Raw genomic sequence first — 72,089 nt, forward strand, 5'->3', positions numbered from 1 at the left:
GTACAACTTGATCAATTTGTGTGTATCCTCAAGAACGGGAGCCGCAGCAATGCCACAGTGACAGTGTAAAAATGGATCTAGGTAATTTTGTTATGTTGACTAATGTCATCTAAATGGGCATGGATAGTTACCAGTGATAAGTGGGTCTAGCCTGGTTGTCCAATGTATGAATAACAAAAAAAAAAAAACAAAAACAAAAAAAAAAAAACAATATTGACACTGAAAATCTTTTGAAAGAACTAAAAGCCACTTTCAAGAATATAAAGTCATACCATGATCTTAGACTAGCATAAGAAGCTAAAGTCAATTATAAGTTCTTCTTTAGCTACATTAGGAAACTAAGGAGTAATACCCACCACTGCACATAAATATCCAGAATGGCTCTACCTACTCAGATCAATAAGATAACCAACGTATTAGTAAACAGATTTCACCAAATTCAACTATACAAAGCCCACATAGCCACATAATCTCAAACCCCCATCACCACCAAAAAACATTTGCAAACAGTTGACAAACTGAGAGTTCACACATTAACACACATGCCCTGAGAAAGGATCTCAGCATATGCAAAAAGTAGTATAGTTTTTTGCAGAGGGGAAAACTGCCTTGCATCCCCTCTTTCTATGTTGGGGGATGTGCCCCCACATCCCCTGATAATTAGATATACTAACTCTGAGATCACAAAATCCCTTGGGAAAAGGAATATTTCCCTACCTGGTGATTATTGATTTCAAACACCTGTCAACCATCTGCATATATTGACTAAAAGTGGTCGATTAAGCAGATGTTGGTGAATGAGCAGTTAGACCAAAAGCAAGGCACCCATGTATGACAATCACAAAGTCATGCTTTCAGTTCTGATCATTATCTCAAAAGCAGAACACAGCAATGAGCTGTGCTGATTGTGAATGATGCTACCTACACTGTAGCTGAAGATATAGCACACCTACTGGCTGAAAAATTTAGCTGTAACTTAACCTCTCTCTCTCCTCCATCTGTCCCTCAAGATGTTCCTAAAACTCCCTCATTTCCCGCTATCACAGAACAGAAAGTCACAAAAGTGCTCTCAAAAGCTAAAAATACTGCATCAGTGGGCCCTGACAATATCCCTAGATGACTCTTAAATAGCATGTAGCATGATTTAGACACACTCTTAACAGCACTATTGAATCTCTCCCTCCATACAGATTTTGTACCAAGTGAATGGAGAACAGCTACAGTCACTTCCCTGCATAAAGGAGGACCTTCCAGTGACCAGGCAATTAAAGACCCATAAGCACGACCAGCTTCATATGCAAAGCCATGGAAAGACTTATCAAGGAATTAATCAGGACATAGGGAAACCCTAAACACCGGACCCATCTCAGTTTGGATTCATTGTGGGTAGGTCATGCTTACTCAACCTGGTGCATTTTTTTTTAAAAAGTCACCAAAGCAATGGACAAAGGCAAAATGGTAGACACCTCATAATTCCAGCTGACCAAAGCTTTGGGCACAATTCTCCATTTAGGCATATTCAAAAAGCTAAATAATTTGGTAATAAATTCCTAGGTCACTCACTGCTTTGCCAACTGGATCACAGACAGGACACAGATAATCAAAGTAGAGAAGATTACCTCCACAAAGAGACCACTCACCAGTACAGCCCCCCAGGATTCTGTGCTGGGACCACTCCTGGTTGGCATCTATGTTTCTGAAGTGAAGGCCAATATCAGGCTCAGGCCGACTAAGTTTTTATATGTAACAAGAACCTGTTGTAGTGCATATGAATCAAATGACTACATTTCAGCAATGATTTATTAAAGTTGAGCACTTTCTTTCCTTTTTCCTTTTGGAACTGCATCACAGCTACCTACACAAGTTAAAACACACTGAAATACAAAGATTTTTTTTTTAAATCACATGATTACAGCAAGACATTTAAATTCAGAAGTTGTTCCCAATGCTCACGGATTATCATGGGTGATAGCTTTTTTAAACACATTTATTGAATTATCACTTGAGACATTGGCACAGGACTTCACAGGTGATACTTTTTGCATCAGAGGAGAAATCTACAAAATTAATGGCCATTTTCATGTTATTCTAAGCAGGTGGTTTATTTGGCAAACTGTCATGTCTGCACTGTATTTTATATTGGAAAGACCTCCAGGAAGTTAAAGGACAGCATTTATGAACACCTGGTAGATATAAGAAAAGGAAAGATGGCAAATGCTTTGTATAAGCATATAAATAATTTTAACACATATCTTTGTTTTTAGTGATTGAACAAGAACAAAATGACCTTCAAGGATGGGTAATAAATGAAAATCTACACAAATATGAGCTCAAATGGCAACTTAGGTTGGATGTCATGAACCAACCAGGGTTAAATGAGACTTGTTCCATTAATTTAGTTATTGAATAATTACTTGTTATTTTTAATGGCTGGCTGGAATCATGTGATTTAAAAAAATGTTTTGTATTTAATTTATTTAACATTTGTTTACTGGGAAAGTCTGACTTGAAACAAAGCCAATTTTTAGCGGAGGCCTAGGGAGAAATGCTCCAGACACATGTCTTTGTAATGTGCGAGAAAACCAGAGCACCCAGAGAAAACTTACATGAATGCAGGGAGGACATGCAGACTCTGCACAGAAGGCACCCCAGCTGAGAATCGAACCGAAGAATCTCTTGCTGTGAGGCAACAACACTACCGCTGCACCACTGTGCCATCCAATTGTGCTTTAACTTGTACATGTAGCTCTGATGAAGTTTTGATAAGAAAAAGGAATGAAACCACTCAACTTTAATAAATCATTGTTGAAATTTAGTTGTTTTGTTTGTGTGCACTGCAACAGGTTCTTTTTACTAGTTGGTTTATATTTGTTGGAGCTCTCAGTTTGTAAGTCTTTAGATGACTGCAAGCTAGGAGCAGTAATGTAACCCAAATGTTATGCAATCCCTGCTTAAGTTAGTAGGGTTGTGTGTCTAGCTAGACAGTAAAATTTGCCAGTACAGACCAGCAAATGACAGTGGAGAGCTGTTTTTGCCTGTTCTCTGTCGGTAACATGTCCTGAATTCCTGTTTTAAACTTAAATAGTTACTAGAATAATGGAATATGTGTTCATCTGCATTTTCTAAAATATAGGAAGTCTTAAACCTAAATGTGTGGGATTATTTAGTATCTTCATTCTTTAGTAATTTGTCTGAAAACCATGGAATTTATGAGGAACAGAACAAACATACGAGACAAAAATCTGGATGGTTAAGAGTTATAGAAGATGAGTGTAAAAGCAAAGGCCTGAATTGTACTGCCATTCTGGCAAGCAGAAAACACTTCCAATAAAATGTACTGGAACAGGATACTGGATGGAAATAATTTTAATAAAAAACACACAAGTATTAAGCTCTTTAGCCTCCACAAAAGCGAGACTTCATCAGAATACATAGTTACACTCAATGACCTTGTTTAAATATCGCACCAAACAATGCAATTGGTTAGCAATACAAATCACCTGCCCACTTTTCACTTACTATTAATGACATAAAAATTCCTTAAAGGGAATAAATATGAATTAAAAAAATATATGTCATGCACACATATAAACTATATATATATATATATATATATATATATATATATATATATATATATATATATATATGGAATATGCTTGAAGAATATATTTTTGTAATTAAAAAATTGGTCTCTAACATTTCTCTGCTTTCTCCTGCAATACAGGAGATATAGAAATATCTTCATTCAGACCTGGGGAAATTTAGCAGCCAGTCTCAGTTGCCACTGCATCTCTTGCTTCATCAAAGCATTCTTCCAATTGCCCCCTTTCTGGTCAATAGCAACAAAATCCAAAATGCCAAAAACACATTTATCAAACCCCTCACACACTAAGGAGTGTTTGTATAGGGTGTTGCTCTCCTTTTTGTTATTTATGTCATATACATGTTCAGAAATTCTACACCTCATTGCCCGTTCTGTCTTGCCCACATAATAACTTGCACGCATACCACATATAACAAGGTATTTCACCCATTTAATACCACAGTTCCCAGGCTTAAACAATACTGGACCATTCCCTAACGTCAAATGTGTCACTTTGATGTATGTGCACTGCCTACAGTGCCCACAGGGGTTAGTCTCCTTACCATCTTCCTCTTTTGTCCAAGTTTTATATTCTGTTTAAAATTGACACCCATTTTGTGAATAAACACTGGCTCATTGCCCAATACACCAAGAATTTATGGGTTTACCTTGAATATATTCCAGTTCCTTCTGATAATGTTTTAATTATATTGCAGTATACAAGATTTCTCAAATTTCTGACCACCACTCTTTGTTTCAGATCTGTCAGTGTTCAACCCCACACCTAACAGTGGTTTATATTTATGGCCCCAGTTATTATAAATTTCCTGGAGAATTTCTTCAACTAGTCCCGTTGGATAACCTCTCTGCTTAAACACCCCCCCCCTCCCTTATCCAGTTCTCCCTTCACATCCTGGAAATGGCAGGTCATCCTCACCACCCAAAAAGCATGACCTTTAACCAGGCTCTTCTTTTGCATTAGAGGGCGGTTACTTAAAAAATGTAAATAAGAGCTGCAGAAAGTTTTTTTTTATGGTACACATTAGACATGAATCCATTCTCATTATGTGAAATGATAATGTCTGGGTAGTTAATGTATCGTGTGTTGTATGTATGTGTAAATTCCAAATAATGTGTGGTGTTATTTAAATCATCCAAAAATAATGGGATGTCATCACTAGGGCCATTCCACAAGAAAAACAAATCATCCAGGAATCTAGTGTATAACACAACATTCTTTCAGTAGGTAAACAGGAATTTGTTTTCCCATCCCAACAGAACCATATTCGCATATATGGGGCACAAGCTGCCCCCATAGCTATCCCTTTCATCTGTTGGAAGCATTCCCCTTCAAACTGCACAAAATTGTTTTCCAAAATTAAGGACATAACCTCATATAAAGCATAATCCTATCATGTGAAAATGAGGAGGTCGAAAACAAGCTTTCTTCGAATAGCTCTAAACCCTCCTCCTTAGGTATCACTGAAAAAATGTCCTTGATATCCACAGTCAGGAAAGATAAACTTTGCTTCTATAATTCCTTTTTTAACTTACCAAGGAAGTCCCAAGAGTCTTTAACAATATGGGGAACATTTTCCAGTAAAGGCTTAACCTATCCATCCATAAAACAGCAAACGGATATATTTTGGGCCCACTTGCAACTGCAATGGGTTTAAATGCACCTGATGACTTTCCTGCAGGTCTGAATGAAGTTATTTCTATATCTCCTGTATTGCAGGAGAAATCTGAAAAATTTTAGAGACCAATTCTTTTTTTAATTAAAAAAAAAGTGTTTTGCAAGCATATTCCATATATATAGTTTATTTTATGAATTTTAGTATGTGTACGACATATATTTTTTATTTCACGTTTATTCCCTTTAAGGAATTTTTTATTTCATTAATAGTAAGTGAAAAGTGGCCAAGTGATTTGTATTGCTAACCAATTGCATTGTTTGGCAAGATATTTAAACAAGGTCGTTGAGTGTTACTATGTATTCTGATGAAGTCTTGCTTTTGTGGAGATGAAATTGCTTAATACTTGTGTGTTTTTTATTAAAATTATTTCCATCCAGTATACTGCTCCAGTATGTTTTATTGGAATGGCTTTGTTTCATGCTGGGGCTGATTTTCTTGTGGTTACTAGTCCTTTTGGCTTTGGCATTGGGACTGTATGGATACCTTGGACACCTTTGAAGGCTCCAGTTCAAGAGCTACTGAGTCAGATGTATCTAGCTTGAGAGAAGAAGTGTCCATTTTAAAAGGTGAATTAGCTAAGCTTACTGCATTGCTTTCCCGCAAAGACTCAACTTTAACTGTGAATCCTGCTGCTGTTAACTGTCATTTACCCTCCGCAACACAAGGCGAGAGCTCCAAATGGCTGCTGGAACTATCTGAATGAGTTTTGGAGTCAAGCGACCACACAAGAGGAAATTGAAGGGCAGAATGGAGTCAGGAGGAGTTTTTCTGATGACCTTGGGTCTCAAGGTGCTGACTATGACCTTATTTCCATTGCACAATGTTCTGTTTCATCTGACAAGGATGTCGCTGGCATTGGACTTTCAGGTACTATTTTTTCAATGGGGCAGGGTGTTAGGCCTAAAACCAACAGTTTTTTAGTTCTTAGCACCCCTGGCTGCATTACTGATACAACCAACATGGCATATGATGGGGTTATGGACAACAGGGGGAAATTTAAGGGGTTGTTACAGAACAAATTCTCCTTTTCTACTACTTTAGGAGAAAGTGGGCAAGAATGTCATGAACATTTGGACTATGTGACTCACGATGGTTTTTGCTCACTTAAAGACATGATTTATGGTTTGAAAAGAAACTTTTTAAATATAAAACTTTACAAATGGATATCATGTGTTTTAAAGAATGTATTGCTTTGAAAAATGTACCTTAGGGCTTTCCCTTTGGTGTAATTTATGATGAAAGTGTTGTATAAGATTTTGTTAGCTTTTTTGATGAATTTGGCTTGGGGTTTCTTAAAAAAATATTTATTATGAGAAACAATTTACTGCTCTGCATAAAGATGTTGAAGGAATGGAGCATTTTATTTTTTGATTTATTGTTTCTGCAATACTGTGAATTTTACTGCAGGATTTTAGACAAGGTAGAAAAAAGAAGTTACTCTTTGTTTCTTAAAAAGAAATGGAAATTGGAAAGGGATGCTAAGCAATATTAAAATAGAGAAGTATACCCATTGCCACATTCAGTAGACATTTACCCTGTAGAAAATGGGAGATTTGAAGTGATACAAGGTGATTCTATGAGGGAAGCGCAGTCTGGAGGTGGAAGAGGAATGTGAAAGATATGATAATCAAGAGACTATCAGTTATGATGCACCTTGTGAAAATCCTGATCAGGATTTTCAGGTATTAAGGCACTCAGAGAGACTGGCAAGCAGATATTTAGAGAAGGGACAATACCCAATGAACTATACATTTCAACCACAGAACAGGAATCATTATAGGGGGAGGGGCAACTTCAGAAGTAGATAATTAACACACATCATGGGTACACCATTTATAATTACACAGAGAGGGTGGTTACTGAGGAATACTTCAGATCATTTTCCAGATGTTTCAAATGTATTCCCAAGAAGAGTGTGGATATAGTGGACAGCTTGGTAGAATTTAAAATGTATTTAAGGAAGCTTAATTTCAGCATGATGTTTTTTGAACAAGATGGGAAGGGACGGCAAGGTCCTGAGAATAGGCATTCCATACTCAAAAGAAAGAGTACATTTAATCTACTACTACACCCCCTCTTGAATGTGTATGAAAAAGTAGTTAAGGACATTTACAATCTTCAATATAGGAACAGGAAGAAGGATTACAACCTTTCCAGGGATGAAATGTTGGATGATCCGAGACAGGATAGTAGTATACATATTATGACACCCGATAAGGGGGGTGGATTGGTGATTTTCAACTTGGTGGACTATTCTAATAGTATGCATGCTATTCTTTTTGATGAAAGAGTTTACAAATCTGTATCTAAGGATGAAATTAACATAGCCTATTCCAGGATAGATTCATATCTTGAGGAATATGTACTAACACAAAGAATTAACGTGGAACTGTATGAATTTTTAAGCCACAAATTCCCTATTATTCCCACTTTCTTTGGGATACCAAAAATTCATAAGAGCATTCAGCAACCCCCTTTTAGACCTATTGTAGCTGCAAGTAGGTCCAAAACACATCTGCTTGCTGTTTTATTGGCTGGATGGGTTAATCCTTTACTGGAAAATGTTCCCCATATTGTTAAAGACTCTTGGGTCTTCCTTGGTAAGTGAAAAAAGGAATTATGGAAACAAGGTTTATCTTTCCTGACTGTGGATATCAAGGACCTTTTTTCAATGATACCTAAGGAGGAGGGGTTAGAGTGATTTGAAGAAATCTTGTGTTTGACCTCCTCATTTTGGCATGATATGATTATGCTTTTATGTGAGATTATGTCCTTCATTTTGGAAAACATTTCTGTGCAGTTTGAAGGGGAATACTTCCAACAGATTAAGAAGGTAGCTAATGGGGCAGTGTGTGCCCCATATATGTGAATATGGTTCTGTTGGGAGGGGAAAACAAATTCCTGTTTAGCTGCCCCTACTGGAAGAATGTTGTGTTATACACTAGATTCCTAGATGATTTGTTTTTCTTGTGGAATGGCCCTAGTGATAACATTCCATTATTTTTGGATTATTTAAATAATAACACACATCATTTGTAATTTACACATACATACAACAAACAATAAATTAACTACCTGTACATTACCATTTCACATGACAAGAATGGATTCATGTCTAATGTGTACCATAAAGAAACTTTCTGCAACTCTTATTTACATTTTTTTAAGTAACCACCCTCAAACACAGAAGAGCCTGGTTACAGGTCAGGCGATTCGGGTGGCAAGGATGACCTCTCATTTCCAGGATGTGAAGGAAGAACTGGATAAGGTGTGGGAAATGTTTAAGTAGAGAGGCTATCCTAGGGGACTAGTTGAAGAAATTCTCCAGGAAAAAGAGGAGGTAAAACCTAGTTTTATGGATGATGGTAGCAACAAGGAATGTAAGATAGTGATGAATAAGGATGGTGATTTTAAAATATATAACTTGTCCAGCTTTGAAATAGACCCTGACTTAATTGAACTGTTCTCGAAAGGGCTTACATTTGTTCCATCAAATTTGTCTACAACTATAGTGGACTTAAAGCTGTACACCCACAAACTCAATTTGAATCTGATGTTTGGTAATAAGCCGATGGAACAACGTACTAGTGGGAGAGTGTTGAGTACATATAACCCCCCAATGCATCCTGTACTACTATTGTTTGAACATTTGTGTGAACTGGATTTAAAGTCTTTAGCAAACCATTCTGTAAAAGATGATGCTTGGAATATAACAAAGAAGGAAATGGAGGCTCTGCATTTATTTACATCTTGGCCTGTCAGAGTCCTTAAACCTGACAAGGGAGGTGGTTTCGTACTAATGGACACTGAGGACTATAACAAGAGGATGAGAGCAGTGTTGGAAAGTGAGACATATGATAAAGCAAGTTTAAATGAATTGCATTTGCACACAATCGTATAAAAGTGTTTTTAAATGACGTGTTTATTGATGGAATGATAGATGTTCAAACATTTAATTACCATTCTACACTTGCTCCAAGAAGTCCCTCATTGTTTGGTATCCTTAAAATGTATAAGAACATTTGTAACCCCCCATGAGGGCATTATTAGATGCTAAGTCTTCCATCACTTATGCTATAGCAAAACTGTTAGATTCTACATTAAGGAAATGTGGAAAAGAGAAACTAATTTGTAGAGACGCATCGGCTTTTCTCACTACCATTAATGATTGTGAAGAAGTAAATCTTCTTACGATTGATTTTACTGATTTGTGTTTTTTGATAGCACGAGTAACAGGGATAGAATGAGTGTTAGACAGAATTAGATGGCACATGGCCCCTAACCCAGAAGTGAGACTGATGGAGGATTTACTGGACACAGTATTGTTGAACAATTTTGTTTTGTTTAACAACGAGATTTTTTTACAGAAAGTGGGTGCAGCAATGGGCTCACCATGTGGAGCAGGTTTTGCTAACTTGGTGATGGCCCATTGGGAGCATCAGTACATTTTTAACTGTGTGTATATTGCTGCAAGGATTGTTTGTTATACCAGATTCCTGGATGACATTTTTGTCATCTTTAAAGGGGATGGAACTGCTGCTAAACAAATGTTAAGAACCCTTAATGACACGACTAGTTTTTTTAAAGTTTACCAGCAATTATCAGGAAGATAGGATTGCTTATTTAGATGTGGATTTGAGAAAGGACAAAGTTAGAAAGAGATACGTTGCAAGGATTTATCGCAAGGAAACATATTCAAACTCCTTGCTATATTTTACTACCTCACACCCAACTCACCAGAAAAGATCAGTTGTTAAAGTTCAGTTGGTGCATGCAGCTAGAATGGTGACTGAAGAGGAAGCATTTATTGAGGAATGCCAAGTTCTAAAACACGTTTCTTCATAGAGGGTACCCTGAACCTATGATTATGGAACTTGCGTATGAAGTACAACACAAAAGAAGAATAGGGACTTATAGACCTATTTTAGGTACTCACCATGTAGTTAATACAATTGGGACCCATGCAGCATCTTTCCATGTTGATACCACAGGCCTGGTGGGGATGGAGCAAGAAGTTTATACACAGAAAAGTGACTATGTGGTTCGTTTTATTACCCCTGTTAGTTTAGATGGATTTGGCATTAAAAACATCTTGGTAAGGAATTGGAACCTACTGCTTACTGAAAGGGAAATTGAAGAAAAAGTAGGTGTAAGACCAACTTTGATCTTTAGGAGGGGTAAGAATATAAAGTCCTTACTAGGGGGACATAAACACAATGTACACAGAACCCCGGGAATGTACAAGTGTGAATCTTGCAATTTTTGTAAATATATGGCCTCTGGGGCTACTTTTTCCGTGAGCAACAGGACTTACAAAATTGATGGAAGGTTTAATTGTAATTTGAAATCTGATGTGTATTTAGCTCAACGTCAAACATGTTCAGCCTTCTATGTCAGAACAAATGACAGAAAAATCAGAGAAAGGGTCTATGAGCACATGTATAGTATAAACAAGGGCAAAATATAGAATGCTTTAGCTAGACATTGTGCTAGTTACCCTGAACATGTGTTTTTTTTTAGAATTATTGAACAAGTTGTACCTGACATTAGAGAGGGTCTCTATCAGCTAAGGCTGGAAAAACAAGAGCTGCTATGGGAGCTCCATTTAGATGCTAACAGACAGACATAAATAAGGTTACAGCAATAACATGTACTTTAAAATTAAGAAGTTTGTCCAGGTAATGTTAGCCCTCACTCTGTTGAAACATGGCTCTCCAATAACCAATTCATACTTAACCCTAAAAAAACAAAACTCCTACTCTTCCTATCTAAATCAGCAAATCACATTAAGGCCTCCTTCACCATCCATTCACTCAGTAACACCCCAAGCATGCCCAAATAAAGCTTAAAACTGCTAGGCACTACTATTTATGACCAGCTCAAATTTGATCTCCGCATAAATAACTGCATCAGGAAAACTCACCTGAAGCTAGGTCTGCTAAACAGAAATACCAATTTCCTTACTCAGGAATCACGAACAGCCCTCACCCATGCCTATCTTCTTCCCTGCTTAATATACTGCTCCCAAATTTTTACTAATCTAAACTCCACACTTACTGCTAGACTTCAGACTACATACCACAAAACAGCTAGATGTGCAACCCAACAACCCTACAGATCTCGCCACTGTCTCTCACTTAAATACTTAAACTGGCTAGAACTGCCTCAACTCCTCCTTCTCTCTCAGCTCCAAACTATACATGCAATCATATGTCAGCCATCCTTTTGTCCAGCCTTACACCCTATCATCTCCCACTATGCTCCCACAAGAAACCTCCATAGCTCTTCTCAAGACCTTCTAAAAATCCATAAGCCCAAATCTAAAGCAGGACAAAACATATACAGCTACCACCCCTCAATGGAATGGAACAAGCTCGAGATTCGAACACAGGCTCATCCCAAAAAGTTTAAGCTAGCACTAAAAGAACATCTTACCAAAAAGTGGATCTGCTAATGCTCAAACCCTCCTTGAAAACTCTCCAGATCCTCATCAGACTCTTCTTCTACATTTTCCCCCTCAATAAACTCCTCTCTGAATGGACGTTTTCCTGCAAATGTTCACAAAATGTATTTGTTTTTGCAACTATACCTTTAATTATTTGTTGAACCACTACATTGTTACTTCTGCTTTATTTTGACTTTTCTAAACCAATTTGCTGTAACTCCACTTGTAAAATATTTGTGATAATCTACCATTCTACTATGTATGTACTGAAACTTTTTCTCCACTTGTTTTTTTAAACCTATAACTTGTACCATATGGTCATTAAGTATGTACTGGAGCTTTTATCCCTGGGCCTCTGCTGAAAAAGGGCTTCGGCTCAGCCAGACATTCCCAGTCAACAAATGTAAAATAAATAAATGTTTCATACTGCAGTTTATGTATTATTTATGATGTATAAATGATACTATAGTTTTTACTAGTGTTTATTTTCAAAAAGATTTTATGACTTATCATGTTTAAAAGAAATTTGTAAGTTATTATGATTATGTATTTTAGGTTTGTATACCAACTAATTTGAGAGCAATGTTTTATATGGGAGGAACATTGTTGGTTTGGTGAGGTTCAATGGTTGACCAATTAGATGGGGGTGTGTGTCTGTTACTATATTAAGATCTGATTTTATTTGTTGTTTGTCTGATAAAGTCCGGCTACAGAGCTGGATGAAAAGTGCTTTATGAGTATTTATTCTTTATTGTTTTTTAGTTTATTAAATGTGTTGAGTACAGTTCACCGTTCCTTGGTGTTTTTTTTCTAGTTGGTCCATGTTGCTTTTTCAGAGGTGCTCATTTCTTGAGGAGAGAGTAGTGACTCTACAAATGGCATTGGAGATGGACTGAATGGTTGATAAATTTCTTTTATAGGGCTGCAGCAATTACAGAGAGACAATATTCTTGCTGAGCCAGTAACATACTTTACCTATGGCATTTCCACAAGGTCACTATAGAAAAGGGGAGGGCCTGTTATACCAGAACAGCAAAAGAGTTCATTTTTTTTGCGTGCGTAGTCCATGCAAAGTTGAAAATTTAGGAAGGGATCAAAACCAAATCCGTAGGTATTTGAATGAAGTCATGTTTTCCACAGTGTTATTAAGAAGCTTGAGGATTTTCAGAGGCCTGAAGATAGAAGTAAGATTTTTGTCTAATGCCAAAAAGTATTTTGTTTTAGAAGAGATGAGCAGTAATTGCCTATCATTTGCCCACTGAATGAAGATACGTAAATCAGTCTGAAGTTCTATTTCCTGAGAAGAAACAGAGTGGTTCAAGTGGACTAAGAATATGTCATCAACATAAAGCAGGAGAAGGTGGGGTAAGTAAAAAGGAAGTTTGTTTATGCAAACAGAAAAGCGGACAACTGAGTGATCGGCAAAATCAAAGCCAATAGTGAGGCCAATAAATGTAGATTCTATAATTAGGCCTTTTTCCATTACAAAAAGAATGTTGCTGCTGAGTGTCCAGATAGCTATGGACAACATTCTGGAACCAAACCAAAAGTCATACTAGTTTAGAGAGAAAAGGTGGTATTGGCTGATGTTCTGAGTGAGTTGCAGGTTGAAGTAATTTTTTACAGAATCTGTCCTAGAATAGAGAGAACATACATGGGCCAAAAGTATGATAGATTGAATGAATCAGATTTCTTATTGTGGGATTCTGCAATGACATTTTTCCAGATGTTAGGCATAATAAGTGTGATACACAGGCTGTAGATGTGCTTTAGTGGGGTTATGCTGTATCTACAGTAATAAACCATAGATAAAGGATGTCTGTACCAGAGGGTCTATCAGGTTTAATATGTTCAAGCAGAGGATGGGTGTCCTTGAAATTGATAGTTCTGAATCAGAGTGAAGAAATGAAGGGATGGAAGATGGGAGTAGCAGATGTAGTTTGGAATTGGCTAAAGAAAAGGCTGGAAAGATTATTGAAATGAGAAAGGAATTCAGAGGTAGAAAGTTTGGAAGATGTGCAATTCATAAAGTAAAGACTCTTCTGTCTTGTAAGACTGCTGATATCTTTTCAGATGTTTTGGAGCGATTTTATTAGTTAGGTTTATTATGATTTCATCTGGTGACCATTATGATGGCACATAGCTTGCTTGGCAAGGTTTCATAGCTGGGTGCAGCTCTGTCAATTTATAGTAGTAGGAAATGCTTTCCAAGAATTCCATGCCTTGTCTCTGAGTTGTAGAAGAGCTTTAAGCTCATAGGTTAACCAGATGTTAGTTTTAGGTTTGTATAGTCATTGGATTACAGGAGTTTTGTAAGTCAGTCATTATGGAAGTGAGTAGTTTTGCAGCAATGTTAGGATCATATAAATTCAGAACTGGTGACCAGTTTATTAAGGAAAGGATGGCTTTAAGTTTGTTAATGTTATTTTGCAATTTATTACAGAAATATATGAGCTTTGGGTGCACTTAGATATGGATGCTGGATATGAAAACTAATAGAGCAGGGTCACTGAAAGATGATGGATGGATGGTGATGTGTAAAATGAGAGAAAATTTAATATGAGGCTTAGCAGAGAGTGATGTTGAGATTAGGTCTAGTAAACCAAATGAACTAAAATTACAAAATTTACAATGTTTATATTTTCTAAACAAATCTGAGTACTTCTACAGTATGTCTGGATTATTCTCTTAGTATTTTCTGTTTCCTCATTGGTAATAATATTGATAAGACTGACACATTCTACTGTCTTTTTTTTCTATAGGTATTTTTTTTTTAATCTTTAAAATTGCAATGTTATTCACTGCAGTCACATTGCAACCAGTTTACCTATACCTTTATTGATCTGGACATAGCAGTGCTTCAAGTTGTGAATATGCAGGTACCTCATGTATTCTGGCTGCATCTGTAGACATGAAAACAATAATATTCTACTTATTCTGAGTGCAGACAGCATTTTCATCAATTTCATGTCTCTGTTGTATAAATTCTTCAAGTTATGCCCACACACACAAATCTTCGCCAAATATGTTTGATTGCTTTAACTGAAAATGTCAAACTACCATTTGAAAAAAAATATTACTATACCCTTTATTTGTACACATAATTTGAACATATATAGTTTATGCATAGATTATAGGAACACAAATGGACTCTTACTTTGCTTGCAATTTGAAGACAAATGTCTATATTTAGACTCAGAAATTGTTTTATTCTGAGTGTCAACCTTAAACACAACAGATTTTCTACTTATGCATAGCTTACCAGTACGCTGTTCTTGATAAATCCTATGACATTCCTTCTTTTTAGTTTATTTTGTCTTATACAACCTTACTTTTTGCACACACTCTCTGTGTGTTGCTTGCAGTTTCTACACACTTTTTTTATGGTGCGTATGAGCATTTCTATTGTTGTATAATTGCTAATCTCTGGAACACTGATGTTCTACTTTTCTGACTTTTTTTGCAGAAAAACAACACTTTCATATAATTCACTTATCCCAAAAAAGTTAATTTGTTTTATCTTACAATTAAGTATTTTGTACCTGCAACCATAGCTGCTACACATTACAGGATTTTTCGATGCTCATCTGTTATCAAATTCCTCCTTGGACTACATAGATGTTTTTTCACACCACACAGAGTAGCAATAATGTATAAGAAAGATGAAATTAAATGCTGGAGATGTGGACATCCTAATACTGACTGGATGCATATGGTTGATAACTGTAAAATAATCCCCCCATTTTGGTTAGACTTTGGATAGCTTTGTAAAGCCCTATGGAATGATAACTTTATCATCTCTGACTCCCGAATCCTTTCAACATTCCTGTTCCTGAAGCCATTCCTAAAAATCAAATATTTTTACTGCGGTCAATCCTCTCTATAGCAAGAAAAATTGATATAGAATTGAAAATCTAAATCTACTCCTGTCTTTAAAGTTGAGTTTATTCATCTTGTGAAATATATTTGTGGAAATGAGATTGCTACTATAAAAGCAAGGACTAACAACACAACTCATCATTTAATTGCTTGGATGAAATTGTCTAATCTCACCCCTAGAGACTGAAGGCCACATGAGGCTAGCCAGATGGGTGAAAAATTAGGCTCTTGGAGGGTTTCAGGAGTAAATGCCTCTCTAAGAGATGAAATCATAACAGAGGTAACCAAACTTGGCATGGCGAAAAAGGGACTATGATAATGACTTTGGCTTTGCTCATGATGGGCTTTCTCAGTGAATCTCTGAATGAATAGAAACAGGAGAAAACTGAAAATGAGTTCCAGTGGTCACTTCTGCACAACTGCATTCCTAGAGTTAAAGGAAAAGTAATTGCTGCATTTCTCATTGGACAGGGATGCAGCAATGTCACAGCAAGATTTTAACAATGATGTAACAGCACCAATGTGTTGATAGGTTGAGGGATAATAAATTCGGCTCCAGGAGCCAATGACTATGTCTGTTCTTGAGAGAATTTGCCTGACCCAGGAAGTGGATAAAAAAGAGAACACAACTGGCAGAAAGACCTTATTTCTATAACTCTCCTACATTCTTGACAAAATGATCAGCAATGGATCCCCCTGCTTGTTTATTTATCACAACAATTGCTGGAGTGGATGCAATAACATTCATGAATAATGAGTCTTAACATATCAGCAAACTGAGGAAAAAAGGTCTTCATTTGTATGATGTGAAGATGCAAAAAAGCCCCGGGGTCTATATAGGTGCATTGGACTGTCTGTTTTGCATGGCATCCCTCACATCAGTGCTCTAGTATCCATGATCATCGTTGTTTGAGGGGGAACATGGCCCGAAGGGGGGGTTATGCTCATTGACTGTTTTGACTTGATATTCCACCAATGAAGGTGGTACTTGCATTTCTCTAAAATCTTTACTGAAGCACCTAGCAGACCTTATGACTAATTCCACTGGATCTTGAAGGTCCATTGAATAATCCAAATAAAAATCTTGCATGGGAAACCATGAAGACTGTTAAGGCCATCCAGCTCAATTCTCAGAGATGAAGACAGGCTGGAATAGAACCGTTGTGATTATCTGCAGAACAATAGATATGACAAGGAGACTATTTTCCAGTAGAAAAAAATATATAAGTTTGAACATTCATATTACAGCTTCTTATCTGCAGAGCAATAGATATGACAAGGAGACTATTTTCCAGTAGAAAAAAAAACTATAAGTTTGAACATTCATATTACAGCTTCTTAATGTTATATTTTGACAGAACATAATCTGCAAATTTACAGGGTTGATTATTTTGCCCAAAGCCTGAAATAGGCTGAGAAGTAAAACCCTTGACACTGTCAAGTTCTGTTTGGCTGGAGCTACTAGGAGCCAATCATCCAGGAATGGGAAGAACTTGAACTCTTCAAGTCAGAGAGCTGCTGTGACTGCATATATGAAATGGTTAAACACTTTGGGAGCTGTGCCATGGATAAATTGCAATGTCTTAAAAGGCGGCTACTATGCAGAAGTGAAGAAACATCCTGAACTTCTTTGTTATCCAATCCCGATTCTCTGATGGTGTTTATGAGAATTTATGTGACTGACAATCCATTCAAACTGGCATAATAAGAGTGCTGTCTGAAAAAGGACTGTGTGATAATCACTGACTGCCCATTCGTAATACCTCCTTTATGCTTTAGTAGATTGCCCATCATTACTATCCCTCAAGTTCTGTTACCTTCAGATGTTTATACTATCTGACCAGGTGAGCTGACATATTTACTCCATTATATCAAGCATTTCAGGGAGGTGTGCCTTGTCACAAGCTTCTCAATTTCTATAAGCTTGCAAGATGCAAACTGCCAATGCCAGAACCCTTATATAAAGTGAAAAGGCCAGGACACCACAGTCCATGACTCTTCACACTGTTCTACATTTATCCACTTCCCTAAATTAGCTTATCAATGGATGTAAATCACAGTGCATGTTAACCTGATCTTAAAGAGGTATGCCTCCTCTGTATCTTATTTAAACATTCAACTTGAGTGTTCTGTGGTAAATATCTGACATAATGCCCCTGATTTGGAAAGATATATATTTAAACATTTTGCGGGGAGTGCCTTCTGTGTGAAGTCTGCATGTCCTCCCCGTGGTTGGGTGGGCGTTCGAAAGACATGTGTAAATGGGTGCGCCTTCATTAAAGGTTGAACATTGAGCTGGCACCTCAGCGTTCATCAAAATCTACTGCCAATCATTAGCAGACCGGAGTCCCATTGTGGTGACTCCCACCCGGGAAAAGACGAAAGACTACAACATGAATATTTCTGCAGTGGCGGTACCTGTGAAAGGCAATATGTACTGAATATGTTAAATTATGAATACATAATATATACCTAATATCTTTGCATCTGACTAAAAGAAAAAAAAAACTTGGTAAAAAAGCATTAAATAAAAGGTTGTAGTTGCATTGTGTGTCTAAACAAAAGAAAGTAAATGAGACGAGTCACTGTTATCAGGAATATAACATGACATGATCCATGATCATTCCAGTAAGATAGACTAGCATCTTTGTCACTCTTCCTTCAAGAATCTGGTCACAGTCATCTTTGTCACTGTCACAGAGGTTTGAAACACACCTTGATTTGGAAACACGGTCATATGTCTTGGCAGGTGTCATGTTTTTATTCATGGTGTTACTATACTATGGTGTTCAAAGCAGCCAATGTCTTGCCAGGGTATGTTTCACATTTGTAAAGGGTGATCATTGTGCCACTGGTTTCCTTGTTCTTCAAAGGCTGGAGATGGTATAGAGATTTGAGTTGTTTCAGTACCAACTTACTTTAATAGCACAGGCAGTTACATACTGGCCTGTCTCAAGGTATATGTATAGGATTTCACTTTGTATTTTGAGTGGCAGTCTCTTTCTTACTAAATCTTCTGGCTTGGGTCTGGATTAGGACAATGAAGGCATTTGTACTTATTTTATTTTATTTTTTTTATTTTACATCTATTAACCTAGTAACAAGGCTGATTCATAGATCTAATTCAGCTGTAACTTTGGCCATAAGGGAAAGAGTAAATATAATGATAAATATGAACAATACAGTATAGCCAATCAAGGAATACAGGGAAAACCAGTGTATACACGGGAGAACACTCAAACTCCACAAAGGCAATGAACAGAAGTTAGGACTCTAGGGCTATAAGACAGGAATCTTACAAATAAACCACTATGATGTATATCATCATAATGGCCGCACTCAACAAATAAAACATATTAGTGAAATCCCAGGTTTTGTAGGATCACATTTATGTATGCCTAAAAGATTTACACTTGTTGCTTCTGAGAATGCCTTTGCTGTTTGTACTTATGAATATTTTCCCTATATTTACCATAAACTGTTTTACAAAAATATTAACTTGCGGCCATTGCGGACTTACTTTACTGTTACGAATGACTTAGTACTACTCGAAAAGGATGCTATTGAAAGATGGTCCATAGTTTCATCTGCTGGTCTATGAAATAACAGACAATGACATGATTATGTCTATTAAGAGAAACAAAGTGTATTGGCTAACGTGTAAGTTATTCATTTTACTACAGGATGCTTTACAGCTTTCTTTACTTTCAGCCAAAAGACAGTGTTGTTAAATGTACCACTGAAATCAATGTAAACAGCTTTCCAAATAAGTCCTAGCAGTTAAGATATCAGATGTAGTTCAGCTTCATATCAGACTTGACAAAGAATGGTTTGTTTTTCACCATAGCTTTGATCATGCTGCTTTTATTATGTAACCATGGTGCACATTCTATAAAGCCTACATGATTTGCTAAAACCTTGTGTACATCAACGCACAATGTGGATATGGCAGCACACCGATCTGTATTCAGTAAGTGGCTCTACACACCGTGTAGAGCTGTGCAAACATGGTAAATATTGTAGCATGCTAATTACACCATAAGCAGCTGAATTGTAAACTAATCAACCAATCCAAGATGAAGGAGCTATTCAACAAGTTATAAAGCAATTGTGTACACTCATTCCTGGTTTTGGCCTCAAATTCTAAAATCTACTGGAATACAGGCATGGAAACTACTCTATACAGAAAGAATGTTAAGGGTTAAGATTGCTGTTGCTATTCTGAATGCCTCTTTAAAACAGGCCCATGTCTATGCTGTTGCTGCTTGGCTAAGGTGAAGGGTGTTTAGACCCCATTTAACTTTTCATGGTCTTCATGAGGTGGAAATTGTAGAGCACTACAGGCTGGATAGGGATACATTACAGGAACTCTGCAACCTCTGTCATACTTAACTGACAGCAAGGGAAAACCAAGGGGAACTAATACCTGTGGAAACTAAAGAATGTGTAGCACTTAGAATGTTAGCTACAGGAACCTTCCAAAGACCAACAGAGGATATGCTGGTGGTGTCACAGAAATCAGCAACCAGGATCCTACATCAATTTCTGAATGCTATGCTACAACATGCCACTGACTACATACATTTTCCCCATACCCTTGAAGAGAAAGAGCTACAACTATGCAGGATTTCTACCCTATTGCACACTTTCCTGAAGTACTGGATGCCATAGACTGCACTTACATTGAAATCAGAGAACCACCTGGGGAACAGGCAAGGGTATACATAAAAAGAAAGGGCTTCCACTCCATTAACTGCTAAGGCATGTGTAATGCTAAGGGAATCATCCGGAATGTGTGTGCTGACAACCTTGGCAGTTACCAAGACTCCCACATTGGGTACAGCTCTCAGTTCTATCAGAGGTTTTCTAGGGGGGATATTCCACAAGCTCATTTAATGAGTGATGCAGGTTATGCACTTGAACTGTAGCCGATGGTGCCCATCAGAAATGCACAAACACCCACAGAAGAATGCTAACATGAGGCACACAGTCAAACAAGAAATATCATAGAGCATGTGTTTGGTCTGTCAAAGACAAACTTAAGGTGCATAGGTACATCAGGGGTACACTGCAGTACAATCCCCATACTTGTGCTGAAATGTTTACTGTCTGTGCAATACTTCACAATATTATTCTGAGAAAACAGCTTCAACAGTAACAAGAGGAAGGGGCACACATCCCACTTTCACTGGCAATGTTGTCTCAGCCGCACACACTAGTGAGGAGTCAGAGGGGGGACCACCTGACGTTGTAGGTGTAGGCAGACATAGGAGTGCACAATGTGACCTCACTCTGGTCAAGAGGCAACAGATAGTACACATACTCACCACCTAAGAGGTACAACTTTCCTCCTATGCACATACATAGAGCAAAATTGATGCCAGGCAACACTCACAACCTTTACTTACCCATATAATAGCTGTGTACTACTAGCATCACACAAAGTCAGCCCCAAATTAAGACACTTGTAACTGCTGGACTATCAAGGTAAGTGGTAAACATGTAATAGGAAAATAATTGGCTAAGAACTCAAATGAATGGCAGATCACTGTGTACTGTTACTTGCAAATGTACCTAAGTAAAATGTGGGTGAGTTTTAAAACAATGACATCAATATGTGACAGCAATGACTTATGTCAATTAATGTGTTCTCTATCAAGTAATAGGCCTCATGCATCAAAGATTCACACATTACAAAAACCTGTATAAAAGCAGGGCAATTTTCAAATGAGCATCTCAAACATCTATATACTAAGATTTCAGTCAGTTATGCACCTTGGGCATCAGACAAAAGACTTGTGTATCTCTGAACCCTAAAAAAATAGAATCAAAGATATGGCACAATTATCATAATTTGCACTGGGCATTGCTTGGAGAGCAGAGACAGATACAGAGAAAGAAGGATACCAAGGCTTACACAAAAGGTAGTGAGTGCATGTCAGTAAGAAATACATCAGGCAGAAATATAGATAAATTATCAAATGGCCACTGAGACAGAATGAGCTGTAAGCCTCACGAATGACCCATGTATCTGTTAAGTGTGTGTCTTTCTGTATGGGCTCTCAAGGTGAAATGTGTGTGTTCGTGTCTGCAAGAACACAGCCAAGCTCTGTGCTAGCTCTACATCCTGACATGTTGGACAGGTGTGAGCTGTGTATCGTAGAGTTAACATTTCATTGTTGTTGCCCCCAAAAGTGAGAAATGGCTCTGACATATTCATGCCCTTGGTCAGATGTGCTGCTGCTACCTGAATGTGACTGATGTCTGCTGGATGAGTTCTCCTCATGAGTACTCCCAGAACCAAAACCCCATGGCCTGCTATGTCTAGGTGGGACACCGTAATTACTGATGGAGCAGTGGAAGTAGTCCCAATATGGTAGCATGTTCAGGCATGGCCATGTTGGCTAACATCAGATGATGATGTTGATATACATTCATGTGGATGCTGTTCCCCTCCCAGCAGATATTCCTTCACAGACACAGCCCATCCCAACATGTCACTCACCTGATCCACTGAATCAGCCACACAGTGGAGTAAGTCATGCACATCAGCCTATGCCACATCTACAACCCTAAGCATGTCCTTTGGAGGTCCTAGTGAAACATGTCTGTATCTCCATAATGGCCCTAAACATACACTGAGTAGTACATAAAGACACACCAGGATCAGGTGGAGGGTAGAGAGCAGGCCTCTTCTGAGCACCCCTAAAAACCCACCTGTGCCACACCTCACCTATACTTTGGCTATTGCCAGAGTCAACTGGCACTGAAGCCACTTTAACCACACTACTCTGATCAAGTGTGTTACCCTCCACCTGTCGATTAGCTGAGGTCTCAGTGGAATAGGTATGCATAGGCCTAATGACCGTGTCTGAGGGGAAATACAGGGAATGGCTGAATGTTGACCTCAGCATCAGATTCAACCTCTGCACCCCCTGACTGTGTCTCTGATGAGTGACTATCCCTACCAGAGTCTATTGATACTCTGACATCAGGTAGTAAGAATCCTAAATTTCCAATGTCAGGATCACCTGTGATAATAGGCAACAAGCACATGAACAAAATGAATACTACATTAAATATTTATAATAATTTATATGATGACAAACAGTGGTCACACTACTGCAGATGGTACAGCAAGATACCATTCATTACACCCACCTCACACATAAAGATAAATGCATATATCTGACAAATGGTCATTAATAATAATAAAAAAAAATGGCTTTTCATATACGAATGACTCCACACTTGGCAGGGAGGATGGTCCTGGAAGAAATTAATCAAGGTAAGGAAGCAAAATGAACATCACAATTGCAATAACATAGGGGGACAGTGCTTACCTGGAAGCAACTCTTGGCACATACTTGCCCTCCCATCCACATCAGCACTGACATGAATCATATGTTGGTGTGCAGTTTCCTATGAGCCCACTAGATCTCTGGCAGTGGACAGGAACTCATCATTTGGTGTCAGTGCTGGCTCGGTAGCAACCCCTCCCCCACCATAGCCAGCTGTTCATGGGCAACTACAGCTGCTGCCCATTGGGCTGATGAAATCACATCAGTAGACCTATGATGCATCTGATCATAAGTTCTGGTGCAACACCCTACTGCACTGACAACATTGACTATCTGGTTCCAAATCTGCATTCTGGCAGCCATATCCCCACATCTTCTCTCAAGCAGAATGACACCATGTTGCCTAGATGTCTGCACTATTATGTCATTTTCAGAGTCAATGAAAGGGGATTTAGATAGAATTGTACATTTGGGTGGGATAAAACAGAAGGATACAACACGTAAATATCACTTAATTACATTTCTGCTTATATACACATATTTTTCAACATTAAGCACTGGAGACACACATTTCATTTATTAAAATTGAAGGTTATGTGGTTGTACCACATCACTCTCACACAAGCCAATGTTTAGTCTAAACAAAGAATACTACTTTGGTAATGTTTTTCACACTGAAATAACAGGATGTCTACACATTCTCAAGAGAAAACCTCTTGAAACAACTTTTCTTGTGTAAATACACAAATGGTAGTTGTCTCCCCACCCACAAAACAAACAAATGAAAGTTTGTACAAACCAAGGAATGCCACATAATTCAATTGCTATATATGCTTTCAACACAGTTCTCACAATGTATGTACACTTACAAAAGAAATGTCAATTTCATATAATTGCCTGTCACCTCCCATTGTGCCCAACACTTCCCTAGAGTTGTCTCTGGGCCATCTTAGAAGCATAACAGCCTGTGTCATTGACATAGTACATTACATTTCCCTAAAATAACATAGAATGTTACAAAATAACAATTTTAACATTAACACATATGATGCAAGTTAATTATCTATCTAAGAAATGTAAATGCCTATGAAAATAACTATGCCAACTATGAGAATTGCATACAGGTAAAAGTTCGATTTTCTTTTTCTTTTTTTTTCAATTTGATTTTAAAATAATAAATAAACAAATCAATTATAAAAAATAACTATTTACATAGGTCCACAGCTGATCAATACATTAACAATTAATATTTTTCAAGCAAGTTTTTAAGTTTAAGCCAAGATTTATATGAATGCATAATATTACAAGTTCTCATCTTTATAGTATGTAATTCACTACTGCAAACAATTTTTGCCATACTAATAAATTCAATACTAGAGGGGGTAACTTTACTCTTCCAATGTTTTGTAATTACATTTCTGGCTATAGCATGAATAGACAAAAGAAGAGGCACATGGGTGTTTAGAATTATCTCAGGAATCAGAGCATTTAATAGAATTAAAGATTTGGAAATATTACATCAATCTGACGATAGAGCTTGAATAAAGTTATAAATTTCTATTCAAAATGGGGAGATGACTTCATATTCATATACCATGTGTGTCCAATTAGCTATTATTTCAGAATCACATCTCCAGCATTTATTTCTATTGGATTTACACATAATTGTAGTTTTATTAGCCATGACAAAAGCTCTGTGTAAAAATTTCCAAGTGAAAATTTTCTAATATAAATAAGATGTAGTTTTATTTGTAGCTTTTAATATTATTTTCTTGTACCGCTCAGAGACGTCTTCATTATTCATTTTTGAGGAGTAGTCCAAATAGGAATCGTCTAAATATCTGAAATCTATTTTAAGAATTTTACAGATTTGTGACAAATATGTTTATTTTTTATTGATTTATTGCTTTATTACTGATCATTTCTAAGAATTCCAATAATTTGGGGAACAAATTCTTATGTGTGCTGAAGATCTTATTTACCTGTGTGTTCACAAAGTCTCTAAATATTTGTAAAATTAACCATTTTTCAGAATCTTGATTGTATTTGGAGTTTAACTTATATATATATACATATATAAAGAGAGAGAGAGAGATGATATACATATCAGTACCATTTTAGGAATTGATGCCAATAAATTAAATTGCTTTGTTGTTTTAATAGCGACATTTTGTTGAAGTTATGATTTTCTAAGCAGTCATTTGTATATGCAATTGGAAACAGAAAATATTAAGTCTTTAATAAAAGGGTTAGAATATGTGAGTGTTTGTAAAGAGGAAATTATGTTATTTAAATAGGAAATTTGAGAAGAGCTTGTAATACTTTTTAAACAAAAATCTTTTAATAACCAGGTAAAACTATTAGGTAGTATTTGTTTATGACTGGTTGTGATATATTTATTATTTACTAGTAATATTTCTTGATGCATTTGTTCCATTTTGAATCATAGGATGACTTTATCCACAACATTATAACTTTTACAATTGTTGAAATAGTGTCCAATTGAATATCACGAAATCATATTCCACTATTATCCCAACCTTTTCAATGCCAATCAAAGGAAACTCTTGGTTTATTACGATGACAAAAAATTAGTGTAATATTATTTATTATTATTTATTTTCTTCATCATTTTTTTTTGGTGGAGATCGTACTAAAGATTGTAAGACATCCAGTATTTTAGGGATTATTACCATCTTAATAAGCATTAATTCTTCCATGGTTAAAAAGAATTTGTTCGAATTTGTAACTAAACTTAAAATTGTATCAACATCCTGTTGAAAGTTTGTTTATATCATTTATTTACTATTAGACATAATGGTTATATCAAGGTATTTCATTCGATTGCTATTCCAATTGAAGTTAGAATATTGTTGTATGTTTTTCTTTGTATTTTTTTATTAATTAGTGTACTTATTTTATTCTGATTAAATCTTAAGTTTGAGATTTTTTTTCAAACTGACTCATAGAACTAATTATCTGTTTTAATGAATTTTCTATATTTTCTATTGTTAGTAAAATATCATCAGCAAAGAGTTAAATCATTAGTTCAAAATCTTCTTTTATTTTGACACTATTAATGATCTTATTGGATATAATATTATTAGCAAAGGGTTCTATACCTAATGCAAAAAGTAAAGGTGATAATAGACAGCCTTGTTTGTACCTTTTTGTAATTTAAAGGAATTAGAAAGAAAAGGACCTGGGCGGCCGCGGTGGTGCAGCAATTAGCATTGCCACCTCACAGCAAGAGATTCTCTGGTTCGATTCCCGGCTGGGATGCCTTCTTTGTGGAGTCTGCATGTCCTTCCTGTGGTCACGTGGGTTTCCTCCGGGTGCTCCGGTTTCCTCCCACATCCCAAAGACATGCAGTAGGTGGATTGGACACTCTAAATTGGGCCTAGGTGTGAGTGTGTGCATGTGTGCCTTCTGTGGAAGGTTGGGTGCTGGGCTGGCAACTCGACACCATAAAAATCCACTGCCAATCATGAGCGGACAGATGATCCACTGTGGTGACCCCTAACCAGGAAAAGCCAAAAGAAGAAGAAGAAAGAAAAGGACCTATTTTAACATAAGCACAAGAGTTATTGTATAACTTAGAAATGAATGCAATTTGCTCAGGTGAGAAATTATATACTTTAAGTGTTTCAACCAGGTACTACCAATTAACTGAGTCAAAAGCCTTATCTAAATTCAGACTAATGCTAGAACTTTTTTTTATTTTTATTTGCAGTCTATTAATGTATATATTCTTATTATAATATCCTGTACTTGTTTATTTAAAATAAACACAGTTTGATCATTGTTAATTAGTTTAGGTATACATAGAATAATTCTGTTAATTAAAATGGACATAAATATCTTATAGTCCACATTTAAAAGTGAAATAGGTCTGTATAAAGAACATCTTCCAGGATCCTTATCTTGTTTCAAAATAGGTGAAATTAGGGAATATTTTCATAATGCTGGGACTTCAATAGGTTCATAGGTGTGTACTAGACTAATGATCCCGAAGCCTTTACAAGGCTAGCCCATAGGATTACCCTGGCATCATGCCACCTGACATTATTTCCTAGTGCCTCTGTCAAGCAGAGCCACTGGAGTGATCCCCAGGGTGAAGTTTCTATTTCCCATCCACTCAAGATTTCTCTTGAAGAGGGCCAGTGAGGTGCTCTGTTTGAAATGTATGAGAAGTCTCTTCCATAGCATGGGCAGTTTCCGGGTTATGAACCTGTCCCTCCAGCGTGTTCTGTTGATTATGCTAATGAGGTTGAGGTCTCTGGAGCATGTGGTGCAGAGGGATTGGGATTTCTTTAGATGTAGCAGTTCTAACAGATCTGGGTCAGACATGGCTTTGTAAGTCAAGCAGAGATCACCTCTAAGTAGGCGACATGAGACAGAGAATAGTTAGAGTTTTTTGAGTCTGTCCATATAGGACACATGTTTAAGGCCTAGGACGATCATTATGAGGTACTTTTGCGACCTCCCCAGTTGTTGCAGGTGTCTAGTGGGGTACATGCCAAATGGGGCATTGTACTCAATGATTGGTCTAATGAGGAAAGAGTAAAGGGAGACAATGACTTCTTTCTTCCTGGATGCAAAACCCTTAGTAATGAGATGTGCCACATAGAAGGACCTTCTGACCACAGTGGCAATATGGTGGTCAAAAGAGAGGCTGCTGTCAACCTGTGTTCCCAGATCTCTTATAATGCATTCTATGTTTAGTGGACTACCATCGATGTGGTAATTCATGGGAATTGAGTTTTTCCCAAAAATAAGGAACATGCCGTTTACTGCAAAACTCTCAGTAAAAATTACAGTTAGCGCTTTCGTAAGGTGCACAGACCAAACTTCATCAGACAATGTAGGCTAAATCACATTAAACATGTTGATATGTGGGAGCAAATACAAACTAGCATACGGCCATGTGTTCGAACAAGTGGATGGTGTCACAGCAATGATTATTAATCATAAAACCAAGAAGTTGGAAAGGGACTGACGTGCCTACCAGGGGGGATATGCCTATCCGTTGCCCCCAGTCTTACAGGGTAAGCAGGTTACGGCTTCACAGCAGGCAAATGGTATAATTGGTTCATCTGGTAGTGGGATACAGGATGCCCCTTTGGAGGAGCAAGGGCCAAGATGTTTGGAAAGGATAAAGAACCGCAACCAACAATGGTGGCGTGCATATCCACAAGGTGGCAAATGGAGACAACAGGGGTGGAACTTTCTGCAATTTCCGAAGACAAGGAGATAATAGAGGTGACTGTCAGTAAACCAGTAATTATTATTAATTCAAAGAAAGACTTTAAACTGTATAATTATATGGACTTTTGTTTTACTATAAAGCATGTCGACCTGTTTAGTAAAGGTTTCAATTATGTTCAAAGTATTAAAAGTGATATCAGTGAACTTATTTGTGATCTCAAGCTGTATGCACTTAGATTGAATTTAAATGTTTTGCATAGAAGTGATAGTGATGTTTTTAATACCAATAGCCTTTGTTTAAGAATGCCTAGCACTTTCAACCCTGATCTATCAATATGATAGACAAGTTCATACATTAGTGGTACTTTATTAACTAATGACTGTGGGGTGTGGTCTTGTATATAAATGTTTAATGTGATTTAGCCTACATTGTCTGATGATGTTTGGTCTGTGTACCTTACGAAAGCGCTAACTGTGATTTTTACTGAGTGTTTTGCAGTAAACGGCGTGTTCCTTATTTTCAGCTGTGTGGTTTTCTGTTTTTTTCTCAGTTGGTTCATACTATTTGGTTGTTCCTTGTTTTGCTTAAACTATCATGGCTGAAGGGATATCGGTGGTATCGGTGGAGGAATTTAAGAAGCTGTAGGACTCGGTGAACACCCTCACTAATTTGGTGTTCAACTTATACCTAAAACCCCAGGAGTCCACGATCGTGTTCTTCAAGAGGATATTCAAATGGAGCAGGAATTTGATAATACTCCCCGTGTTCTACGGGGAAGTACTTATGGTGTGGAGGATTCTGGTGTTTCTGCTAATAACATTGTAGAAGGTCCGTTGCTCAATGTCAACTTGGGTAACAATGTTGTGCCTGCTAATAATTCTGTGAGTGCTCGAATGGAATCCTTCGACAGGTGGTTGAAGGGGGATGTACCATTTACATGTGGTCAGCAGGGGGACCCATCCAATATGGATGTACTCCTTTATGAATTTAAAAACAAGCTGGTAGAATTTTAAAAAAATCCAGCAGGAGAATATTTATTTTCGGGAGTATCTGAGATTGCAACAAGTTCTGAAAGGCCTTCGCATGTGGAAATTCCCGAATGTGGTTGTTCCACAGTCCTTGTATCATCAGGAACTTTTGGTTCTTTTTGGCCATCATGGTTGTGAACTCCTGGAGTTGATGTGCAGGAATAACAATATGGCGTTGGAGAAACTACAAGAAGAAATTCATGTTTTGGATGGGAGAATCCGACATGTTGATATGTGGGAGCAAATACAAACTAGCATACGACCATGTGTTCGAACAAGTGGATGGTGTCACAGCAATGATTATTAATCATAAAACCAAGAAGTTGGAAAGGGACAGACGTGCCTACCAGGAGGGATATGCCTATCCATTGCCCCCAGTCTTACAGGGTAAGCAGGTTACGGCTTCACAGCAGGCAAATGGTGTAATCGGTTCATCTGGTAGTGGGATACAGGATGCCCCTTTGGAGGAGCAAGGGCCAAGATGTTTGGAAAGGATAAAGAACCGCAACCAACAACGGTGGAGCCCATATCCACAAGGTGGCAAATGGAGACAACAGGGGTGGAACTTTCTGCAATTTCTGAAGACAAGGAGATAATAGAGGTGACTGTCAGTAAACCAGTAATTATTATTAATTCAAAGAAAGACTTTAAACTGTATAATTATATGGACTTTTGTTTTACTATAAAGCATGTCGACCTGTTTAGTAAAGGTTTCAATTATGTTCCAAGTATTAAAAGTGATATCAGTAAACTTATTTGTGATCTCAAGCTGTATGCACGTAGATTGAATTTAAATGTTTTGCATAGAAGTGATAGTGATGTTTTTAATACCAATAGACTTTGTTTAAGAATGCCTAGCACTTTCAACCCTGATCTTCATTATGCTATTAAAGCATTTGAAAAAAATGTGTGAGACAGATTTTCAACATTTTGTGGGAAACAATAATGAGGATGGTAACATGTCTGTGGTTGAAAAAAAAATTTATGAATGAATTGAGGAATGAGAGTTTGAGAGTTATGCAACCAGACAAGGGAGAGGTGTGGTTGTCATGTCTAAGGTGGATTATATTCAAAAAATGTTTGAAATCTTATATAGTAGCACCTAAACTGAAGCCTCTTTAAATGAGGTCAATATTGCATAGTGCAACATTGACAGTGAGCTGTTAGACATGTTGATCCAGGACCAGATTGATCTGGATGATTATAATTATATGACCACTGATGTTCCAAAGATTCCAGGGATCTTTGGAATTCCTAATATCCATAAGGATTTGGTAACCCCCCCCCACTCCGACCCATTGTGGACTCCTCTTGGTCCAAAACTAGTTATATAGCTAAATATGTGGACCATAAACTGAAAGAAAGGGTTATGGCCATCCCACATGTATGTCGAGATTTGTGGCACTTTTTGGAATGGTGTAATAGTTTGGATATGGTGGACCATAACCTCATATTCATGACTATTGATGTCAGGGATCTTTAGAGTTGTTTTCCTCAGGACCAAGGCCTCTATTGGTTTTCAGAGCTTTTGTATGAAGAATTTGGGTTACCTCAGGATACTAATATCACCTATAGGCAATTGATAGAAATAGTATTGAGGAATAATTTAATCTACTTTGAGGGACATTTTTTCAAACAGCTTTTAGGGGTAGCCATGGGTTCTCCCTGTGGCCCCCTATTTGCTAATCTTGTCATGGCTTGGTGGGAGAAACATTATTTGTTTCCTTCATCTTTTTTTGCCAATGTGGTTTTGTATTTGAGATACCTGGATGACCTATTTATTGCATGGAATGGCCCTGAAAATGACATAGTTGAATTTATCAGTTACATTAATGGTAGCACTGCCTTTCTGAAATTTACACATAATGTGGATTCAGTACAGATATCATACTTGGATGTTTTGCTGACTAAAACTGAGGATGTTTTTTTGAAGTCAAATATTTTTAGGAAACCAACTTATCCAAATAGTATATTACATTTGTAATCTTCCCTTTCACATTAAATGTGGTATTATCAAAGCTCAACTGGTTAGAGCAGCCCGGATTGTCTCTTCTTATGTGGATTTCCTTGAGGAATGTGACCGTATGTGTAAAATGTTTATGGGCAGAGCTTATCCTATAGGGTTAATCAATAACATCAGAAAGGAGGTTGTGGATAAACATTTAAAAGGAGTTTATAAACCAATTTTGATGAACCCACATGAGAATGTTATGAGTTTGGAGGCATGTCTGACTTGAGCTGAGGTGGAGATTATTTTTGATGATCAGGAGAGGCCATCTGTGTCTGAGGCGGGAGGTGTGTCTGACGGGTCGGGATGTGATAAACAGGGGAGTGTTTCCTGCCCCTTTGTATCCACCTTTTCGAGTGATAGTTACACTATACAACATATAGTTAGTAAAAATTGGACCATCTTAAGAAGTGATCCTGGTATGGGGGCATTCTTCGGGGTGCACCCTGAGTTTGTGTTTAGGAGAGGCAGGAATATAAAAAACATGCTGGAACAGAATAAGGTGTCCAAGTCACTAGGTAAAATGTCATGCTGTGGTATGTGTAGTCAGTGTAGGCATATTCTGTCTACAACTAAAGTTAGGATAAATAATAGGGAGATTATTATTATAGGAAAATTCAACTGTCGCACCCGTGGAGTAGTATATGCTGCATTGTGCTCCTCATGTCTGGGCTTTTATGTTGGGAAGACCCAACAGAAATTGAGCCAATGTATATATGAACATTTGTATGAGGTTTGTCGGTGTGATGAGAGGAATGACTTATATAGGCATATTAAAAAAATTTCTGACCACAATTTTAAATTTGTGGTGTTGCAGCAGATTAAGCAGAGAGATCAAGGGGCCCTTGGAAATTGTAGTTGGAAGATAAAGAGGTTTGGTGGCAGGTTTTCCTTAATGCTCATGTTCCCCCTGGCTTAAATGATGCTATTTCCATCAATAGTAAATTAAAGCTTAGGGTGTTAGACAGATAATATATCATTTTCTATGTATAGATATATATATATATATATATATATATATATATATATATATATATATAGATATATAATTTTTTATATATCTATATTTTTTATATTTCTTATATATGATGTGGATTTATGTAATACAATTCATTTTATTGTTATATATCATTTATATTAATGACTTTTTATGTATTTATATATGTATATACATGAACATTTTTGATAATGTTATATATATTTTTTCGATATATATAATTTTTTAGTTTAACATGAAAGTCTTTTTGTGGTTTAATCAAAGTTATAGTATTTTTCAAGCTGATAGACTAGTTCATACGTTAGTGGTACTTTATTAATTAATGACCGTGGGGCTGTGGTCTTGTATATAAATGTGTAATGTGATTTAGCCTACATTGTCTGATGAAGTTTGGTCCGTGTACCTTACAAACGTGCTAACTGTGATTTTTACTGAGTGTTTTGCAGTAAACGGCGTGTTCCTTATTTTCAGCTGTGTGGTTTTGTGCTTTTTTCTCAGTTGGTTCATACTATTTGGTTGTTCCTGAGTTTTTCCCAAAGAGGATGATGACACATTTTTTGGCACTGACCGTAAGGCCATTGTCCTGACACCAGTTGTTGGTCTCAGTGAATCCTTTCTGCAGGATGTCAACATCACTTGCAAAGCTAATAATAGCTCCCAATTTGCCATTTTCTGTGAACTTTGTCAGCCAGAGTCCCTTCATGTTGGCCTGGACTTCAAAGAAGTAGATACCAAACAGGAGAGGACCCAGGACCGAACCCTGTGGGATTCCACTCGTGACTGGTCAGCAGTCTGACTTGGAGTCAGCTACTTTCACACCATGGGTTCTCTGAGCCAGTTTGAAACCCACCTAGTAATATAGGGGTTGATGCCTAGCTTACTGAGTTTTTCTTTTTATTCATGAGTGGGGAATGGTATCAAAGGCCTTGTCCAGATCAAGGTAGGCTGTATGAACCACCTTGCCTTCATCCACAGCTCTGGTGACTGACTCAAAGAAGTTGACCAGGCTGAGCAGGCATGATCTACCCTTCACAAAACCAAACTGTGTGGGATCCAGTGTTTGGAGATCCCCTATATCCTTGTTTATTAGGTCATTGATGATGTGTTCCATAACTTTGCATATCAGATTCATCAGGCTAATGGGGCAATAGTTCCCAGGGTCTGTAGTCCCTCCTCCTTTGTGGAGGGGGGTGGCTGTAGCAGTGCACCATTTGATAGGGACAAAGCCTGAGCTGAGGCTGTGATTGAACAGGGCACACAGGTGTGGTGCTATTTCACTCTGTAGTACATGTAGAACACAGCCAGGGATATTATCAGGTCCCATAGAAGCTGTATTCTTGGCCTTGGAAAGTGCTGTTTTAACTTATGGACCAGTGATACTGGGTGCCTGGCAATCTACTGGTATTGTGATTGGTCCTTTGGGGGGGGGGGGGGTAAAGTTGGCACTGAATCTGCCGGCCAGTAATTTGGCAAAATCTGTTGGCTCGGTATAGGAGGTACCATTATGCAGTAGCTCAGAGCAAATCTGAGTATTGCCATGGAGATTCTTTACATAACTATAGATGACCTTGTGGTTGTCTTTACTATCTCCTGCAATTCTGTTTTCATAGATAACTTTAGAGGATTTGATGAGGGATCTCAACATTTGTTGAGCTGATAAGGGAGTTTTTTGCAGGCTTGGGACTTCACCTTATTTGTCATCTTTTTATTCCTCTGTAGACCCTATCTAATATTTAACTGCATCATCCAGTAGTATTTTATATAGTTCTGATATAAAACCATCTAAGTCTGGCACCTTATTATTTTTAACTTTTTTATTTGATCTTTTATTTCTGTTAACGTAAATGGTCATTTTTTTATTTGTTCACGTTAATTTATTATTTATTAGAAAAATCTTATACCTGCCACATTATATATGTCACTTGTATATGACAGTCTCTAGAGCACATGAAACAATGCATATTATTTTTGCAACATGCTATATTTGCACTAACCATGCATTCTAAACTAACTCAATTGGCAACTGACAAGTTATTTGTTTGAAACATCAGTCTAAATATGAATTGTGCCCTTGAAATATTGTTGCCGTTTTGACAAAAAAAAACCTGAATTGAAAAAGGAATGATTTGAAGAAGGGAAGTATAGTAAAGATTTCAAAGACAGCTATTGACACTACAATATAAGTAGAAATGTATACGTGCAAGGAAAAATTGAAATGCTTTAAACTTTTAGTTAAAATAGCTTATTGTTAACTTTTTGCTTTATCAAAAAATTCAAAGAGCTAGGAAATTATTTCTAATTTGCCTTTATAATGTTTATTAAAGTGATGTTAGTCACTGACTTGTTTAATGGATTGTGAGTCATGTACAAGACGGACTACTGAATGTTATTTCTGTTTACCTGTGTTTGCTGAATTTCTATTATTAGTACTGATTTAAAACAGGGGAAAGAAAGGGAAGGGAAATATCTGTTTTTGGTCAAGGGAGGAGAGGCTTAAGAGTATTCTAACTGCCCCGAGAACTCTCTAAGATGCTGTAAACACTATTTGATTAATACTTACCTAAGGTAAGTCTTGATTACCATATGGGTACCTTCACATTCATTCTAGACCTGCTGTGATTACCCATTCTGGAAGCAGGAGGTGCCCTATGCAGGGTGGGAATTGTCACGGTTATCACAGTTCATTCTTAGACTCTGCTTTGTAAATCTATAAATATATAAAAGCACTGCACATTAGAATGTAGGGTGCCTCTGCTCAGAGTCAGGATACCACTAATAAGCCGTGTCTTTTCATAAGTGTAAGTTGAAGTTGGTGAGCTGAAGAGTGGGAACGTAAAGGAAGACAATACGTCTACAGTAAATCATATTTCATTGGCAATCACTCATTATCTCCTACAGAGTCCTTTTAGTCAAATTATTTTAATAATACTATTTGTTGTTGGCTTATTTAGTATATGCTCCTCTGTTGCATTTAATTTATCCGAAATGACATATCTGACATGTTTGGGATCTCTTAAGTGTAACTAAATATTGGATATTTTCTAAGTCAACATAATTTTTTACACTACTAACATTCCATCCTGATATATAAAATACTATAGAATAATAATAGAATAATACAGAATTTCATATCTATTTTAAGAAAATTCTCCATATAATAATTTAGCATATGGAGCTCAGTTGATATTGTTGGTTAAACGTATGAGTGATAATCCAATAGATCTATCTTTATCTATTGGATTAGGAATGACTTTCATTCCATGTTTAATGGGAAATTCATATTTACTTGTATTTGGTACTTTAGAATTAATGTTTTATAGAAGTACTTTTTAAAGCCTGACCAGAATTTTACCCAAGTTGTATTTAAAGAAAAAAGAACATTAAATTACACTCCCAAGTTTGCACACATAAAATAACATTTAATGTTATCAGAGAATATGGTATAACTACTATAATCAAAATAAAAAAAGAAGCAAAATGTTTCTTCCAACAATAACTTGAAATGGATTTAACATTCTTATCATTAAATGCTAATGGCTTAAATAATGCAAATAAAATATCAAACTTACTAAAATATTTAAATCTAAATAAGGCACAAGTAGTATTTCTCCAGGAAATGCATTTTAAGACTAATAATAGCTTTATTTGGAACCCTAAGTATTATACAGTCTTAGCTCAATCCTCCTATAGAGCAAAGACAAAAAGAGTATCAATTCTCTGGAAAAAAAAACATAATCACTCCAAAAGTTATTTATAAATATGAAGACAAAGAAGGTCTGCTAGCGTTTGTTATAATTAAATTTAATAACAGAATACGGACCTTAGCTATATTGGTTCACAGGAATTGGAGCAGGAACGGTTAAAAACACCTCAATTTTATTTCCAACAATTATAAAGGAAATATTATACTGGGAGGAGACTTTAGTTGTACCTTAGAAGTTTCTGAAACCACCAAGAAGTCTTTTCTCATAGCAACTATTTCAAAATCCTTAAAAAGATGGATTGATTCATTAATCAATAACCCACGCCTGGGTGTGGGGAAAACTGGATTTACCCACAGTTGGTGTGGTTTGGTCATGAGGGTGAAGCCCAAGTGGCCAGACAAAGACAACCATGGGTAAATCCAGCATTATCCACACCCAGAAGTGGGTTATTGCTATTATGCAATGACATTACTTAAGAAAAAAAATATTTACTTTTCTTAAATAATGGCATTGTATAATGCCTCTGTGCTGCCCTTCCGCAGCTGTCTGGTATTCTGCGGCAGTTCTGATGTACTGCGCATGCATATGCTTATGCAGTACATCAGAGCTGTGGGTGGAAGCAACGGAGAAAGCAAGATCTCTGTTGCTTTTTACAAAGTGTCTCGCTATGTTAAAGGAGTTTAACATAGCGAGACAGCTTTAAAAAAAGCAACGGAGAAAGGAAGATCTCCGTTACTTTTTTTTAAAGATGTCTCGCTATGTTAAACTCCTTTAACATAGCGAGACAGTTTCTAAAAAGCAATGGAGATCTTGCATTCTCCGTTGCTGTAAAAAAAAAAAAAAAGAAAAAAAAAAGAAAGAAAGACTTATACTAATGAAAAAGGTCCGGGCGACCGGACCTTTTTCCATTAGTATAAGTCTTTGATTTACAAATTGCACGCTGACCAATCAGCATGCACGTTTTGGAAAATTAATGGGGGGGGGGTCATTGTATAAATTCATTTAATAGACACTTTTAAAGTAAAAGATGATAAAGCCTTATTATTTTCCCATAAAGACCATAGATTTGGAACACAAACAGGAATAGACAAATTATTCATAGTTCAAGATTTACAAACAAAAATCCTCAACTTCTCAATAGTTCCATACCCCTTCTCAGATCATGACTCTCTGATAATGAAGCTCCAAATAGAGTTTAAACCTTTAATCTTCTCAGTGAGAATTCCATCATATATCACAAAAATTAAAGAATTCAGACCCTGGATGTTGTCAGAACTACAATTATTTCTTGAAATTAATAATACAACAGAAATCAGTAGAGTCATGGTTTGGGACTCATTAAAAGTGTATTTATTTGGTAAGACCCTTAGCTGGTACAAAAACAAGTTAGAGAGTGAGAATCTGAATCATTAGACTTGCAAACCAGACTCTTGACAGCAAAATCTAAAAAAAAAATCAGAATTGTCCAGAAGTCAAAAAAAAGAAACAGAGGAATTAAATAAAAAATATAATGAAATTCTAACACACAAAACTTGTCTAGCCTTGGAAAAATTAAAAATAAACTCATTAGCCACCTCCCCCCAGATATCTACATAACTTATCTACAAGAATTAAAATACATTCTAAAGTAAATAACATTAGTAGTATATATCACGAAAAGAAAGGGAAAAAGTATCAGATATAGGAGACACCCTTGAAGCATTTCGGTTCCATCATATGGAACACTTCAAAAAAGAAGATTTAGATACCAACCAAATAAACTTAGATGCAAACCTTATCAATATAAAAAAAAATTGCAGAAAACTTAAAAACTAGACCTACAAAAAACTATATCCTACAAAGAAATTGTTGACACGATAAAAGAAAGTAAATCTAAAAAAGCTCTAGGGATAGATCGTATAATTACAGAAATTTACAAACTCTTCCCTTCAACAGTAATCTCCCTTTTTCATAAAATTTTGCTAGAAGTCCAGTCAGAAGCAAAAAATACCATCCTCATGGAAATATTCTCTCATGACAGAAGTTCTAAAAGATAATAAACCATCAGACCTTTGCACCTCATACAGACCTATATTATTACTAAATAATGATTACAAAATATTCATGTCAATCCTAGCTAACAGAATGAAAATCCCACTTTCAAAGACAATAATGATCAAACTGGATTTTTATATAACAGGCACACACATGATAATATTAAAAGCATACTTACTCTTATAGATTATGTGAATAAAGAAGACAGAGAAACACTTGTAATTGGATTAGACATAGGAAAAGCCTTCGATTCCCTCAAATGGGAATATCTATTTAAAACTTTAGCATTATTTGAATTTCCTCCTCCCTTCATCTTATTACTAAAAAACATAAATATTAATAACTTAGCATACATTAAATTAGGTCCTTTCACCTCAGAATCTAGCCACATAACAAAAAGTACTAAACAAGGATGCCCCCTTTCTCCTATTTTATTTCTTTGGCTATAGAAATACTTGCAGAAATAATACACAATAATCCAAGAATAAAAGGAATTGAAGTATATGACCAGTACATATCTAAAATAATCTTTTCTGCTGATGATATTATATTAACCCTATCAAACTCCAGAGAGTCATTAGGAGAGCTAGAAGATGTAATGGAGAAATTTTATAAGATTTCAGGTCTACACTTTAATAGATCAAAATCAAAATTTCTATTTTTAAATAAGAAAAAGGAACTACAAGTTACAGATAAATCCATCATAGGAAAACAAGAACTTACGCTAAATTATTTAGGAATAGTGTTATGCAAAAATATAAACAAAACAATATTAATAAATTATAAAAACATTATTGAAACAATAAAAATATAGAAAATTGGAACAAAATAATATTAACTTTTGAAGACAGATTGCAATTAATAAAAATGGTCTTATTGCCAAAAATACTATATGTAGCATTAGCAATACAGTTAATTCCTGAAAGATGCATTCTTAAAGAAATAAACTCATGTTTAATAAATGTTTTATGGTATCCCAAAAAGAATAGAGTAGTGCTATCTCATCACATTAGACCCTGGAAACAATGAGGATTGAACTTCCCAGAAATCGAAACATATATAAAAGCATCTGTGCTTAAAACTACAATAGACTGGATAAACCCAAATTATTTTGCCAACTGGAAAGAATTAACAATGCCTATATTAACAAATTAATTTAATCTGTTAAAAAAATTTTAATAGCAGACAAATCAAATAAACCCTGGTACATACTATGCATCAGTATACAATATAATATAACACAACCTTCTAAAACAACACTGATTAATCATTACATAAATTCATTTAAGAAACTTATCAATGCAAATATAGATCTAAAATTTTGGTTTGACCTTTTAACTCCATTTACCATCACTAAGAACTTTCCTCCCAAAATATATAGGGAAACAATAACCTCCTGGGAACAAAATGGATTCTTATGCTGGTGTCAATGTGTAAATAAATTAAATGTTTTAGATATACATATGATAAAAACTGCTTACAATATTTCAACACAGGATTGGTTAACCTTACAAAGCATTCTAATGCACACTCAAGATTTATGCAGATTAATTAATAATTCCTCATTTAAAGATATTCCAAGATTTATTTATTTATTTATATATAATAGTTGTGAAAAGAAAAATTCCATTTCAAATCTATGTAAAGAGTTAATAACATATAAAACAATTCCCAAACCATCATACTGGTAGTTCTTTACTAAAGGTCAGTCATTGCAGTTAACAGAAGAAATTAAAACTAACATCTTACTATCAGTTAATTACACCTCTAACACACAGTACTGGAACATATTTAACTGGAAATACTTACATAGAGCATTCTTAACACCAGGTAGAATTAAAAAGATCAGTACTACTACAAATGTTTTTTGCTGGAGGTGTGAAAAGTCAGATAAAGCAGACTGGATTCATATTTTTTATGAATGTAATAAAATGAAATCATATTGGAATGGAATCAATCATTTTTATAAGCTTTATTTAATGAATCCTTTACCTTAACTAAATGAAGTTTGGCAACAGACTAAGTTGTCCCGGGACATATTTGGGGGAGGCAAAAGGAGTTAGATAAATATACTTTTGGGAGTTACAGGGTTTGGGAATGGAAAGGGTTAAATAGAAGGAGGAATGTTTGGGAGGAAATGAAGTAAGGGCGGGGAGGGGCTTAAGGAGTGTAGAGAAGTGTAGCTGGGTAAGTAATCACATTTTGGTGTGAACCTGCTACAGGCAGGGTATGCCCATGATGACCTGTAGATGTGCCAGGAGGAAGGTAGGCCACTGGGTACTGGTTAGTAGCAGGTGGCCTGTATGTAGGTATTTCTTTATTTACTTCTCTCTCAAAAGAGCTTGCTTAGTTTCCTTCTCCAGGCTAGGGAGTAGTCGGTAAATGGGTTGGTTTTAATTTGAGTTAGTGCAGTGTGGTGGGGTGTGATGGTTATGTTTATTATGTGAGGTACGTAAACTAGTGTGGGTTGTTTACTTGGTCATGGGGCCTGGATGAGTGGTGTTTAGAATGGCTTGGTCAGGTGTTCTTCTTGATCGAGGGGCCTTTTTGTAAGGGTGAGTCTGTTAGTAACCTTAAGGTTAGTTGCGTGTTTGCTTGATGGTGGTGTGGCTCACAGGGCCTGGATTGTGAGAGGGGAGTGGTGTTGTGGGCTTGTCTGGCGGTTTGTTGGGTCTGGTTGCTTTTGGAGTGGTCGGTGTTCATTGGTGGTGTCGGCTTGTTCTGAAGGGATTGGTGGGATTTGCTTGGTTGGGTCTGTGAATGTGGAATGACGGCTTGTGGGGCTGAGTCAGTGCTTTCCTGGAGTTGACACTGTTGTCCTTGTTGGGCTGGCCTTGGTGCTGTGGCGTTCAGGCTCTTGGTGTTGTTCCTTCACTCATGTGTGGCAGCGTCAGTGTCGAGGCTTGGTTCACGGGTTTGAGGCAAGCGTTCATTGCTGCGCTTGTGCAGTTGTGTTAATTGTGGGGGGTTGATCGCCACTTGCTGGACATATTGAAGATGATTATTATTTATTTCTGCTCTTCTTTTGAATCAGTTGCTTACTCTAGTAAATATTCCTGAGCATTCTTTCTGGTGTTATTTTTGGTGTGTTGTGGCATGTCAGCTTGTATTGGCGAGGCGTGTGCCACAAGAGCTTGGCCAGGAAAGGAGAGAGAGAGGGAGAAAAAAATATATATTTTTTGTGATGAAGTTGGGTATTTGTTGGCTTGGAACATGTGATCAGTCTCCTGCCGGGTATGGCATGGATTCCTTCAGGCTGTCAGCTGGTTCAGGTGGATGAGTGATGTGCGTTGGCAGGCTTGGAGACAGCACACATGGAAAGTCCGGGGTTCTGTACACTGTGTTTCCATGGTTTAAACTTGGTTGTTTGGCTGTGTCGGATGTGGATCCTGTGGGTCATCGCTGAGTCGGGGGAGAGAGTGTTTGTTCCAGGGTGGGATCGGGGTTTGGCTCTGTTGTGGTGCCAGGAGAAGGGGGGTTTCTGGTTTAATGCTGTTTGTGCCGGCTGGCAGTTGCTTGGTTCGGGACTCCTTTCCGTTGGTTGGCTGTTCGTAGGTTTAGAGGAAAGAAAGAGAAAAAGAAGGTTTGTTGCCCTTCGATGGACTCCTGATCCCTCAGTGGACTCCTGATGCAGATTAACATTGGTGGGACAATGGTTCGGATGGCCATTGTGTAGCCCACTTGTACTCGTGCGTTGTTTTCCAGATTAAAAAAAAAAAAAAAAGTGTGTGTGTGGGGGGGGGGGGGGATTGACTCAGATCTGGTGGTGCTTGACGCGGTGCTGCCATATGGGTGGGGAGTAATATAAGCAATTTTAATCCAAGAGCAAAATCTTAGGCAGCTGTGGTTTAGAAGAGAGAACAGGGGATTGAGTGGCACTTTTTCTGAAAGATGAAGACCAGTGTTGCAGAAGTGCAAAACAGACAAGCCCACATGCTGGTATGCTATATGAAATAAACTTGAGGAACAGTTAGTCTTTAAAGAAAATTATATTGGTTGTTGTCAAGGGCATAGGTGCAGCAGTTTGAATTTGTGTTCGGGTTCCTCATGCCTTGGTCAGGTCTTTGTGGGGTTATGGCTGGTGCATATTCAGCTAGGCATGTGTTTGGCAGCTATTCTGGGGTTGGCTAGTAGGGTGTTTTGAGTATTTCGGGTCAGTGCTTCAGTTGTCTTTGTGGGGTGTTTTTGGGACCCTGATCTTGCTTCCTGTCTAGTCGAGATTGCATTTACTTTCTCGCTTGGTGGTGGGGTTTTGGAGGGTGCAGAGTTTTGCTCTGCTTGCAACTTGTTGGGGGAAGATGGTGAGAATATGTGGATTTCACGGGTTATGATTTGGCTGGGAATAATGTTTGTCGGCCGCGCATATGTGTTGTTGCTGTTACAGTCATGGGGGGAGAGGTTCATGGCAGTTTAGGTTTTCAACTGTCCAGGTTTTCGGCAGGAAGACTGACAATGCTTTTGACATAGATTACATATTTCAGGATGTGGTATATAACCTAACAGCATACGTAGCAGAAATTTGGATAAATGTGTAGTTTTAGTTGGATATAGCATTTGTATAGTTTTATTCTAGATGTCTGGACGAATGTTAACAAAGTATTGAAGTGTTAATGCAACAGGTGTTCAACCTCTCATTGGTTTAAAGTATTTTATATAAGGAAGATACCTTACAGTCCAGATTTAAAGCTGATAAGACTAACATTACACTGAAATGTGGTAGTTGTCATATTTGATATTCTATTAATGAAGGCTTGTCAGTCTGGGGCATATTAATAAGAGTATTCTAATAATGGACAGTTAGAAATGGAGGGAGGTAATGGGTTAAGGGAATTATATAAAAAATAAATTGAATAAATAAGTTTTGGGCCTTTGCCCCATGGTTATTTACTGCTTTGTCCATGTTTTGTTCTAGGTGAGAGGATGTGCTCGTATGTCGGACTGTGCTACCGAAGCCTCAGACCTGACATCTGGTTTGAAGATGGAGGTAAGGGAAGTGGTAGTGTTATTGTGTGTGTCAGTGAAACAAAAAGGTGAGCTTCCCATACTTAATTACAGATGCATTGAGTTGATACCTCGTAATGCAATACATTTGAACAAAGCGAGACATAAGGGGGGGGTCAAAGGCCTGAGGAGGGCATTGTGCATAGGCATAAGATATTGGGTTGATCACTAGTTTTGTTTTTGATGGGGTCACAGAGATTGCAGGTAGGAAGGGGCTGAATTGGGGAACTATGAAGCATAATGGGGCACTCCTTCAAGAGGCGTCTGTTTTAAGCACTGCCATCATATTGTTGGGTACAGGTTGCAGTTATTGCTCTTTTTGTTAGAGAAGGGTCATAGGGTTAAGTCTGGTACATACACACGGGGCATAAGAATTAATGTTCATCTTTGTCAACCTTGAGAGGCATGGTGGTTAATTTGTTTTCTTTTACAGAATTGCGAGGTATGGAAATTGAGCAGGCTTCAATTGGTGACCTGAAGGAAAGGTGACTGAGACTGTTTCAAGGGATGTCATGGCTGTGCGGGTGGTGCACAGAGATCATGGATGTGGGGGCACAGAAGGAATCATGGTCAGTGCTGCAACAAAAAGGGAATTGAAATGTAAGGGATGCTTGCAGAGATATTGGGTTTGTGGAATGGGGCACAATGGGTTTGCAGATAATCTGTCTCTGTGGGTCATTATGGCACATCTGAGTTGGGGGAGGTGGAGGGATAATTTGGGGCATAGCTAGGTGGGGACACGGTAATGTTGGGCCGAGGATGTTTAGTGAGTATGTGGTTTTTCACAGAGGGGATGGAGCACATCAATTGTAGGATCTTAGGCAGCAACTAGGTTAATCATTCCAGGGCCTTGGTGAGCTGGCCAAGCTCAATTATTTTCAGGTGTTGTGCTAATTGTTTGCAGGTAAGGCTTGGGTGCGACCTCTAGGTGACTGTATTTGGGGAGTGATTTTATAGTACCATTCAGTTCTTGGTAGATGGCCGAGGAGGTGTTGGATATGAGATGGGAGTTGATCCATTGTGGTATTTTGGGGAGATAAACCTTTCAAACAAGTGTTATGTATATCGGGTAAGGTTTTAGTGAGTTGCGCATGAAACATTCAATTTCTGACTTGGGCTTGTAGGTGTGCAGTATTGGTATGACTCTTATGGGTGGATAAGGTTTGTTGGAGCATTGTGGGTATGGGGGTGTTTTGAGGATATGGGGGTGTCGAGTTGTGGGCCTAGCTTAAATTGTGGTTGATGGGAGGCTGGGGTGAAAGTTTAGTTAGTTGACAGGAGTGGGAGCTTGATAAGGCAGTTTATTTGGTCAGGAGGATGTAGCCACAATTATTTAGTTGCAAGAATGACAAGGTTGAGTGGATTCATTTGGTTGGAGGGCATTGGTAGGCAGGGTGGTGGTAGGTTGAGTAGGAAGATGGACAGTCTTATTTTCGGTTGGCACCACTTTACCTGATGTCATAATGAGGGTCATTGACTTGTAAGATTATTTATTTATTTATTTATCCCCCCCCCCCTCACTTTAGCTGTGAACAGACTGATGGGAGTAATGTTAGACTGAGGTGGTTGAGCAAAGACAATTTAGAAGGGGCAGAGTGTGCTTTGACAATGCTTAATGTCATTAAGAATGTTTGACTGGTGTATGCAGATAATTTACATTGTTTCTTTTTTCTTTCTTTTGCAGGTGACAGTAGTTGGGACCTGAAGGAAGTAGCTTTGGAATGTGATGAAGTTGACAGGGGGTTGTTTTTGCTGTTTGACTACACCAGCTGCAGAACACGTCCTGCTCATCAGAGTGGTGCAATGTGCATGCAGAATGTATTTAATAGAGGGAGCGAGGGTCCCTCACTTGAGGGAAGCTAAGTGAAAGGAAATGTATTCTGTTGGAGTGGATGTTCAGGTGTGGTATAAGGGGGTCACGGATAATCTTATGTTATTTACGTTCATCAAGACATGTTTCTGTACTGGTATGTTAGGGCATTCAGGTTGATGACAAGGATCAAACTTGCTTTACAGATGATGAGTACACTGAATGATGTTTGACTTAGCCCCATTTTTTATGGAGGGCAGTTGGTTAGGAAATTTTGGGAGGAGGGAGGGGGAACAGCCTGGACAGGCTGGTGTGGCAGAGAAGAGGGGCCGGCTTGCCCTCTTCTGTTCCCCCTCTGGTGTTTGGATGTTCATTTGCAGCTGGAGGCTGCATGTTAAATAAGTGGAGGTAAGGTGCTACTTATTTGGTGGAAGGTAATTCAATAAATGGTGTATGAAGTGAGTCTTGGATGCTGCATCATAAGGAATAGATGGATGGGTAATTCAATAAATGGGATATGAAGTGAATCTTGGACGCTGCTTCAGAAGTAAATTTAGCAAGTAGGGGCATTGGACACTGCTTACGGGGGCAGGATGAGTTGGTCACGCTGTCCTGATTAACAATACAAGAATGTTTATGCTTTAATTAAAGCAAATATACTGTGTGGTTAATAAGTGTTGGTTATCAAAGCTATGTTATGGAAGTTTAATAAAGGTCGTCAAATGTCATTTGGTGTGATGTCTTTTTTGAAGGGGACCGGGACAAATGAAGTTTGGCAACAAACTAAGTTGTCCCGGGACATCTGCGGGACAGGCAAAAAGAGTTAGATAAATTTACTTTTGGGAGTTACAGGGTTTTGGAATGGAAAGGGTTAAATAGATGGAGGAATGTTTGGGAGGAAATGAAGTAAGGGTGGGGAGGGGCTTAAGGAGTGTAGAGAAGTGTAGCTGGGAAAGTAATCACATTTTGGTGTGAACTTGCTACCCCACCCTCCCTCCCCTTTTCTTGTGGTGGATTAGGGGGGATTGTTTATTTTGGCACTCAGGGCAGGTGGAGAAGAGGGGCAGGCTTGCCCTCTTCTGTTCCCCCTCTGGTGTTTGGATGTTCACTTGTAGCTGGAGGCTGCGTGTTAAATAAGTGGAGGTAAGGTGCTACTTATTTGGTGGAAGGTAATTCAATAAATGATGTATGAAGTGAGTCTTGGGCGCTGCCTCATAAGGAATAGATGGATGGGTAATTCAATAAATGGGATATGAAGTGAGTCTTGGATGCTGCTTCAGAATTAAAGTAAGCGAGTAGGGGCATTGGACGCTGTTTACGGTGGCAGGATGAGTTGGTCACGCTGTCCTGATTAACAATACATGAATGTTTATGCTGTGATTAAAGCAAATATACTGTGTGGTTAATAAATGTTGGTTATCAAAGCTATGTTATGGAAGTTTAATAAAGGTTGTCAAATGTCATTCGGTGTGATGTGTTTATTGAAGGGGACCGGGACAAATGAAGTTTGTCAACAAACTAAGTTGTCCAGGGACATCTTCGGGGCAGGCAAAAGGGGTTAGATAAATATAGGGAGTTACAGGGTTTGGGAATGGAAAGGGTTAAATAGAAGGAGGAATGTTTGGGAGGAAATGAAGTAAGGGTGGGGAGGGGCTTAAGGAGTGTAGAGAAGTGTAGCTGGGAAAGTAATCACATTTTGGTGCGAACCTGCTACCCCACCTCCCTCCCCTTTTCTTGTGGCAGATTAGGGGGGATTGTTTATTTTGGCACTCAGGGCAGGTGGAGAAGAGGGGTAGGCTTGCCCTCTTCTGTTCCCCCTCTGGTGTTTGGATGTTCATTTGCAGCTGGAGGCTGCGTGTTAAATAAGCGAAGGTAAGGTGCTACTTATTTGGTGGAAGGTAATTCAATAAGTGGTGTAGGAAGTGAGTCTTGGACTCTGCTTCAGAAGTAAAGTTAGCAAGCAGGGACACTGGACGCTGCTTACAGGGGCAGAATGAATTAGTCACACTGTCCTGATTAACAATACATGAATGTTTATGCTGTAATTAAAGCAAATATACTGTGTGGTTAATAAATGTTGGTTATCAAAGCTATGTTATGGAAGTTTAATAAAGGTCGTCAAATGTCATTCAGTGTGATGTGTTTATTGAAGGGGACCGGAACAAAGCATTGATTATACTAAATGTAAATGAAGGTCCCTACCTGAATAAGACAAATATGTATATGTTATGGACAATACTTGCTATATCTAGGAAATGTGTAACTAGAAGGTGGAATTCAAATACACCCCCGACCTTGAAAGAATTCTACACTTTACTGAAGACAACTACATCAATGAAAATAAAAACCAAAGTACTACGAATCTATCCCAGGCCATTGGTAAATAATCCTTGGAAGAAAGTTATATATTTGTTGGACACTGCAATAATCAATATTGTATCTCTGATAACTGATCTGTTAATTCTATATTTAATAACATACAGTGTATATAATTGAAAGTCAGGTTATTGTAAATATTGTATATAGTTTAAAATTATATTTAAAAGTATTATGTCAATGCTATTTTAATTGAAAATAAAAAAAAAATTGAGGGAGAAAAATCTTATACAGAGGCAAAGGGAGAAGACACACCACAAAACCTCTAGTTCCATTAAAAATGAAGGGTATTCCAGAATGAAACACCACTCAGTTTATTCCAAATAGAGCCACAATGGAAGTTTATTATGGTTCATTAAAAGTTAGTAAGCACTTTCATCCCCATTAAATGATGGGACTTCTTCAAAGTAACAAGGTAATACAACATTCTGTTCTTAAACTAAAAAGCCTGTGGGATCTGATGAAGTCCCATCATTTAAAGGAGATGAAAGTGATTAGCAACTTTCAATTAACCTTTACCTGCAGTGGTGGTTCTATTTGGAATTGACTGCTGTTGTGTTACATTCTAGATTACCCTTTGTATGTTAATGGAGCTGGAGTGCTTTGTGGTGCAGCTTCTCCTTTTGGCTCTGCAAGAGAGTCTCTTGGTTTTTAGCTTGTTTTTTGCATTTACCTTTTTATTATTTAAGTTTTTCCTTAGAAAAGTTTCAGCTATATCATCATCTACATTATTTGTATTATTATATATAGTTTCATAAAATATTTTAAAGCCATCACTTAGGTTATATGATATATAGCAATATATGTGAAGTAAAATGTTTATGTTAATTATAATGTGATTACTTTTATATGAATAAAAAATTCTTATTTAACAACTTCTAATTCGATAAAGGTGTTTGGGGGAAAAACACACTCAAGAATACCTTTAATATCTGTTCTACTCTCTGTTTTATTATTTATATGTATTATACTTTCTTTGATATAATTTAGTTTATTTATTTTCTTTCATCTAAGAGTACATTTATGCAAGCTTAAAGGGTTTACTGAATATGCCTGAAGTTTAATTTTTCCAGGTTTATTGAAACTTTATGATTTAGAATTTCAACATATTTTGTAATTAATTTTTAAGTTGAGACTGAATGATAATGTCATTTGGTTTTATATTTAACTTTTGTTTGCCTATTTTGTCCTGTAGTGTATTACATTTGTTGTCTCCTTCTCTTGCTTTACTAATATACCAGCATGTAACACTTCCATTTAAGTAAACCTTTAGTGAATCCCACAGGACAATGTCAGTTACTTCACCACTCATATTTATTTCTAGGAAATGTTTGATCTCTTTAACATACCAGTCATTGAATCCTTTTATTTTACCAATGTATGCTGGTAATCTCACATGATCCATTCGTTTTTAAAATAATATTAATGATTATAGCCTTATGGTCTGATAATGGACATGAAACTATTGAAACTTCTCTGAGATGTGATAAAAAATTTGTTCCAAACAATCTGTTTGCAATATTTGTTTGTGTTACATATAAATATGAATAATGAGTAAACTGAAGTGAATTTGTTTTCCTTAGCTAATCTTTTCCTTAGCTCATCCTTTAAATTCATTAGATTTACAAGTGTTTGGATGAAGATGTGATTCTCAGCTTTCTGTCTGCAGTGGCATCTTTGTCTGATGTAATACAGTTAAAATCACTAGCCATTATGACTTCAGCTTTCATGTAATAGGTTATAGTATCCAAGTAATTTTTTGCATCATTAGCTCCAACCCCTAGAATCTAATAAGAGTTCACCAATGTATATAATTTTCTGTTCCGCTCGATTATAACAATGTTTAACATACTATTTTTATCAACGTAATGTATCTTTTACTTTAGGCATTACTGGTGAGTTCTTCCATAAAATGATGGTGCCTCTTCTTTTAGCTTGAAAGTCAGAACCTGCTAAAACCACATAACTCTTTAATGAAAGTGTATTTACATCTTTATCAAGTAAATACTGTATGTTTCCTGTAGAAATACTATTTGAGCTTTATGTATTTACAAGTATTTGAACAGACTCCCTCTCTTTACTGGTTTATTCAATCCATTAATATTAGTAGATATGCATTTAAAATCAAACATGTATATAAGCGAAAACAAAAACACACATGATGAAACTGCATTTATGTACAGAACTTATTATATATTTTATATATAACAAGGTGAAATCTTCAGCTATGGACAAAATGTTTGAAACAAATAAAAAAAATCACCTAATGATATAACCCTAAAACATTCCACCATGGAATAAGGGGTTCCTAGTTTTTTTTGAAAAAGACAAACAAACTATGTCTCAAACTCTTCATTAGACTAACAAAGCTTTGATTATGTTTCTGATTCATATTAATATGTCTCATTTTTAGTATGCATCATCTTAGAAAAGTCTGTCAGTGAGTTATTATGAATAAGAAAAGATAAAAGTTAACCATACTGAATATCTCTATAATCATCTTTCTCTGTACTTCACATTATCTCCATGGTCTACTATAAGGAGGAAGTCAGTTGTTATTTTCATATGTATTTATTTATTGGTCAGATGATTTTATATTTCTTCTATTTTAGAACAGATGATTTTCTATTTTTTCTATTTTATTTAGTGTGTGTAAATTGTTCATAGGATCATAAGTTAAAAATTAGTCTCAGGCTAACTATCCTTGTGGGCAATTCCAAGCCCAGCCAATTTTCCTATGTGGGGATCAAACTATGCACCTTCTGCCTATAAGGTGAACAACTTACCCAATATGCCAACCTCCCACCCTTCCACCATAGTTATATTATTTAACTATACACATATTTTCTTATTCTGATCTATTTCTATTTGTATACTATGTGTTATACTATTACTATATTCCTAGGTTTTATAGTTTAGCTATAATTCTAGTGTAGAGTGTCACATAACAGAGCATTTATATTTACCCTTATATAGCTGATACTCTTTAATCTAGTACTACTGCTAGAATCAGTCCTATTTTTCCTTAAATGTTATGTCTAATAGTATCTGAACACACATCTGAAAAAAAATCTTCTCTTTAAGATTCAAACTTTCCATAAGTGTTGTAATCATTAGAGAGACAATAACAGAGGAACAAAATCCTAGATTTTTTATCAGCAGTGTCATTCTATTAGCTAGTATATAAACTAACATTTTGCTATACTGTAAGCATTCAGAACTGTTTGTATTCATTGACATCTTAGCATATGATTCAAAATATTATTCCGCTGTGGCGACCCCTAACCGGGAAAAGACGAAAGATACAACAACAACTTTTAGGCAGAAAGAACTAACCTGAACAGTTCTTAGAATTTTAGAACTCCCACAGCATCACAAAAGTGCTTGTGATTCTAATTAAGCTGCATCAAGCTGGTCCTCATGACAAGGGCTTGCAAATGAACAGTTCATCAGCTACAACTCACACAAAAACATTCACTAGTTAATCCAAGCCACCTCTACATTATGCATGAAAACCTCATACCCTCACAAACCACTAAAAATGAAGAAAAACATTTCAATTAACTACTAAAAAGCTATTGTATTTAAAGAAATTACATTTAATGATTCAGTAAGTACTGCTTGAGATCTTTGTTATAAAGCAGACTGTATTTTTTTAAAGGAGACATATCATACAAACCTGCATTAAAAGAATAACAGTTATGTGTGATCCAGATTTAACTTATAAAAGTGTGAATGTTACTCTAATCATTTGATAACATTTCAACAAAAACTTTTATATATGTAAGAAACTATATTTTTACACTTTATTTATAGCATAGCATAACTTTCTTGGGTGCTATTGCATGTCAAATATGCTATCAGTAGCAAGCATTCAGAAGTATGTAATAACTGACAGTGGTTAAGAATGCAATTCACTGTCATTGCTTTTTATCGAACTTGCATTCTTTGACATCTTAGCACACAATTCAAAATATTATGATTATTTACTTTTAGACAGGAAGTAACCTGGACAGTTCTTAGAATTGCCAGAACTCCCACAGCATTACAAAAGTGCTCATGACTCTAAGTTGTTTCAAGCTGGTTTTCATCATAAGGGCTTGGAAAGGAATTGTCCATCAGTTAGAATTCATGCAAAAACACTCACAAGTGAATACAAGCCACCTCCACACCACACATCAATCCCCAACCCCCTCCAAATCAACACAGAAAAACAACAAGAACATCTCAAAGTACCCTACCCCCTAAAACACCATTGCAGTTAGAGAAATAACATTTAGCATTCAGCAAGCACTATTTATATTAGATGTTTAATATGGGAGGTTCTGCCTGTGTCTCTCTTGGACAGGAGCAATAGGTGCTGATTACAGAAGTAAGGGTAGAACTTGACTAGGCTGGTAAGGGGCCTAGGGTCATCAGCCTTGTAGCTTTCTATGATAAAGCAGACAATCATTTTTTTTTAAACAAGACATGGCGTATAAACTTAAGTTAAAAGAATGACAGTTATGTGAGTGTTACTGTAATTATTTTGTATCATTCCAATAATAACTCTTATATATGTAAAAATCTATATTTTGTATACTTTGTTTATAACATAGCATGTTTTTCCTGGGTGCTATTGCATGCTGAGTGTACTATCAATAGCACACTGCTGGACCATTTTAAAAACCCAAGATGTAACTTAACATGCCTCTTTAGTGTCATTTGTTGCATCCTGTATTATATTAATAGTACATAACTCAAATATGTCAATCAGAAAGTGCATCTAAGATAAGTTTCATCATAATAATTATTAACTTTTAATAAAATTAATAGTTTAAACTTTTCACCTCTAGGTGAAAATAAGTGGCTTTAATTTCACTGTAACATTTTAAAAAGGGAACTAGTGACCATTTGAAGGAAGGAAAGAAAGAAAAAAATGATTTACATTGTAAAATGTAATATGCAGCAGCTGTTCATAAGTATTCAAGCGCTTATTTAAATTAAAAAGAATTTATAACTAAGAAATACATTGATTTTCATTTGTCCTTCCATTTTTACTATTTATGTCTTTTATTAACCAACCATCTCTCATTGCATTTCTCTTCAAAGAAGTTGATAGATTCCAATCCATTTCTTTCTTTTTTTCTAGGATTTTATTTTTTGCTGGAAACAAGATATGTGCTTTAATACTGTTTTTCTTCAAGCTTTTAACAAGTGGCACACACGATTTTCTCTTGGACATCACTAGTATTGTCATTGTAAATTTTATATATTTCCTTTAATTTAACTGGATGATTAGTCCATGCAGCTTTTGAGACTAAATTCCTATCTTAACTTGAGAAAAATCTTACCATCACTGACCTTGGTGAAGGTATTTTTTTTAAGATGATTTAATAATTGATTGATGTGCCCTTTTATAACCAAAAGAAAAAAAGCTTCAAGCAGGTTCAACGTTTTTGGCAGACAGGTATTAAGGAACCGAATAATACTGTCTTCCTCTTCTATTTTAGGGATCCCATAAATCCTGATGTTATCCCTTCCAGATTTGTTCTCTAAGTCTTCTATTTTATACCAGAATAAGTTGTTTTGTTGCAGAAGAAATTCAGTGTTATTTTCATTTTCAAGAAATCTTCCATCAAAATCAGAAATTGCCTCTTCTATACTCAAGATTTGTGATGATTGTTGTTTAAGACAGTCACTCAGCACTTCAACTTGTTTTTTACATTCCTCTTTAAAATTGTCCATTTTGCTTTCTAATTTATATTTCTTTATAAATAACTCAATGATTGCACTTAGTATAGCCTGTATGTCTTTTTCCATAGTAGTGTCCTGTACACTGGGATTAGAATGGCTCATTCTGAGGTAACTAGTTCTTTCTAGTTTTCTTGAGAGGAAAAAGCAATTAAAAGAGTTGCAAACCTGCTATATTTGTAGAAAATCTTTCAGCAGATGTTGAACTATAAATCCATCAAGTTTTGAAATATTCTACTTGAGTTTTTTAGTAAAAAATCTGTCATAGGTGTTAAAATGAAGCAGAGCCAAACACAGTGCTGTTATCTGCTCACCATCTTGGCCTTACCCCCCAAAATTCATTTTTTTAAGTTATATATATATATATATATATATATATATATATATATATATATATATATATATATAATTTGCTTTGTAACATATGTTACAAAACTTAGAATGCACTTGAGAGGTACAATTATACATAAGCAAAATTGTAAGTCTTCTCTGCAGATAAATCAAAAGAAATAGCAATCTGCTGTTTTCTCCAAATACACAGGTCTCCTCACTTTCAAGTTCTCTAATTACACAGTTTCCTTTTTATAGTGTAGATTCAGGCCTCTGAGTACAGTGAAAATGTAAATGAGGTGTAAACGTATTAGAATTGCTGAATCCCAAGTTGTGAACTTCAGTAGCAGGTGTAAACATAGTGTAGGTACTACCTCACTGTTAGTTGCTAATGTATTACAACTGTGAATGATTAGTGTAAGGAAGACACAGCAGCAATTCAGACTACCTTGACTGCATTGGGTGTGTCTCTAGTTATACACTTACAAACTGCAAAAGTAACTTGAAGAAGCTTTTAAATTGAACCAGACAGTCACAGCACAAATGAAACTAAACAGCACACATTTCTCATTTTTGTTCACTAATAGCAAAACCAAACTCTCCTGCTTTTGATGAAAAATGTGTTTCTTCACTGTCATGTATTTTTCTTGCACATTTAAAGGACAGTGATACAAAATGCACTATAAACTGCACGTGTGTGAGAGTGCAGCAAAGAGAAGAGAGGAATGAACACAATACAAAAAGAAGACAGAGCTGCATTGTTGCAAACATAGTCATAAATAGTTGTGCAATTACTCATTGCACTAAATATGTAAGGCACACATGTACAAATAAATGATAGTGTACAAGTGCATGTCTTGTTAATACTGTGGAGGAAATGGAAACTGCTTGTATGCACATGATTTTCTTTACAAATGCCACTGTGTTCCCAAGTTTGAATGAAGCTCCTTCCATGACTAGTGTTTTGAAATTGAAAGCTGCATACATTTGAGTGTGAATGTGGTTATTGTATGTATATATATATATATATATATATATATATATATATATATATATATATATATATATATATATGTATATATGGGTTACCTTCATTTGACTGAAAGCTCATTTGACTGACATTCATTTGACTAATACCAAATGACTGACACTTTATTTGACTGACAATTAGTACTGGCAGTGTCTAGAGCACTGTAAGACAAGTAAAAGGACTATGTCCTTTTCCCCACTGTAGTGTGACCCTGGAGTTAGTATATATAGTTAGGGGGGATGTCCACAAACAAATTATTGCATTTTTACACAGATGAAAAATTCTAGACAGTTTTTTCAAGCATGATAGGGTATTAAATGCCTAGTATGCTTACATGGTATTAGATCCAAGGAGATCATTGGATTTACAAGTTAAGAAATAGTAAAGTGTAGGCAGAAGTCCTCCATGAGCACATGAGTGATGGTTAGAGTTAATCTGGATTAGGACAAGGACGTAGCCATCGTTTTTTAAAGTACTGAATCAGACTTTTCTTGACTTGAGGTAGAGAGAGTTCAAATGTAAGATTAGCAGGAAGAGAATTCCAAGTTTTTCCAACAGAGTTAGCAAATCGCGATTCTCCGGCTGTGTTGTTGGATTTGGCAGTTTGAACTAGTAGTCTTTCATATGAGCGAACTGCGCTAAGGTAACTGTAGGGGGCGATGAGGTTTTGTAGTGCGGTTGTATTATCTGGTTGGTAGAGGATTTTGTATGCAACTATTAGTTGGTTAACCTGAAGTAGGTTAGGCAGTTCAAACCATCCTAGTAAATTTAGGTTAAGACAGTGATGAGTTTTGTAGGCTGCATCGGTAGTCAAATCTAGCAATGTGATTGTAGCAGCCAGAAAGTTTATTAAGGTAAGTTTTGCTGTGGCTTGTAAATAGAGGGAAAGCATAGAGGAGGGTGGAGAGTAGATGTGTATGAGCAATTACAGTTCTGGCTAATGGTGTAAGGAAGAGCTTGATCCTAGATAGTCAGCCACGTTTTTTATTAACTGTTTTAACAGTTTTATTGATATGCAGATCAAACTTAAGGTTATTATCTACTATAACTCCTAAGAGTTTGGTTGAGGAATCTGGTGAAATAATGGTGCCGTTGTTGGATTTTAATGTAAAGGTTGTAGGGGAAGACCTGTGAGTTGGGGAGAAAAGCAGTAGTTTGTTTTTTATTAGGATTTAATATGAGACAATGGTTAAGGAGCCAATTTGCAACTGTGTTAAAAGTATTTTAGGATAGAATCCTGAACTCTGTAGGTGAAGTGTCTGAGCATATTAAAGTAGAGTCGTCCACATATTGAATGCATGTTGCATTTGGGATGACCTTATACAAATTATTAATGAAAATTGAAAATAATAGTGGACCTAATATGGAGCCTTGGGGTACTCTGAGGGTGATTGGTAAAAGGGTAGATAGTTTGCTCTGCCACAGGACAGCCAGTTGTCTACCACTGAGATATGACTGAAACCATTGAATGGCCTGGTCCTCTAGGGAAATGGATTTCAAAGTGTTTATGAGTATTTGGTGGTTTACCATATTGAAGGCTGTCAAAAGATTGAGAAAGATAGCTGAGGAAAGTTTATTATTGTTTTGGTGTTGGTTAATACATTTAGTGGAGGAGAGGAGGGCCAAGGTTGTACTATAGAATGGTCTAAAGCCATGTTGGGTGTTGGCTAGGAGATTATTATGGATAAGATAGTTTGGGAGTTGATTATGAATGCATTTTTCCATAACTTTAGCCAAGCATGACAGAATAGCTATGGGTCTATAGTTTGACAGTTCAGTAGAGCTGCCCCCTTTATGGAGTGGGATGACATTGGATGTCTTCCAGACAGAGGGGATGGATGCTTCATATATAGTTCTATTGATCAGGATAGTAAAGGGGTATGCTCTGGCATCTGCAGCTTTTTGTAGATATCCTGCAGGGGGAGATCAGCTGACAGGGTGGTAGGCTTTAGGTTTTTAAGTAGTTTTCAGAAAAAAGATGTGCAAACTGGTTTGAAGTTAAAGGAGAATTGGGAGCTGGGTGTAGTAGTCACAGAATTTGGGCATCTGGGGATAATGGCTTAGCGAGGTTCTGGATGGTTGTTGTAAAGAAGCTGTTAAAGTTATTGACAATTTCTTCTGGGGGGTTTTGGTTAGTATCCAAGGGGGTAGAAGTAGAGGATTGTCCAGGACTAAGGAGTTTATTTATACCTGCCCAAAACTTTTGCGGCTTGTTTTGATGTTTTTCTTGTAGATGACAGTAATAGTTTTTCTTGTCTAATGTAGTGGATTTTTTGTTTCATTTATTAGCTGTCTATATCTAAGTTGATCTATGGGTTTTTTGTGGTCCACAAAGTGGTCCAAGCCCTATTTCTAAGTAGCATTTTTGTCTGATTTCATTTGAGAGCCAAGGAGCAACTTTTGTTTTGGTTCTAATAGCCTGTGCTGGTGCATGGGTGTCAAGGATTGATAGGAATTTTGTATTAAAGTAATTTACTGCTTCTTCAAGTGCTAATTGTTTCAGAACTGACCAATTGCAAGATATGACCTCATTTTGGAAATTTGTGCAGTTTAAATTCTTATTGTTACTTATTGTTTTAAAAATGGACTCGTGGATATCAGCTTTCTGCCAGATTAAATAGGTGAGGAGGAGATCACTTTTATCATTTGGCAGGGTCCCACTCTTGTATTTGTGGGGATGGGTGTTAACAAGAATCCATTCCAGAATACTTACTTTATTGTTGGGTTTACTGATCCTAGTGGGGGAAGATACGACCTGTGAAAATCCATACAGGTTTATGTGGTGAGTGGGGAGTTCTGAGAAACACATGTTCCAGTCTATGTTGAAGTCCCCAAGTACAATGGTTTCTTGGGGGTAGTTTCTGGAAAACCAATGTAGTCTATATTCAAGGGTATTTATGTTATTACCTGGGGGAATATAAACACAGATGAGATTTATACATTTGTTCTTATTAATGTGGAGCTTAGTGACAAGAATGACAGCATTGCCAAATTGGGATGTATGCAAGGCATTATTGGACACTTCGAGCTTGGATTTGTACACAACAGCTACCCCACCTCCATTCCTATTGGTTCAGTCAAGCCTTAGGTTATTATAGCATGGTGGTATAACTTCATTATCTGACGTAGAATGTTTTAGCCAGGTTTCAGTAAGACATAGTATGTCTGAGGAAAGAGTATCTAAGAGGGCATGTAGGTGTTGAATCTTATTAATTACACTTCTGATATTTATGTGACTGATCAAGAGTGAGTTTGGGGGTTTGTCTAAGATTTGTGTAATAGTGGGACAGTTAGTAAAGGACCTAGAGCTAGTGGATGAGGATGGGCCAGGATTTGGGTGGATATTTCCATCCATTGTCAGGTTTCATTGTAATTTGATTTTGAGTTTCTAGACTTTAATTAAAGGACTTTGGTATCTTTTGGTTTTAGGTTTTCATATCTTGTTCTAATGGGATGCTGATACCTTGTAAGTAAGGAGTTAGATGGGAGGGGAATGTATTAAGTGATCAAGCTTGTGTGGAGCTATAAAAGTGGAGGTTTGGCATTTTGGGTAGTGGAAACCTGGGTATTTATTATATTCATAGGCAGTAAGAATATATGGGATGAGCAGAAAGGGTAGCAGGGAATATAGTAGTAGTATTTTAATTGGTTTCATTGCAAGTAACAGTGGGATTATTAAGGTTGACTTGTCCCCAGTTTAAACTATTTAAGATAGGATACAGGAGTTAAGTACTGGAGAGCCTGCTGATGACTTGGATATTGCTGATTGCTTCTAGAAAGAGGGGAGTGGTTTTAGCATCATATATTTAGCACCACTGGGGGGTGTGGGAATTGGGGCAGGGTGAGGTACGAAGCAAACCCGAGTGCAGCAAGTGCAAGTAGACCGGAGCTGAACCAGACCATGAGGTAATAAGGTTTCTGTGTATACTGTGTGAGTGCACTGGATCTAAAAGTAGGTTCTTTTTCTTACTTTTTATTAGGTTTTTCTCCTTTTTATAACAATTTGGTCTACAGAGTTGTGTTTTTGTGTTTTATAGTTATGACAGTAAATTTCACTTTTATGTACTGGTAAAACCCTTAGCATTCAAAAGCCCACAAGTAAAGCATTAAGCATTCTTGAGCAGATTTTCCACTGAGATACTCCCTAATTGTTAGATAGGACAGGACTGTAGTTAGGATATCAAGTATACTTCAAGATTAGTTACTTAGTAAGCCAAATTAGGTAATAACAGTTTTCCTAAGATATTGATTGGGAGGGAGCTATTAGTGCTTTAGACCCAGTCCACCTATGTTGTACAGTTCAAACAGACATTTAAATTATGATACTATCCTTAGCTGATTCTTTTCTCAGTGTCGAGGGACTAGGCAGGGAAGCATCCTTTTATTATTGCAAGCCTTTCAGGATAAGGGGTCTAATACCTGCTACTACGCAGTTCACGATGATGCCGACTGGGTCCAGGAGCACTGGGTTTTATATATATATATATATATATATATATATATATATATATATATATATATATAGATAGATAGATAGATAGATATAGATATTAGATATAGATATATAGACAATTTTAGTGTATTTATGTGAATTATTGCTGTGATTTTTTTTTACCCAAAGTATAGTGCATTATGATTGTATTTAAATATTTAGTATTTGAATAACTTGTCAAGTTGGAAGTATGGTTATTAAGGTTTCACTTTGGTGTGGTACTGGAAAAGAGCTGGGGTATATTAATTTCATACTGCTTGGCTTTGGTGCTTAATTAGTGAATTATTCAATTTAGTGATGTATAAATAGGCTTGCTTTGAGTTTTTATTCATTCTGATGAAGTCTGTGCTACTTAACGACAAAAACGCTTAACATTTTTAAAGTATTTAGTGGCTTTTAACTCTGTGTTTGCCTCTCTCTTTTTTGTTTTTCTCAATTTGTAGAGTATGATTTATTCTTAGCTCTGTGGCTAAGAGAAATAAGATACTCGTAGTGTTTATTGTAGCTTCATTAGTATAATTATTCAAATCCATATTTGTGCAAAAATCTGTATCGTGAATTAAAATGTGTTTTTTTTAAATAATATTTGTACGGCTTAATGCAAATACAGTGAAATGGATAAATATTTTAAAATTAATAGAAATTGCTTCTGTGTTAAGGACAGCATAAATTAGATATGTAAATCAACTGACTATGTAGTACACCTAATAAAGATGATGGAAAACACAGCAGATAGGATATGTAGATCATTCAAGTCCCACATTTTTCTTTTAATGATAAAAATTATCACAATAATAATGCATGTTGAGCTTTGCCTGTCTCATTTACACATTGCTCGCCTCTGCATAAACATGCTGTAGTGCCACAGATAATAAGGAGACATTGTCAGTTGCAAAAAAAGATACATTGTTACATCTTTTGCCTTCCATCGCACAAACACTCTAAGTAGTGTTGTGTGGTGGTCAGCATGCTTCCTCAACACCTGCAGACAATAAAAAGACATTGTCAATTTCAAAAAAGATATATTGTGACATGCATGGTCTTCCATCACACTAACACACTAAGTGACATTGTGCAATGGTCAGCACTCATACACAGTAATGAGTGCAAAAATTATACCTGGTGACTAGCTCTCTCTGTGGCAACAGATGTAAGTTAATGGCCATTATGCAGGTGAACCAGGGTTCTAATCCAGCAAGCTCTAAGCGTTATTAATGCCTGTCTACTGTAATATAAATAAAAATTAGCAATACAAATATAATTATACCTAAAAATAAGGTTTACTATTGAAACCTTGAAACTTATTGACTGATCACATGGTTGACCCAAAATCCTGAATCCAGAATGAGGAAACTGTGGCCAGGTCAAAACTAAATACATCTTACTTGTGGTTTGATGTATTTGACATGGCAGGAGGTGATGTCAGTCACCCATGCTATGCAGCTTACTGTACCATGACATACTCTATTCAACGGTACATGTATTTTGCTATTTTGCAGGGGGCCAAGCCCCCCTGCACCCCATACCCCTTGCAAACTATATATGCCAGCTCTGAGATTGGACTACAGTGAGGAAATGGGTTAATTCCTTGTTCCTCACTGATCCGCAATCTGAGTGCATAATGCCGAACTCGGTATACTTGAACTACACTGTCCATTCTCTGTACTGTAATCAATGTATTTTGAGTTGGCATTCTGCCCATTTGAAAACTGTCTTTTGACCACATGCCAGTCGACAGCAGTCACTTCAAAAATTCTGTAGTAAACCTAAAAATAACTATGTATAGCTGGTGGGTTGAGCATACAGATATCATATTTATTATATGTGTAGCTGTGGGTATCAGTACAATTATGGTTCTACAATTAATAATAAAGTTTCTGAACTTTCATGTCACACACATGCATGGTTAACCACTCAGATCTTTAATATGTATGCATAACTAAAGAGCATGTCTGTCAAATAAGGTCTCAGTTGCAATGAGTGTTCTGGACAGTAATGACTGTGAAAAAAATACACCTCTGTCCCAGATTTTCATGTGGCAACTGGTTTAAGTTCATGGCCACAATACAGATGAGCCAGGGTTCTAATGAATCACACTTGAAATCTTATTAATGCTGTTACACTGAATTTTTAAAAATAAAGACTATAAAGATAATTATACATAGCAATAACTATGTATAGCAGTAGATATCATATGAATTATATGTGTGACTGAGGGTATACTGACAATTATGCTTATGTCCTGGGATGGACTTCATACTTTAATGATAGTCATATACACATGAATTTATAAACCAGGACCTTGTCAGGTCACACACATATATGGGTAACCATTCACTCTTTAATGTGTCTATATAATTAATGAACATGTCTTACAAATACTTTTTCTGCGGCAAGGAGGAAAAAATACATATGGAAAAGAATATGTATCCTCAGTTTTACATAGGTTTGAATCCCACATTTTACAAATTACTTTTATCAGTGTGTAAAGTCACAAAAAAATGCATCAAGTCATAAAATTTGCCCCCCCACATACATGTCTGAAAAGTTAAATCATCTTAACAGGTACAGCAGCATCCAACAAATAAACAAATGCCAACTGTTACATTAGCCTTCCTAGTTCACAAACTGCCTTCCTCTCTGTTTGGCATTGTTGCTCTGCATGCATCATTTTAAAATGTGGTTGGCATGGCTGTGTAGGTTTGTGCACTAGCTGTAAAATGTAATAACTCTTTAACTGTTGTTGTATGACTTGTGAGGACATGGTAGGATCTAGGAAGGAAGGTGCCCAATTTAAAGCTCATAGATGAAATGTAGATGAGTCCAGAATATTTACTGGACTCCTTGAAAAGTGCCACAGCCATAAGTTTTTTCAGGGGGACTATACCGGTTCATAATATAAATAAGAGGCTTGGAATAGTGTTGCTAAGGCTGTCTTCAATGCAACTAGCATTCCATACACTGGAGAGCAGTGCAGGCATCATTACAATGACCTGAAAATGCACAAGCAGGAGCAACTCAACCAATGGCTGGATGAGTTTAGGACTGCTGGCATCCCACAGTTGTGTAAGTATACAGATAATGATACTTTAAATTATATACAAAGCTGGAGATAGCCAACACTGGTTTGCATAATGCTCTTCTCTTGTTCTCTCCTCTTAAATGTATAGCTGCCCAGGAGATTTTAGTGAACAGCAAGGCTCATGCTGAATGCTTAGAAAGATTGAGAGAAGCAAGGGGTGTGTATGCAGCACAAATTAATTATCATTTTATTAAAATAATTGCTCTTCTATACATTAGTAGCACATAAAGCATGCATATCTTCACTGTAAAAACAAGCATGCATGCTTCATTCTGTAGCTTAAGGTAATTGTAGGAGTCAGGTATAATAGTGTATTCAGATGCTGTAGGTTAAAATCCCACAAGAAACAAAACACTTGGTGAAATAATAAAAAAAAAAATAAATATTAATTTCAACCAAAGCAGTATAAATGCCATGCTGTTAACTTAATCTGTATTATTTTCAAAAGCATATATACAATATATGCATATGGCAATGATTATTTGACACAATTCTCAGTCCTATTAAGTATTTTTAAAAAGCATAGTTAATCTGAACATAAAAATATATCTGTATTGTAGTAATTTATTGAATGTGACATATGATAGTTACGACATATGATGGTTCTAATTATCTTTTTTTTGTCTTATATCATCCCTTATCTCTCTTTTTTAATTTTATATGTGTGATCAAAATATTTCGATTTCATAATTTTCTGACAAATGAGAAAAATGGTTTTCAGCATCAGGAGATAAGCTAACCAGTGTGGCTCAGTCTGCCACCCCTTTAACAGCTGCCAAACCAATGTTCAGCACATCTGGGACACAACATGGCAATACTGCCTCTACACCCCCTGCACTACCTTGGCCTTTGGCATCATGTAGTATTACCCTGGCAGCTGGTGCAGTACCTTATGGGAGTCTTCCTGAGGTGGGGATTTTGTCACCTGCCAAGAGCTGCTAGTCATGGTGCATGAGGTTATGGAAGGTACCATTGGTGCACACCTCAGACATATGGGGAAGATGCTCATAGGAATGCTGAGAAAATGAACATCAATCACATCAACAGGAAGCTGCGGAAGAGGACAGTGAAGACAGTTCTGAGGTTGAGGACTAGATTCTCACTGTCCCCATACTTGATGGGCATGAGCCCCGATGTCCACTCCATATCCCGAGTCATGGTGTCTCCCAACATTTTGTGTCCCTCACCATCTCTGTCTCTGTCTTGTTTGTCCTGTCTGCACCTGCTTCTCACCTACTCTACTTATCTGACCCTGACATATTTATGTCCTTTACCCAACATTCCTGTCTTACTGAAATAAAATAAAAAAAAAACTAGACAGCTGTCCAACAAAGAAATTTTGTCCCATACAAAGCTCTCCAATTCGCACAGGTGTCTTCTTGACACATTTGTCTATATGACATGATTGCATTCTTGTCACCCATCTGTGTTGGGGTGGCAGTCCAAATTCATCCAATGCTCTATACATGTTCATATTACATTGCTGAAGAGGTAGATAGCTATAATTCTTTCACAATTTCCTCATGCACATTCCTATATTGCTTCTCCTATGTTCTTTCCCCTGATTTCCCCCCATTTCACCACTTTTTTATACCCCATTTTCACACCTTTAATCTGGTCAAAATAATAGAATCACACACCACACACATAAATAATAAATCTCTAAAAAAGGCCTTCACTTTTTGTCTTCTGAACTTGTGTGGTATCATACACAGATACTGAGCCACAGTGAATGGCTTTTCATGTCCTATGGCATAGTGTGGTTACCTTGGTACAATACTAGTTAAACTCAGTGCACTAAAGGGAGTACTTTGATACATTTACTAGAGCAATTATTTACACTGCTGAATGTATAACAAACCAAATCCATATGTGTACCACTGACATATATCATTTGACTGCTGTTTATTTGTATACATACTTCACTGTAGTCATTGCTTCTTACATTTGTAGGAAATATCAGATTTACTTATGTAATGCCATCCTGACACCATGTGTAAAATTAGATGGACCTGTATTTAAACCCTGAGCTGTCTGTGCTGTAAAAATAAGTTCACTGCTCTTACACCTGCTGCCACAGGGAAAGCTAAGCAGCAGATGTATTTCTTACACTCGGTACTGTCCAAAGTGCTGATAGCTGTACCTTGCCACTTAGTGTATTTGTGTGAATGAAGGCAAACCAAAAGAAATATTACTATTTTCTGATAAGAGATATGTGTTTGCTCTTCTCTTAACTTTGTACAAACTGGGAAGGCAATAACAGTAGTTCTTCATATCATAAAAGTTATGGCACAACATTAGCAATATAAACTATAATATGAACACAGTATCTGTCAGCTAGTTCTACTCTAGCATATATGCACACTAGTAATTCTGAAGCTCAAGTTATATTCATTCAATGTGAATCTAGCATGCACAATCACTTAGCCATCGATCACTCAAACCAGATACTCGGATGTGCACTATGGAAAGAGGTGATTCATGTATTACTATCTTTATTGCACAGTTAGTCTTGATCACATTGTAATCATTGGAAAAACACAACCAAAAAGAATTAACTTGTTAGTGACTGAACAAATATTTACTCAGACTCATGTGTGCACTGCACCCATGCACTTGAAAATGGATATGTCAGTAGTAGTTACCAAATGTCAACCACTGAAAAAAAATAGCTCAACTGCATTCTTACATCATCTAAAGCTTTATATTAACAATAGACACTGAGACTGTCTTCTTCATGTCTTAGCATGGACATGACTTCATCACAAATATGAGCAGACATACACCCATAGTTGCATCCATAATGATCACAAAATGTGTATGACTGTGCGTGTGTGTGTGTGTGTGTGTGTGTGTGTGTGTGTCTGTAATGTATAATGTATACAACATATTGACTGCATATGTCTCACTTCTGCAAAATGCATTTGTGACAGCTTATTGCATCTAGTTTAAAAAGCTGTCTTTTAAAGTATACCTGCACATTGGAACCTCAACAGAAATTACAAAGTCCACATTTTGCACACCACTGTCATAACAGGATATGCTACCTGCATCATATAATGATGATGCCATCATCTATAAAGATCAAAAGCATAATTCTGGGATGGCACAATTATTAATTATTGTGTTTTGCAGATGGGAACAAAATAGATGTGGGTTAACTTACCACAAAATCCACATTATGTGTGTGTGTCTGTATGTATGTGTAAGTGTGTTTGCATTGTCAGAAGAGTGTGACCCTGTATCCTACTATCAACAGTCCAGTCCCATGGAGAACAAATGTTTTGACAGTTGTACTTGCCTGCATATCCATTTCACACCGGCCTTCCAACATATTCACACAAACATACAATAATGAAGTCATCCGCTATAAATTATCCAGCAACAGTGTAAATGTCAGACTTATGCAGTGGTGCTTATATTAAGTACTGTGTTCTGTAGGGATTTTATGTCTTACTGCAGTGTGTTTGTGTTCAGTTTGTTCATATTCTAGAGACCATTTTAGAACACTATGCGAGACACGCCTACTACCATCTTCTCACCAAACACTGCTGATGTCATCAGCTATAAAGCGTTGTTTGACACTGAAAGCCAGAATTGTGCTGTGGCACTTGTGTTAAGTACTGTGTTCTGTAAATAGGTAGAAATTCTAATCTCACTATAGCCAAATGATGTCTGTTCAGTCAACAATAGGTCTGATGACAATTGTGGAATGGCATGTGAATCCACAGCTATGTCAGGCCCTCCTCCAAACATCTTCTTGTTAACATAAACTGATGATATCATCCTTTGTAAAGTGCACTCTGACATTGTTTAAGTCAAATTTGTTCTGTTGCAGTAACATTAAATACTGTGCTCTCCAGTATCTGAAACTAGATAGTTAGGGGCTGTAATCTGACAGTAGTCACCTTGAGCATGTGTTCATTCAAATAATATTTTTGAGCCAATTTTACACGGAAATGTGACTCCACATCTATGATAGATACTCCTCCCAATATCTTCTCACCATACAATTATGCTATCATATTCTATAATGGACAAAGTGACAATGTTAAAGTCAGACATATGTGGTGTTGCTAGTGTTTCATTATATGGAATCCAGCTTCTATACCTACACAGGTGTAATGTTCAAATCAGACTGAGACAACTGCCGTGTGTGTGGTTGGTGGTGCATTACAGTTATGGCATGATCTTTTGAATTATTTTTTATTTAACTAACACTTAGGAGAACCTTTAACATAGTCTCATGAATCCAACATCTCCTTTTTCTCTCACTCCACATAAGATCCTTCCTGCAGAGAGCTGAAGGACAACCTCATCTCAAAGATGCATAAAAAAATCATGAAGCAGAGTCTTTACATGAGCATCTGCAAGCCATCTCCAGACTACTGGATGCGTGATTGCTAATTCTTTTATGGAGTGGTGCATGTCACATATGGACAAAGGCAGTGTGCAATGCAATCAAACAAATACACACATATGCACATACTCTTACTATCTTCCATCATGTAGATATACCAGTTTTGGTTTAAATGGTATAATAATTGCTAGGATTTTATGTGATGCTAGCTGTTAGCCCCATAATGTCTTATAACTCTACAAACATTTCATATGTCAATGTTGCTGTCTTCTACATGTGCTATGTTGAGGTGTGGTTGTACAGTAGCTATACAAGAGGGTATTACAAACTGTAATGTGAGGTAATGTATTCATGGCCGCTGATACCATTTGATTATATGTTTCTTCCTTAACAGCTGTAGTAATATGCATCTCGAGAACCGTTGACCTGGGATGATACTATGTATATCATTGGCTTAATATGGCATGTGTTTTTGTAGTGGAGCAAATCAATATTCTACCTGGTTTTCATTCAAGAATCACAGTGACACGTGCAGTACAGTACATGTGGGTATGTGATATCTACCATCATTAAATACTCTATGACATACAGCAATATAACATCATACTGGTTACATGGGCACACAAGAGTGGTTTCATCCAAATGTAATGCTGTGTTTTGATTTAATTGCAGCCTTGTGGAATTCACTGTATGCACAGTTGTGTTGTTATTCCCAAATAGTATTGAGGTGTTCCCCAGCAGCATTGTGTAACTATCAACATTTGTGTCATTAACTGTTCTGTATGAGCCACATCCACATCATTTGTAATGTGCCCATATATGGTATGAGGGTGCTCACACACATCTTTACAATGAAAAACATGTAGGTATTTAATGTGCAATTGTAATTACATGACACTGGTAGAGTGGTTTGACTGTGTGAGCAGTGTCACTGTGTGACATGTGATGTAGAGCCATGGTTTTATTTGGAGGTGTTGTTACAAATCATTTTTTTAAATAAGTGTGAAGTGTTAAGGGGAGTACACAACTAAGCACATAGCTGTTTGTGAATGCCACCATCCACACTCAACCAGAGAAAATAGACAGTCTGCAAGCTGACAGTTTGTCTCAAAATTCAACCCCATCCACATTGTCCATCAAAGTATACATGCAAACATTACTCGTTTTTTTTTTTTTTCTCTCAAGAGAACAGCTCAACCGTGCTCTTTTGAAAGCAAAAACATAAAATGTATGAGTCATAACAACATCCCAGGTGGCCTATACAATAACGTAAAAACCTTATATAGCAGACACACTTGGATCTCTACTTAAACTCAGCCTCAAAACAGCCTATGCTCTGACATAAGGGTGTACAGCAACAGTCATCCATCTGAATAAGGGGGGATTATCACTTGATGCAGGGAATTATAGAACCTTAATCCTGAGTCTCTTCATATATGAGGCAGACCAAAGGCTCATAACGGACCTTATCAAAAAGGACACAGGTAATCTCCTGTCTACCCAACCCATTTTTGATTTGTTAAGTCTACATCATGTCTGTTACATCTGGTTATCTTCAAGGTCACCGAGAGCATGTATGAGGAAAAGACTGTCATTCTACATAACTTGACCTAGCCAAGACATATGATGCAAATCCACACTCGGGTATTACACAGAAACTGTCTGAAGTGGGCATGAACACCTACGTCACTAACTGGGTATACAAATGAATCAAACACAGGACACAGTAATGTCAAACCATGTGAAGTTACCCCAAGCAAGACTCCATGACCAAGTATATAACTCAGGGCCTGTTCAGTATTTAACACTCAAAAGTCAAGACAAACTTAGACATCCTTTGTCAAACTATCTTTGGGAAAGACTGCAAATTATGGACAATTACTAAATCCCAGAACACTATTGATATACTGTAGAAAGTATTAAGACACACAAATGATTGTAGCCAGAACCACTGACACACACTATAAGAACAAAAATAGTAATGTCCTTTTTTGAAAGCAAATACACAGGCTAATTACAATATAGTCAGAACACCCTTACGAGAAGACAAATTGGTATGTTACCTGGGTAATCAGGTAGATAGTCAGCAGAACTTACACCAGCATGTGACCAAAGAGGTGACAAATCCCTTGTATGCAGCACAACTCCTGAGTACAGGCAGGCCAGCCACATTAAAGGACATTATAGTTCCATTCTTCTCAGCCCTCATTATACCAATAATTGAGTACAATGTACCCTTTTGCATGTACCTTACCACACATCTTCCAGAGATAATTTACTCAAGTGTATTACTTTTGCCACAGTGAGCTTCAACACATCTTTTTGTTCATACAGAAGTATTCTTTGTGATGCATATCCATTAGAAGTTGACAGCGCAGACTTCCCTTCAAGGTGTTATACAAGATACATGTGGGATACATTTTCCTGTGATGCACCCAGTAAATACACAGCTCACTGACAATATTGATGTTATGGGTTACATTCTTGCAAATGTGATTTGTGGCATATTTGTAAAATGTAAACCTCCCATTTAGCCAGGATTGCATGTAACTTAAATTACAGGTGCAACAGTGTCCATCTTAACACCTCCAATGCTTTTGAGAAACTTTGTTTAGAAGATGTATATAAGTTGTATTATGAAGAGAAAAGTAAACAGAATAAGAAAAAAATGGCATAATATAACAAAAAAAGAGTTTGAAGCTCTGATAGACCTCCAAACGGATCCCACTATCATGATATGACCAGCTGATAAAGGTGGACAAATAGTCATTATGAGTAGAGAAGACTATGAGTCAAAGATGCATGACTTATTAAAAGACACTAAGTTCTATAAATTGATTCCCCCTTCACAAGTGAGACGAATGACAGAGAAAGTACATAGTGAAAATATAGAACTTTTGGGCCTTATAGATGATGGCCTTCTAAAGTATTTTTTAATACAAAATCCTCTCACTCCTAACATCCAAGGATTACCGAAGTTACATAAATGTAAGGTAAACCCCCCTATGAGACCAATTGTAGCAGGAAGGGATTGGTGCACAGAATCCATTTCCATATTTTTGGATAAAAATCTTAGGAATTTATTGAGTAAGTCAGAATATATTTTAAGAGATACTGAACATTTTATTAGAGATCTGTAGGAGTTTTCCAGGAAGGGAGAAATGACTAAACTTACCTTGTTGGATACATTTGATGTAATTTCTCTTTTCACAGTAATCCCGAATGAACTTGGAATCAATAGTGTCACAGAGTTACTAGAAAAAGATGGAAATTACACAAGGGAAAGGATACAGCTAATACAAATCTTATTGAAACTAGTATTTGAGAATACCATATTTATGTTTAGGGACAGAGTATACTAGCAGTGCAATGGTGTTGCAATTGGCACATCATGTGCCAATAGCTATGCGAATGCGGTGATGTCAGCATGGGAGGTAGAGAATGTGGAAAGGGGTCCCCACATACTGTTTTCTCAAAGGTTTGTAGATGACCTCTTCCTGTTATTGAAGGGGTCAGTACAACAATTATTGGATTTTGTGGAATGGATTAATAATTCAACACCATTCCTTAAATTTACATTGACTTGGTCTTGTTTTGAGGAGAATTTCCTGGATGTCAGTATAGTGAGAGGAGAGGAAGGGGAATTAAGTACAAAAATGTATAGGAAAGAATGTCATGCCAACAAATTGCTAAGGAAAGATAGTATGCATCCCAAGTATGTGTTTAGAAATTTCACACATAACCAGTTGTATTCAAGGCTTAATGTTAAACAGAATGACTTTAAACAACAAGCAGAAGTAGTAAGTACAGAGTTGGTGGAAAAGGGATACAATAAGGATGAAGTATGTAGTAATATGATAGAGACAGAAAAATTAAGGGGTACGAGAGCAAAGCCCTATTTTTCAGAACCTTGTGAAAACTCTCTGGCTAATAAAATATATAATAATAGTAAGCTTAGAATGTGTGTTATTCAAGAGACGTAAGAAAATATACCAATATTATTAATACTCATTGGAATCTCTTGACCACAGATAGGCAAGTGAGTAAGTTTCTGGACCCACATCCTCAGTTTACGTTTAAGAACAAAAAGTAATTGAAAAGAAGACTGTGCACTTAGAGAGATCAGCTAGGGATTCGAAAGATAGAGGGACTAAACCCTGTAAGAGATGTCACTATTGTCAATATATGGATGTAGGAACAGAATTTGAACATCCAGATTCTCATGAGGTCTTTCATTTGAGCGTTAATGCAACTTGTAGTACTCCCCATGTGGTATATCTGGCTACGTACCAGTTATGTAATAAATTCTATGTTGGTAAGACCGATAGATTGCTCAAAGATAGAATAAGAGAGCATATCTATCATATTAAAAAGAAATGCATATTTAATGCTCTGGCAAAGCATGTGTCTGTGACAAGTGAAAGACATAGTTTTAAATTTTTGGTCTCAGGCAGATGTTATGAGAATAAGAGGGGGGTGATATTAGAGCTAGAACTGAAGAGTTAGAGGCAAACTAGATTGTGAGGTTGAGGGCTGATGAAGGACATGGCTTAAATGACCATGTGCCAATGAGTCCCATTTAAAAAAATAGACCATTGCATAGGTGATGTTTTTAAATGTGTGATATGTGTACATATTTTTCTGCACTTGCATTTGATGGTACATATTTTTAAATGTATACATTCTTTTATATGTTTTTAGAAGCATTTTTCTTTAAATAATTAAATGGTATTGTCATGTGATTTGTGATGATAGTATAAAATGAGTGTTTTAGCAACAATGTGGATACACCTGAAGAAGCATTTAGTGAAAGCGCTTGTGTTAATAATCAGCTGTGTTGGTTGAAGAAACTGGAGCCTTGCCTTTCCTTTTTTTCTGCATTTATTCTTGGACCTTTGGTGGCTTACAGCAAAGGCACTTGGATTTTTTTGGTTTTGTTTTTCATTTATTTCAGTATGCCAAAAACATGTTTTAGTATGAACTGCACTTAGTATACTTTTCTATAAAGTGTTAGCATTGTAGTCATTGCCTTAATTTTAGATCTGATGTATATTGTGTTTGTCCACGCAATCTCACAGAACAACCTTTACTGGTAGATAAACGCTTCTGCACGTCTAAATATGTGCATGCTGCTTTATATGGTTTCTTGGGTGGCTTATTGAATCTCCAGGCATATCTTTATTCTTACAATGCTTTAGATTTTTACAACCACTGGATCAGATGTTAGTAACCCAAAAGATAAGAAGTATGTTTTTGAATTCTTTCAGAAACAATGCATTTGAAAGCTATAATGGATGCACACTCCTCCTCTAGAAACAGAACAGCAGAGGTGGTATGACTTTTTATTATTATAAATAAAAAGCTTGTTTACTACTGTTGACAATTTAAATGTAAATATGTTAGCAATGATGAAAAATATTAGCACTGCTGCTATAAAAATTACAATTTTTTGAATGCCATGAGATCATATGAGGCCAGTAGATCCTTGACACAGTTGAGCTTTAGTGCTATCTCTGTGAATGTCTTTTATATTTAAGCAAACATGAATGGATTAGTTCCAGTCAGAAAATACATTTCTATTGTTGAATTAGGATTGAGGGCACCTGAATCAGTCTATTTTCCTTCTGTGCCATCCATTAGTGATAAGAAAATGCTTCACCTTCTGTAATAGCAGGTAACTTCCTGTTTCTTTATGTGTCTCTGCCAATGTTGGTGCTTTGGTAACTGCACATTCTTCAGTGATATCTACTCTTCCGAAAACAATCATATATTTCTTCTTCTTCTCTGTACAGCAAGATGAATGTGTAGGAAGGTAAATGTAACACTGTCATTTCCTTTTCTGTAGCTGACTATGAACGGATACAGTGCTGGTAGCACAGATGCCACCGTTCCATCCCTACAGCTTTGCTATCATTGAAGATGGGTATCAAGAAGCTTGTGATCTGTTATTAGGTTAAGTATTTCTCAAAGACATATGTGAAAACCTT

This window comes from Protopterus annectens, chromosome 14.part0 (genome assembly GCF_019279795.1).
Source record: "Protopterus annectens isolate FY-2018-M chromosome 14.part0, PAN1.0, whole genome shotgun sequence".
Classification (NCBI taxonomy): Eukaryota; Metazoa; Chordata; order Ceratodontiformes; family Protopteridae; genus Protopterus; species Protopterus annectens.